We start from the raw sequence: 72089 nt of genomic DNA on the forward strand, positions 1-72089 counted from the left end.
CACTCGGCCCCTGAATCCACCTCACCCATCTCGCTTGTTTGGTTTTCTTTCCCGTCGTGCGGACTTTGATCGGGCCGACCAGCCGCTCCGACCGGGTCAGTGGTCGGAGCTGGCCCATAGAGTGGTTGCCGCGACCGCAGGTTCGTCCGCTGTTATAGAATCGATAGAGGGGGTGGAAATTATGATGCTCGTTGACACCGGTGCGTCAGCGACCATCATTTCTGAGCTGATTTATAATATGTTGCCCCCTCAATGTCGTATATTATGCCCTGTCGAAATTCCGTGCTTCGCCACGAACGGCGGCTCATTGGGCATCATTGGGAGAATAACAGCAGAGGTGTGCATTGCGGATGTCAAATTGATGGGATTGTATCGACATCCCTTGCTATTCCTTGCTTGCTTGGAACAGACTTTTTGGGGGGGGATGTTCCTGAAAATTTTTATCGACAAAGGGTGTCTTGAATTACCATCGGGTCGTTGAATGGCATTTTTGCCTTCTCCCACTCGCTTGCGCACAGCCAACGCCACCGTGGAAGCACGTGCACATAGGACAGTTAAGATTCCCCCTGGCGCGCAAATGTTAGTCCCTTTGAGATTGCGGAAGCCGCAAGATCAGCAGGCGACGGCAGGAGGAATCCTCTTGGGACCCTCTAATAAAGCCGTTCATGAGTTGATGTTAGTACGGGCCCAGACGTTGGTATCCAATGATCAGGAACCCTTCATTCAGGTCCTTAATGAGGGTTAGACAAATCAGTCATTCAAGAAAGTAGCTCATGCATCGCCAGCACTTCAAGAAGGTAGTATCATTGGCAGCCTGGGGGCCGTGTCAAATTCACAGCCGTGCAAGAGGTCTGATGAAGGGTGGATAGATAAGCTTTGTTTAGAAAATGCAGAATTGTCCGAGCTCCAGAGGGGGAAATTGAGTGCGCTTCTGCGTGAATTCTCGGATGTCTTTGGCAAAGGCAAATTTTATATTGGCTACACTACGCTTTTTAGTCATCACACTGATACGGGTGATGCGGCTCCCATCCGGCAGAATCCCTACTGGCTGAGCCCTATGGAAAAAGAACATGTACGGCTGGCGGTTGACAAAATGTTAGCCGCGGATATTATTTCACCATCCACCAGCCCGTGGGGAGCTCCTATTGTCCTTGTTAAAAAGCAGGATGGTAGCTTGCGCTTCTGTGTTGACTTCCGTAAGCTTAATAAGATCTATCTAATTTTCTTGCTGTGGTTTTCACACCTGATGATGATGATTGCTTGTGTTGCAGTCGAAACGTCGTGATAATTTTATTGTTTTATATTTTTATTATTTTATTGTTTCCCTTCTACGTGACTTTACAGAAAGAACCAATAATATGAATCCCTGCAGTCACGAAAGCTTTAAATCAAAAGATCTATGTTGCTGACGCATACCCTCTACCTCGGATGGACGACTCTCTGGATGCTCTAGCAGGAGCACGGTTCTTTTCCACACTTGACCTCCTATCCGGGTTTTGGCAATTGCCACTAGACGAAACCTCTAAGCCCAAAACAGGCTTTCGTTCACCACAAGGCTTGTTCGAAATTAATCGGCTTCCGATGAGTCTTCATTCCATGCCGGCTACGTTCCAGCGGTTGATGGAACTGGTTCTAACTGGTCTCCAGTGGGATGCGTGCCTGATATATCTTGACGATGTCATCGTTGTCAGCCATACGTTTGAAGAACACCTCGAACGGTTACGTGCTGCCTTTCTTAAAATGCATGCGGCCAACCTAAAATTCAAACCATAGAAGTGTCACCTTCTCTAAAAATCGGTTCGATATCTTGGACACATAGTCAGAAAATCGGGTATTGCGACTGACCCGGACAAAACCGCGTGTGTTCGTAATTGGCCGACACCCACGTCAGTAGGGGAGGTGCGCAGTTTCATAGGATTTGCATACTATTACATGCAGTTTTATCACTGGGTTCACTACCATCGCTAAACCTCTCCACGCCTTAACAGTGAAAAGTCAAGAATTCCATTGGGGAGAGGAGGAGGAGGCCGCATTTGTTGCTCTCCGGGATGGCTTGGTGAACGCTCCTCCCCTTCGCTACCCTGACTTTTCCTTACTGTTCGTCCTTGATACAGACGCTAGTAACACCGGAATTGGAGCTGTTCTATCTAAAGTTGTCAATGGCATCGAGAGTGTTGTCGCATATGGAAGCAGGGTACTGTCTCCGGCCGAACAACGGTACTGTGTCACACGCCGGGAAATGTTGGCGATTTTGTTTTTTGTGCAACAGTATCGCCCCTATTTGTATGGTAGACGCTTTGAAGTGCGCTCTGACTGTGCAGCTCTACAGTACGCGTTGCATATTGAACAGACCTCTGGCCAACTTTCACGTTGGTTGGAAGTCCTCCAGGACTATTCCTTTCATGTTACTTATCGCAAAGGCTCCCAACACACGAACGCGGACGCCCTGTCGCGATAACCAACAGGTGATGGGTGCGCGTGTTTTTCAGGCTCTGGGTGCTGTAAGCCACCCGCCAAGCACTCGCTCCCTCCCCTTGTGGCGTCAGCGGAGGTTGGCACCTCTGAGGTGGCCGAGGGTTCGGTGGCGCGTGACGCCGTCATTGGATTAGACTACGCAGAATGGGGGCGCCTCCAGGTTGAAAACGCTTCCCTGATTAAGTTGTGACGCCGTGTCAGGGAGACTGATGGGGGTGTGGATCGACGGTGTGTTTCCTCTGTCATTCTCAGAGGTGGTTTGCTTATGAATTGGGACGGAAGTTTGTGCCGTTATAACATTGTTGTGCCCACTGCCCTGCGGGGTAAGGTCATTTGGGCGGTACACAAGTGACTGATGCACTTGGGGGTGCATAAGACATTGGCCACACTTCTTCTGGCCTGGCATGGCAGAAGATGTCGCTAACTTGTTGAAAGGGTGTGTACAGTGCGCGCAGCGGTTAACCGCCATCTAAATCCTATTGTCCACCGTTGCAATTGATTCAGGTCTCCCGCAAAAATGAACTGGTTGCTCTGGACATCCTTGGTCCATTTCCCACTACCACTCGGGGGAATAATCATTTGTTAGTGGGAGTCGAGTATTTCTCATGATGGCCAGTGGCCTGGCCGCTCCCAAATCAGTCGGCGGTGAAGATCACTGAGGCATTCCTCAATGGCTATGTAATGGACAATGGTGCTCTCGAACGTCTTTTGACCGAATCAGAGAAACATTTTTCTTCGAAGTTGCCGCGTGAGGTGTGCGATTTGTTGGGAACAAAGAAAGAATGTACGTCACCATACCACCCGCAGATGGATGGCGTGATCGAGCGGCTGCACAGGACTCTGACCTCCATGTTGAGCCATCAGGTCAGCGAGTTCCAACTTGACTGGGATCTACATATTCCCGGAGTCCTGGCTGCATACAGAATGGCTCCTCACACATCCACCAGCTACTCACCGTTTTTTTTAACGTATGGGTGAGAACACGACCCCCCCCCCCCCAACCCCCGTGCCAAACAAGGCTAAATCGAATATTTCTGACTCCATGCGCTTTACCCTTCAGAAGCTTACCGAAGCGCGGGAAACTTCCAGGGAAAATTCCAATTCGCGCCAATTGGCAAATGAGCGGCTGAGCGGGTTCCGTACTTCCGCACATGAGTGGGTGCCAGGGGACAGAGCCTGGTTGCACTGTCCACAGGTACCAGTGGGAACGTCAACCAAATTGTTTAAACCCTGGAGGAGGCTGGTTGATGTGATTCGGGTCGTTCGACCACAGTGTGTTCAGATTCGCTTGGGTCGGTGGAGTTGGTTTGTACATCCCTCACGCCTCAAGCCTTTCATCGCTCTGCGTGAGTTCGTTCCATTTCCACACCACAGGGGCCGAGTGTCAAATGTGTCCGGTGAGCTGGGGTGCTTACCCACTGAGGTTGGTCCTCAGCCGAGTCATGTGATCCCGTCCTCAGGTGCCGCGCATCTAACATCCCCGGAGCCGCCTGCGCTGTCTCCACTGGATTCGGGAGAGGAGAGCCCGTCCACCCGGCCTACTGCTCTTAATGAGAAGCGGGGTTCGACAGGACATTTGCATATTCCCCCCAGGACCTCCAGGCAGAGCGAGCCCACCTCCCCTGGGGGCCCGGCCACACGGACTCGATCAAAGACTCTTCGGTTTTCGTGATCCCCATACAGACACGCTCCCACACCGTCAGTTGGTTGTCGCACTCAGCAGGCCGTATTGATTATTGGATGAACCTAGCCTTTATTGTGCTTACAGGTGTTGTTACACGGTGAGGGTGGGAGACGTTGGTGATGGAGGGGGTTCCGAGCGTCGCGTTTTATTGCATTTTGGTTTTCTTCTCTCTCACGGTTGTTGTTCTGTACTTTCACCCTTTTTCCCATCCGTTACTGGACAATTGTAGATAGTGGACATATTGTATAGGTGGGCTGGGGTATTTATTTGTTAATTGTTGAGTGACACATTGGGGTTTTATTCACTTTGTTGATGTTGTTCGTTTTAAAAAGGAGAGTTAACAGCCGGGACGGCTGAGTGCTATGAAGGGGGGGGGGGGGGGAGGGTGATGTAGTGACATCGCGGATGTCACTGTGTAATGCTGGCTCTAGAGCGGCACGGCATGTGATTTATTGACATCGCGGGCACCACGTATATGTGCGTGCAGTACCGGCCCATACGAGTGGATGACATCATTGCCCAGGTCGATGTAGCCCTTAATGGTTTGGGTCACATCGCTGCAGACGTGACAAGATCTGAAATTGCTCTAAGTTACCAGTCAGCAACATCAGCAAGGATGAGCGTTTTAAGTTATCTCAATTAAAAAAAAGGGATGATATCATCATCCTCTCAGCCAACAAGGGGCAATGCCATGGTCATCATGGATAAAACCATGTACAACAACACAATTCAGGACCTACTTAATGATGGGAGCTACACATAAATTTAAAGAGGTCCCACCAAGAGCCTCATTACAAAAATGAACAGTATCATCACTGATTCAGCTTCATTAATTGAACAGAATAAAAGGTGTTCCTTAAAACCTTCTGCTGCTAGACCACCCCGATTACATGGCTTACCAAAAATCCATAAAGAAGGTACACCCCTTCTTCCCATCGTCTCCACCATTAGCTCACCCAAGTACAAACTGGCCCGATATCTGCCTGAGACATTACAGCCATTCACTGGTAAGACCACCTTTTCTGTACTTAACTCAGCTCACCTGGTTTCGTCAATTAAGGATATCTTACTGTCCCCAGGTGATTTGCTTGTTAGTTTCTACGTAGTTTCTTTGTTCACCAAAGTCCCTGTGCCCGATACCATTGCAATCATTGAAGATTTGGTCCAACAAGGATTGAATGATGATGTACCAGCCTTGGTGAGACACTGCCTCACCAATACATACTTCACCTGGAATGGAACATTCTACAAACAAACTGAAGGCACCCCAATAGGTTCTGCCTTATCTCCGGTTGTAGCCAATGTTTTCATGGAAAATTTTGAGACGGACGCCATCCAGGCATCCACTCTACGCCCGTCCTTGTGGAAGAGGTACATGGATGACACGTTTGTCATCTGGCCACATGGCCGACCGGCTCTGAACAAATTCCTCAACCACATGAATTCCATACAACCAGCCATCAAATTCACCATGGAGGTAGAAAAGGATGGCAAGCTACCTTTCTTGGATGTACTAATCAAAAAGAGACCAGATGGCTCAATGAGCCATTCTGTCTACAGGAAAGCAACCCATACTGATTGCTACCTAAAACCTGACTCCCACCACCATCCATCTCACCCAACCGTGAGGAAGGAGCCATCTGAGGATCCAATCAAAACCATCAGCTTGCCATACATAGCAGGGATAACCAAAAAGATTTCCAAAATCATGAACAAACACAAGATCAAGGTCAGATTTAACACAGTACATACAATTCGTGATCTGATCCCATCTTTATATTCTTAGCTCTTTCAGTAAAGTCACGTTGAAGGGAAACAATAAAATAATAAAATTTATAAAACAATAAAAAAAAATCTCACGACGTTTCGACCATAACACAAACGGTCGGCATCAGGTGTGTCGGTTTGCATAAATGTATTTATTTTTAAACAGTGTATTTATCTATTTATTTATTTATAAAAAAATAAAACGTCAGCGCCACGCGCAGCGATTTGGCAGTTTATTTAGAAGGACTAGTCCATATATGTTCTGAAAAGAGGAGGGGGGAGACGAAAAATTAATGTATGCTGTCTGAAAGCCACTGTAAGCGTGAACAATCAATTAAGACCTGAAATGGTTTATCAAATCTTTCCAATGATTGCTAAGCCAGAATCCATCATCTCGGTTGAAATTGTCTCTGTGCTTGTATATGTGGATAGCCTCATGAACGAATCTCTCATGGTAGCCAGATGGCTTACAAAGAACCTCTGTCTTGGAAAAGTCAATGTCATGTGAGCCTACTGAATTATAACAATTATCTGCCACGGCCGAGGTGTTGGTCCTACCGTGTTTAAGGTCTGCTTTGTGTTCACGAATGCGGTCCGAGACATGGCGTTTGGTTTCTCCAATGTAACTACTACCACAGAGGCAACTTAGTTTGTAGACACCAGGGTACTGTATGTCCGGAATCACATCTTTTACAGACAGAACCAGATCACGGATTTTATGTAATGTGTTGAAACGGACCTGGATCTTGTGTTTATTCAAGATTTTGGAAATCTTTTTTGTGATCCCCGCAATGTAGGGTAAAGTAATGGTTTTGAAAGGCTCCTCAAGAGGGTCCTTCTTCATGGTTTGAGTGATAGCTTTGCGGATTGTATAGTCAGAGTAACCATTAGCCTTAAGTGCTTGGTGTACGTGCTTGAGTTCACTGCCTATGTGTTCCTGGTCGGATATGCATTGGGCTCTATGATACAGAGTCTTGATGAGAGAATTCTTCTGTGATGGATGGTGGTGGGAATCCGGTTTCAGATAAGCATCCGTATGGGTAGCTTTCCTGTAGACAGAGTGGCTCATTGAACCATCAGGTCTCTTTTTAATTAGGACATCCAAAAAAGGTAGCTTGCCATCTTTTTCGACTTCCATGGTAAATCTGATGGCTGGGTGTATGGAATTGATGTGGTCGAAGAATTGGTCTAGAGCAGGCTGGCCATGTGGCCAGATGACAAAAGTGTCATCCACGTACCTCTTCCATAAGGTTGGGCGCAGAGTGGCAGTCTGTATGGCGTCTGTGAAGGACAAGATACCTGGCATGCAATATCCCGGCGTCTTCAAACAAATCTGCATCTGCGGCAGCAATTACTTTGGGGAAACTAAGCAACATATCTCGCACCGTGTTCGTGAACATAAGGCAGATTTGAAACACGGTAGGACCAATACTTCTGCCATGGCTGATCATTATTTTAATGCGGCTGGCTCACACGAAATTGATTTCTCTAAGACGATGGTACTTTGCAAGCCCACTGGCTATCAACAAAGATTCGTTTATGATGCCATCCATATATACAGACAGACACAATTTCAACCGAGAAGATGGGTACAAAATCAGCAATCATTGGAAATATGTCATCAACCACTTTGGGGCATGACTTGATTTCCGTTCTCTTGTCAAGGCAGCACAGGTCAAGTCAGGACTTGATTTATGTTTTCTTGTTACCTAACCCCAGGGCGCATATGCCCCGCCCACTTCGTTCTGATACCAGGATGTTTTGTTGGCACTGCATGTTCCATGCTTCCACCGCCAGAGCTCTTGTGCCACGTCCACTGTTTTTTAAACCTTTAAAAACGGTTGCCTTCGGTGACCTCCCCGTCTATCCTACTGATGACGATCGCTTGTGTTGTGATCGAAACGTCGTGGTTTTTATTTATTTATTTTATTATTTTACCGAAAGAACCAAAGAATAAGTCTACATTATAGACTGCCAGTACGCTCACTCAGTTTAATAACAATTGCTACAGTCTACATTATAGAATGACAATACGCTCACCAAGCTTAAAAACCAGGCTACAGTCTACATTATAGACTCATATAGACTGTCAGTACACTCACTCAGATTTAGAACCAGGCTACAGTCTACGTTAGTGGTTTTTGTTTTTTATTATTTTTATTATTTTTTCTATATACGTGACTTTACCAAAATAACCTAAGAATAAGATAACGAGGATGTGAAGCTGGGAATGCGTGTGGAAAGCCTGCATCTTAGCAGAGACGGCCTTCAGCCCCACACAACAGGAGTGAAACAATTCAGGTGTTAGGTGTGTGTGCGGGTTTGCTGCTCGGCTCAGCCGTTCCTGTTTGCAGAAACGACTGAGTTGTCCCATTATGGAAAGCGCAAACTCGATGCAGTGATGGACCGCTGCGAAACAATACCCGGGTCTTTGAATATATTGTCCTGACCTTGCACATTATTGGAGGAACGTGCAGATCCACGAGCCCACGTTTTAAGGTTGTTGTTTTTTTTATCCAGAAGGTATGACAGCCCATTTCGTCATTCGCTGCCTGGTTAAAAATAATCAGAGTCGTGGGCTATATTGCTGGATGCTCTATAAAATGAACTGGATTAGTTGATTTAGTCGACACAGCTAAATAGTTACAGCTTTCTGACAGAACTGCAAAAGGTATTTGAGTCCCTGGCCATGATCCAGTCAATTGTAATGCAGAAGAGGGCCAGGGCAAAGGTACCAACCTTTATGCACACACGACGACGTCATATAAAATATTCAGATAGGTGCATACCCATCAGGGCATGTGATGTCGACCTAGATTTTAGCACATGGAATGAACCAGGAAAGAGGTGCAGTTCCCACGGCTCCCACAGCCGTTCATAACGCACCTCTGTCCACAGAGCCAGAAAGCAGCGGCCTTAATGTGAACGTACGCAATGTCTGCCGACCTCGTCAAAGGTTACCTTTCACAAACGCAGGGTGTGATCTTCCCCGAAGTTCATGGTCCACCCTAAATCGCATCCACTACACAAACCATGGCAGTAGTTGGGGATACCTGATGAACACATGGAAAATTAAAAACTCTCCATTGTGTCGACTGTGGTCATCCAGAACAGACCGTACACCTTATAACGACGCACCGATCCACACACACGAAGGAGACATCACGTCGATACACTCAGCTGCTCCAGACGCCATTGTCTGGCTTGGCCACCTGAATGTGAAATTGTAGTCGTTGCTCTGCATCTACATCAGCCGTACAAAAAAAAAAGAAGCCTTGGGAGCCCCGATTGTGTGCGGAGGGTTCGGACCGCGTCCACGGCCGATCGTGCAATGTTCGTAAACCCAGGGCGCTGTGGTCGACGGCGCCGCACGAGCTGAGGGTGCCGTCGTGCGAAGAAGTTCGCCTGTACAAACAGAAAGCTCTTCCCTGGCACTGAGAGGAGCGAAATGGGCCGGCAGCCAGAGCCGTCCCTAGGGTACACAGCGAATTGGGGCGACCGCATCGGGCCCCTCGCTTTGGGCGGGGGGGGGGGCGAGCTTCAACGTCACGGTGTCAGATGTAATACTGCCGGTGCAGTTTACAGGCGTTGAGGCAGTGGCGTAGTAACGACATTATCAGTTCAAGGGGTGCGGCAATCGGTCAGGTGGGGCCCCAATATTTGATTTGTCTCGCACGGTCGCACTTAGGCTGCTATATATCGCGCCTCCTCTTGCCCTAATCACATCGTTACGCTCACGGTCTCGAACATTTAATGCTGTACGGGCGCTCAGTCATCGCAAAATGCAGCCACTGCAGCTCCGTAGTACAACTTTGCAATATAATTGACGCGTATCGAATGAAAAAATTATCCCTGAAATGTGAAATAATGTTTAAACAGTGTTTTAATTAAGCCTTTCTTCCTTTACACTGTTGTTATTAACATATCTCATGGTGGCTGTCAAGGGGGCCCCAACTCGTAGCTTTGGCCAGCAGGGGAGGACAAGGCATTGTTATTGTTCATAATAAAGGAAACCCATATTCAGCCTACGTATTAAACTGCATTGTTATTGATTGTCCCATTGATATATATATGATCCATAGATTGTAAATATGTTGAAGCAGCGTGAGCAGTGGCTAGGTCCTCACCTGGACCAACATTTTATTTACCTGAATGCACGCACACGAGATTAGGCTGGGGGGCGCTGTGGTTAAGGCGTTTGACTCGCAAATACAAGGCAGCGTGTCTCAAAGTCCTGGAACAGGGTTCCAATCAACCCATCTGGGACCAATCGTGAGCAACCACTTTGTAGACAAAGCAGTGGTAACGATTGTCCCATGGATATACATGATCACGCCATGTGAATGAGGAATTTCCACAACTGGCTCATGTCTGCCAGGATGAGTACCTGCCAGCAGTCGCTTGAGATTGTTCTCGTCCTGTTGCCAAACAAGCCATACTTGGCCTTTATTTACCTACGTGTGCGCATGTACACACCTTTATCAATCCACTGCTGGATGAAGAAGGCCTCCCAACGCCATAGAGGTTATTTGACAACACTTCACCATGCTGGTGAGTGCAGGTCGGTGCAGGTGTGTGGAGCATATTCAAGCGGGCATAGGAGTACAGTACAACAATGCATTTTGAGACACTGCTCTCTGCTACCTGCAACCACGCAGCCTATAGCACCTGTGGATAAACGTGATGCTGGAGAATAAGTACACTGCTGCGTATAGAGACGTCAAATATTACATACTGGATCAAGTGGGTGAAAGAAGCCATTGTCAGCAGATGTCGAGCATCATAACCCGAGATACTTTGGCCGCATGTGAACCGATGATGATAAAAAATCTCTCGAGACGAGTGACCACGTGAGTCAGGGGTCAGAGCGCTGAGCCGGCACTGCTGAGATCCTGGGTTCAAATCTCAGGTTTCAGTCAACCGTGACTAAACTGGTTTAAGTGTAGCGAGTTAATAGTCTCAGCCCGGTCTTCAATAACTAAAAGGAAACCCTTCATATTCAGTTCAGTTCGTCACTTATTAATTTACAGCCTCTTGTAAAGCCACCACTTGATGAAAGAATTGCCATGCTGTGTCAGTGGTGGGTGTATCTATGTATGTTGAACTTCTTTTGCATCGTACGTAGCCAACCGGAGGTGCGAGGGGAAGGACAACAAATGAACACACAAAAAGCAATTTTAAAGATGTTAGTTTTCAATCTAGATGTGTAAGTGCATAGCTTCCATTGGTTTCCTAATATCGGAAGAGCGTTCCCGACGGCCGCATAAAACGCGCATCTGAAAGCGCGTAATGCGGTGGTGACCTCTTTAGTTCGACGCAGCCGCTACGATTACCAACAGCAGCGGCGGCGGCGGTGGCTATAACGGGGGTGGGGCGCTCCCTGTTGGCTGTAGCGCGGCTCGCCCCATTATATCGGCTGTCGCCGGCCCAGCGGGCGATGCCGGGCGATAATGTGATCGGTAATTCGCTGTCAGCGAGTCGTCAGCGCAGCGCCTTGCCATCCTGCAACTGTTACCAGCGAGCGTAGAGGTGTGGGAGGAGGGGGGCAGCGGTGTTGAGTGATGATGAGACGCCGGCTTTTGCCAGCTGTGCGGGTGGTGAGTGGAGAGATGCGGAGTCGCTTCACGCCCATAATCTCACAATAATCGAATACCTTGTTGGACAGAAAGGTAACGATGCAGCCCTGCGATTCGTTTTTCTGGCGGAAGCTTCAAACGCTTCCTGCACGAGAGGAAGAATTGTAGAGCCACTCTAAGACGGGTTTTTGGGCCCCACCCGCTAAACGTCTCTGAAAAGCTTGATGCATCTTTTGGGTTTCATTTGGAATGTTATGCGAACGTGCGTCGCCCTTTTGTTATTTCCACTGCCGGATGAGGGCCTGCCCACACCGTGCAGGTCACAGAGGTTATTTCGCATACTTCACCACGGTGGTTAGTGTGGGTTGGGAACGGCGTGGCGAATGAACAGAGCAAAGTACAGTTCAACAACGGATTCTGGACCACTGTCCTCTGCCAACAATGCACCATTGCTTAAACATGTTGGTCAGCTATTCAGGCGCTATCCAGGATTCATCCTAATCAGCTTCCGTAATCTGTGCAAACCGGCACATTTAACGTGATTTTATCATTGTCATGGGAATTAACACATTGGGTAAAAGCACACTGGGAAGCTAAGCAAGGTAGAGCCCAGTTAGTACTTGTGTAGTGACTGTGATTGTCACTGTGTGGTGCCGGGCTTACGAAGCCACGTCGGATAATTTGCTGACATTATGTGTAGCCCGCTTACGGGGCGTAGTACCAGCCCTAGCGGTGCTTGGGTGAGCGCTGGTCAGCGCAGAGGCAACCACGTACGGTGTGCGGTGCGGGCTCACGGTGAGGGAGCGAGAGGGAGCGTCAGCCAGCACAGGATTACGTTGGGGCATGATACGCTGGTTGACCTGCTGACACGTGACCAGATGATATTGGAAGGGGGCCACCGGTGGACGGGGGCTGCTGGGTGGTCACGTGGTATAAAAGAGCTCTCGGGAGCCTTCAGGGAAAGAGCTCGAGAGACCTGGAAGGTGGGCGGGGCGAAGGGCGGAGCCAGCCCCAGCCCAGGGGGGTATAACGGGGGCCCCGTGAGGAGCTCGATGTTCTTCGTGTGCTGGTGTTACGAAGATCCACGTCGGGGAGAAGAAGCCTCTAGCCACGCGGTCCGGGACCCAGCTTGTGGTCCAGACCGGGATAGTGAACCGTGTCTAGTTCTGCCGGAGCGTGGTTAGATGGGCATTCGATACCCGAGTGTACATTGTGTGATGTTATCTTAAAGTTGCTTAATAAATTGTGTTGCTCCCAAGACAACGTCTGCGACTCTTTTGGACTCACTACACTTGAATAAGTGACTGGCTGGGAATGCCAGGTGTTATAGGCTAGAGCTGCAAGGTGTCCAGGAGATGGCAGTAGAGCAATGGTTTCCTGAATCAATATGTGAGGATCTTTTAATGCTATTCCTCTGTACTATCTGAGGTTTCTCCACAAGCCAAGAGTTAATTAATGGATCTGGCCAAACATCACCATGAAGGATCCTGGATTAAAGTACGGGGTATAAATAATATTTGTTATATTAAGAGTTAGACATATATTTGAACATGTAGACAGGCATTTATAAGTATCGTATGTCAAATTAAACCCATCAAAGTATTGACCCTTGGCAGACTTGAACACCCAGACAAACGTGTTGGTAGGTAGACAGACAGAACAGTCGATATTCAGGGATGTAAATAGTTTGGTTGGTATGCAGGCAGGTGGGTGACTAAGCACGCTAGCAAGAAGATGTGCAAGTTAAGTAGCTAGGCAGATTGGTAGGTAGGTATGCAGGAAGGCATATAACTAGGTACGTAGGCTAATTATCAGGTATATAGTATTGGAAGTTATATATTAGTTTGATAGCGAGGAAGGTTTACAGGCTGAAAGTTAGTTAGGAGAAAATAAAATAGAACAGGCGACGGCAGACCGATAAAAACACACACACGCCACGCGCATGAACTCAAGCACAAGTTTGATGGACGGCTTATTAGAGCGCTCATTATCACTGGCCAGTCTCGAGGCTTTGTCTGCCCCTGAGCAATTTTAGCCACTGAACACTTAGCACATGCACGAGATGAGTTCTCCCTGGCCCTTTAGGAAGCTCATCTCTCACCGCGCCAACACATGGAGCCCCCAGGGCAATGGGAAATAGGAGGCAAAACAGCAGGAGGCCGAATTGAGGTATTCACTTGTTAACAGAAAAAAGAGCATCTTAAACGACAATTTACATAACGACAAACACTTGCCCCTAATGAATTCGCATGACAATTTAAATCCAATTTGGGGAAACTGGGAGGTCCCAAATGAAATTCCCCAACCCCAGGAGATCCATGCCCCACCAACCCGAATTATAACTTTAACTGCCCGTAACAAAGCTAATGTGGAGCAGTTTATTTGATTGATGCTCCTGTGCTCAGCGATTCACTCCGGCTGCTCTCTCGCTGTCGTTTAGTCACTTGTCGCGACTTTATTGCTACTGATATCATTGTTTGCTACTGATATTATCATTGTTTGCATGAACTTCACACCTTGTACAGAAACAAGCGTTGTGAGAAGACATTTTCACTGCAGGCCTATTTTCATTCACAAGGCTTGTGTCTTGATTTGTCTGACCTGTTATTACCATTGGACGATCCTAAACATCTGCGACATGTGTCCGATTGTCTCTTGATAATTTCCAGATTTCGCACACACTTTGGACCTAAAGCATTTAATGTAGCTGCCCCGAATTTTTGAACCACCCAGTTTTGTCTCTTAGCATCGCCATTCTGCCAACTCTGTCCTCTGTCCTGCTGGACATCTGTGAAAAGAGCTTCATAGCTCAATTGATTTCTCCAGGATAAATACAGATTGTGATTCAAATTACTATTACAATCACTCAAAATCAAATGTGAATGTAATTTTACGACATAATTGCTCTTATTAAGTTTGTGGAATGATTGTGGAATGATTTGTTGTCTGCCAGTCGAGTCGCCCTTGAAAAATATATTCTTAGCTCAATGGGCTTTGCTCAGGAAATAAACGTCTGAGTCTGATACCTCAGCCAATGTCATAGACCTATTCTATTTGATTGACTTTTTTCCTGTTGAACTGATGGGTTTTTGAGTTTGATTAACCGACTTCCTAAGACTGGCTTAAACCGGTATGGATGAGTATTTTTGCATAAAAGTAGCAAAACAAAAATCTCCAGTGCAGCAGTGGTATTTTATTCGTGGCAGCAGTGGCTGTGATTGTAAGTGGAGGCAGGTGACTGAGGTGTTAGTTGCTGTGCTGGCTTCCTAGCTTTCACCGCACGGCAGTTTCAGCAATTGCCGAGTGCAGCAGTCCCCGAGATACGAACGACCGACTTACGAACATCCGCACTTACGAACGAACCGTCATAAGATGTTATTCTTTTTAACCATCTGACTTGCAAAGTTTGGTCGTACTTATGAATCGACTATTTTGTTCGGCGGAACAGTCCTCCGGGAGATGTAATGAGTCCCAGCATCCCACGTGATGCACAACAGTGAAAATCATTTTTTTTCTTTTCATGTTACTTTATTTTATGTTTTGTTTTATTTACTCAACAGTATTTATAACAGGATTACATGCTAATGTACAATATTTCGTCAAAATTAATGAGATTAACATTGCGTCCGTTTTTGTTAAACCATAACGCATTTTATATGTACAAATAACCATCGAGTTCCGAGATACGAAAACATTTAATCACGAACGGGTCTTGGGAACGCAACTCATCCGTAAACCGGAGACCGCCTGTATCTTAAACCCCCCACGGGGGCTGTCGGACTATCGTAGGCGCTCCGGCAATGGAGGAGAGAGCCATCGTGCTCTGCAGGAGCAGAATGGGTGCCCAGAGAGGGGTCCCCCCCACTGCACTGGACTGTCAGCACCAGCGCGAGGCCGGTCGCCCATGCACACGTGGCCTGACAGCACTAGGGCCACGGCAGTAGCCGGGTCTGGCCGGAGCAGCCAGCCGCATCTTCAGCTGTTTTGGTGGCGCTGCGTGGGGAAAGCAGCAGAAACGGGGAGAGGGGAATGATATCTCAACGGGTCCAGCTGCCACCCATTTCACCAATGAACTGTGGCCAACCAAGTGAAGTTTAGTCAATCAACCCCCCACCTCCCAGCATTGGACTTGATAAAAATTACTTTGTTTTATCATTGTTATACTTTTAGCTCAATGGGCTTCACAATACACGTGATGTAGAACAAGTTCACAAAACAATAGTATATATAGGACAGAACTGAAAAAACCTGGGGAAACTATTGAAAGTATGTATATTTTACTTCTTTGGCACCGTACGTAGCCAACCGTGCTCATCGGCGGTGCGGGAAGGTGGACTGAAATCAAAGCGATTAACTGAATAAGAGATTGAGACCACGTCGAAGTGCTTTGGGAAAGCTGAACCTCGTAGTGAAAAGTAAATATTTCACTGTGCCGACAGGAGCAAACTTTTGATCAGCTCGTGTTACCACCTGTTATGAAAAACGGTTCAGAAACATGGTCATTCATGAAAATATAGAACAACTTAAAAATGCGCAAAGAAGAACGGGGCTATGCATGTTTGTAATTGCGCTGTGAGAGAAGGAGGGACACATGGATTTGAGAACTATACAGGTTAATGACGTCATTCAAACTGTTAAAAAGTGGCATTGAGCAGGACACGCAATGGCTAATATATTTAAAGGAAACGGGAGGATTTATCTTTTTAAAAAGCACGTGCCAATATTAAACAACTGCAACGATTTAATAATGAACAAATTTTATTCAAACAAGGCTGTGTGTATAGTGGGTAGCTTCGCTGTCTGAAACGGACAATCTGAGTCCAAATTCTGCAGTGAACAAATACAAGCTGGAAAAGGGGAGGATAAGGTGTCTAGTTGATGTTCGAGTGGGCAATTTCAGATACAGAGCCCAAGGTGGAGTGGGAGATCTTGAGAAACCTCAACAATAATGGAGAAACCTGGATTAGAAATGACAAGTACAGAGCTGGCAAATAGAGATTGGGGTGAGAGAAAATGAAAGAGACGTAAAAAAACATGTCTTTCTAAAGCTTTCGTGACTGCAGGGATTCATATTCTTGGTTCTTTCGGTAAAGTCACGTAGAAGGGAAATGGTAAAATAATAAAAATAAAAAATAAAAATTCTCACGTTTCGATCACAGTTACAGCATCGGCGGATGTGAAAATATGATCCAGTATATTTCTCAAGTGGCATCTTGCACCACTAATGTGCTGGGTTAAACTGTGACTGTTGATTCTCTCGGCAAAATCACGAGATTTTACCACAAAGAACTGGTTACTTCGGGACAGTTCAAGTCACCGGAGATGATGTAGCAAGGGCTAAGTGACCCACAGTCTAGCTGACTGGAAAGCTCGGGAAATTATTTAAAAAATATTTTAGGAAAATGGTTTAAGAAATGTATTTCGTACAGCAAATTATTAGGTGACATGGCAACCCAGTGCCCCATACAGACAGCGCTCCCATGGCAATGTGACACAGAGACCTCCCCAAGTGGGCCCCGCCTGCTGACCGATGGGGCTACGGTGACTGGGCCTAAGCAGCGGGGAGATCAACCGACCGCCAATGGTCTAAAAAATGTATTTACCATATAAAGTGGGGATCTTTACACATCGCGCGAGATACTGATTTGAGGCTAGGCTGACCTAGGGGAGGCCCAGGACCGGTACAGATTACAATCGTCACTCGTGTTAGCCGTGAGCGGGAGCCGAACTCGGGTCGCTGGGTTCATAGTACACCACTGCTCCCCACACGTGCGGACTACATGCACAGAGAAACACACGTGACGCCAGCATGCCCATACAATGGGCTATTGATGATCCAAAGTCAGCAAAGGGAATTTCACAAAATTTCTCTGATGAAGCCTGAATTCCCAAATGAGATTTTGCCTCCAGATTTCATCTTTAAGAAAATAAACTTTGGAGTGCACGTGTGCCCAACATACACGGGCACACAAGGACACCCACACAAAATAACACGCACACTGAAACACACACAAAGACCACCCATATTGCATTTAAGCAGACTGTTGCGGAATGCTGTTCGCGAGCACCTATGAAGACCGGCACAGCACACAAGCACAAAAGGGCGTGGGTGGTCAACACCACACCTGGCAGCTGCCTTCATCTCCAGTCCTTCTATTTACACTCTGCACCAGGTATTAATTTAAGGCTGAATCGACCTTGGGGAGGCTCAGGACCGGTGGGAATATTCGCGACTGATGTAACCTTTAACAGACTGTTGGGAGAAGCGCTGTCATCGGAAACACACATTGTACTGTATAGACACAAACGATGATGACAAACCTTACGCAATGACACACATACATGTGTACAGCCAGTCCTCTACTTATGAACATCCGCACTTACGAACACCCGCACTTACGAGCCAGCTTCCTTGATATTGATTTTTTTTTACCATTAACTTAAAATGCGAACTCACACTTGCAAACTGAACCGCGGAACTATTTTGTTCAGCGGACCAATCCTTGGCGAGATGTAATGAAGAAGCCTCGCGCTGGGAGTGTTTGTGTGTGTTCATGCGCATATGTGTGTGTGTGAAAGTGAGTGTGTAGGGGGCACATCACACAACATCATGGATGCATGCCGGGTTCAAGCAAGAACATCTGCTGGACTACATAGTGACGGATCAGCGGATGCGGGCCCATGTCCTTGACACCAGGACCTCCCGTGGAGCTGATCTGCCCTCTGACCATCGACTGCCATTCTTCCACTCCGGTGGTGGGTGTACTGTACACCCAGGACCCCATTCCAACCTAAGGTGGCATGGTCTCAGCTAGCTGATGAAAGTTGCAAGTGATAATTATTTCATCATCGCTTGCGGCTGGGGTTGACATCGTCCCCCACTCCTCCAGATGTCGAGGGTAAATGGGCGAGGTTTAGGACTGTGACTCATGCAGCTTCAATGGTTGCTTTGGGTACGCGGTCCAGACCTCCCCAGAGACCCTGGCTGACAGAGGAGGTGTTCAGGATAGTTGAGAAAAAGCGAAAGGCCCACTCTAATCGTCTACAGCATCCCACGTCAGAATGAGGAGGCTTACTGCAGCCTTCGCTCGGAGGTTCGGAGAGTCGTGAGGCCCTGCAAGGATGGGTGGTGGTCGCGGGTTGCTGTGGAGATGGAGTCTGCCTCAATGACCCGTGATCACTAATCCCTATTTAACGCCATCAAAAAAGTTACCTGCAGCTCCACACCTATTACCATCATTAGGGGAAAAAACGGTGATCTAATATCCGACCTCCAGGAACGGGTTTGCAGATTTTCCTAGCATTTCTGTGAAGTCCTGGGGGAGGGGAAATCCCTCGACATGGGAAGCATCGTGGGACAAAGTGGGGATGACCCTGCGGAGGCTGCGGTTACCCCCTGTGAGTGGCTGGCTGAGGTGCCATCTGTTGAGGAAGTACTAAAGGCGATCCAGAATCTGAGACCAGGAAAGGCACCGGGCAGAGATAATCTCCCAAGCGAAATGCTGAGGGAGGGTGGCGTTTGTGCATAGACTGCCCTACATGATATCATAACAAGTCTGGACCACCGGACGGGTTCCGCAGGACTGGAAGGATGCCCTGGTGGTCCCACTATTTAAGAAGGGGGACCACACAGACTGTAACAACTACAGGGGCATCTCACTCCTCAGTGTGCCGGGAAAGGTCCTGGCAGGGATTATTCAATATCGCCTTTCTAGGCACGTTGAGAGGCATGCGGAGCCTCAATGTGGTTTCAGGAAAGGGCGGTCCTGCACGGATGCCATATTTTCTGTCCGTCTGCTATAGCAGAGGTGTAGGGAATACCAACAAGACCTACATCTCTGCTTTACTGACCTTGCCAAGGCCTATGATACCATCAGTAGGCCTGGGCTCTGGGTTGTTCTTCGTGCTTTTGGAGTACCTGACCCTCTGCTCACGATCATTAAGGACCTTCATAATGATGAGTGGGCCCGGGTAAAATACGTGGCCGGGAGTCAGAGCCATTCCCTGTACACCTTGGGATGCGACAGGGATGTCCTCTGGCTCCCACATTATTTAACATCTATTTTGACCATGTAGTTCACGAGGCCTTCAATAGCTGTACCGGAGAAATTTCGATCTGGTAAAGATATAATGGGAACTTGATCGATGCCCAGGTGCGGTCAAGGGATGGCTCCCTATTGCTCAACCATGTTATGTATGCCGATGATCTGGTAATCACTGCTCACTCAGAGGAGAAGTTGGAGGCACTGCTGCTAGACCTGGAGCTTGCCACTAAGAGGTGGGGCCTTACCGTCAGCCCCACCAAAACTAAGCACCTGCCAGGGTGTTTTGTGCCATCGGACACGCCACCCCCACAACGCCCAATTGGTGATGGGGCGGTTGTGGAGAGAGCGGAGAGTTCTCCATATGACCGGCTCCGGTTCCGGTTTAACAGCAGAGGTCTCACTCTGAATCAGTCGAGCGGCATTATCTTTTTATCGGTTGCGTAACGCTGTGTGGAAGCTACCTGGTACCGCTCCGCACGAAGCTTCAGGTCTTCTCGGCCACAGTCATTCCCTCCCTTCTCTATGCTTGTGAAACATGGACCCCCCTAATGGAACATCTTTGCCGGTTAGAAACATTTAGGCTGGCCGGCCTATGATCCATCCTGGGTTTGACCAGGCTGGATTTTGTGAGGAGCTCACAAATCCTTGAAAGATCTGGACAAAGTCCCATCGGTGAGCTCCTCCGGCAGGCAAGGCTGCGTTGGCTGGGCCATGTAGTCCGCATGCCCAGTCACCACATGCCTAAACAGCTTTTGTTCGGCACGGGCTAGAGAAGAGATGGAGTGATGTGGTGCAGGAGGATGTGGAGCTGAGTGGACTTGCCGATGACTGGTAGCAGCGGTGTCAAGATTGACCTCTGTGGAGGAAGCTCGTGAAGGACGCTACTGGGCAGTTGGAGGCAGCTGTCCTCCAACAACACCAGAGGGCGGAGGAGCGATGCTCATAACAACGAGCGGAGCGCCGGGTGGCTAAAGCACAGCAAGTTGGCACGGTAGGGGGCACAGGTGGTGCATCAGCCACTCATCTCAGTCAGTCGACCCGTGGCACCTGGGTCTGCCCCGTGACCTCCTGCCAGTGGGCATTCGACACTTCACGTGGCCTCAAGGTGCACATAGCCTGGCAAAAGCGTCATGGTGACGTCACCGCCACTTAGTGGCGAATGGCGGTTGCTGTTGATGTGCAGTGGGCAGTATTGCAACAGTTAGCGCGCTGCACTACGAACCCGGGGTCCCGAGTTCGATTCCCGCGCACAGCTAACACGAGTAACGAATATCTAAATTGGTCATTGGCCTCCCCTACGTCGACTCAGCCTCAAATGAGTACCGGGTGCGGTGCGTAAACATCGCCACTGGGAAGACAAATGCGGTTGGGCGAGGTGCTGGCCACCCACCCCTCACGTACCATGCCAGCTTTCAATTGAGCTAATTGCTAACAGCACTTGCGTCTACAGTCTGAAAAGGCAAACAGGGCATAATGTCTTGGGTCGCCCATCTGGTATGTGGAGGGGGAGGTGTTTGTCTTTATATATTCGTGTGTTGATTGCTGTGTTGTTCATGGTAGTTTTGGCCAAAGGCATGACCCGAATGTATAAAGGGAGGGCCAGGGACAAGGCAGAACCTCAGAGAGAATTTGGCAGGATCTCAACGCAGAAGCAAAGGCCAGATGTGCAAAGTAAGTCTGTGTGTGAATGTACCATTCACGTGTGCTGTGATTAAACCAGGCTCAAGTAATTACATTTGGTTCTTCGTTTGACAATCCAGATTTAAGATTTAAAATAGTTTGACTGTCATGTGGCTGACATAAATTGTGTAATTATCCTGCGGAGCATTGGTGCAGTGGTTAAGGCACTGCGCGATGAAGCCGAATGACCCAACTTCGATTAATGGCCATGGCTAAAATCAGTAGTGAACGATATCTGATCCGTACATTAGTCATAATGGGTTGGTGAATGGTGGTGCCCAGGACCAGTTAAGATATCACTCACCGGGGTCTAGAATCGAACTGAGGTTGCATAACGTGGTGTGCTAACCACCGAGCCACTTCTCCCCATTCTAAAATACTATAAAAATACACTGGAAGTTCTCGCTGGTCTTCACGCATCCTAGGGAATTCCCAGGCGTTTCCATGCCAGCCGAGCGACATCGTCCCGCCAGCATGTCCTGGGCCAGTCCCGGGGTCTTCTACCAAATCAAGTAGTGTATATTACAAAATTGCTCTATTAATGGCATATCTGGATTGAACAACATAATTTATATTGCAAATTGAGAGGTTCTTGATCCATTTATAGAGCACTTTTGTAATATATAATTTTATTTCTTGTATCTTGTGACTAAACAATAGGTCCGAGAAAATCAATTATTTTCCTCACAAAAAAATCAACCAAAACCCGAATTTTAACCCACTGATAATAAAAACTTTTTTTTTTTAATGCGAGATATTTCTGCGAAAACGACAATGCTGTGGCTCAATCTACCGACTGGCCGCTCCCCAGATGTCCATCTTATCTCTGCTGCTCGCCTCGGCTCTGCTCTCCGTGACCACGGAGCTGGGAGAAGGAGCTGGTGCCCAAGAGGACAGGGCCGTGTGCGCGGGGATGAGCGGGATCCCGGGGACCCCAGGGCAGCACGGGGTCCCTGGAAGGGACGGCAGGGACGGAAAAGACGGTGAGGCAAATTGATTCACAGCCCACAGCTGTCATTGAGATGCGCTTCTGCAGCCGTCTGGAACACTCTTGCTTCTGATTTTAGGACGCCACTTGAGTTATGCACTTTTGAATCGATATTGAAAACTCATTTCTTTAGAACTGCTTTTTGTGTTTAGTTTTTCGTCCTTCCCCCACACTTCCGATTAGCATGGTTGACTACGTACGGTGCGAAAGAAGTTCAACATACATACGTGACTCGTTAATTCACTCATTCAGGTAGGAGAGTGCCTGGAGGGGAGTAGAGTAAAATGAGAGGTAGGTGGTGGCGAGTCCATGGAGAATCCTGATAACCGTGAGAGCAATCTTGTAGTTGATGTTGGATTGGATTGGGAGCCAGTGAAGAATCTTCATTCATCCTGGAAAAAATCCAATGAGCTAGTAAGCTTTTTTCACAGATGATTAGTAGGGGTTGGTCAGAAAGTTACAACAACAATGTCTCGAGGGGTTGCTGATCCGTTCTTTGTTCTTTTCGCAGGTGTGATGGGAACACCTGGAGCTAAGGGAGACCGCGGGGCTTCAGGAGACAAAGGCGTGAAAGGGGAGCCAGGTGACCAGGGGTTTATCCAGATAGGATGAGTCGTGTCCTGATGGCAGCAGACTTTTTTGCCACGTGGTGATTTGTCCGCAATTATGTCAAATATGAAACGAAGCCTCTTCTTTGTTCATTAGATTCGCCACGTAATGTTAGTTTTTTTTCGTAACGTTGTTTTATCGTCATTAAAGAACCCATAATGCAATGTGGATTTCAAAAATGGAAAAAAACAACAGGTAACGTGTGTGACAAACTCGATGAAATACACGCTTAAAATCAGTGATCACACGAGGGAGTCCGGGCTCACTGCCCATACCTCGGTAGGGGTAATCACATCACGTTTGTTGATGCATAACATCGGCTGGCCTGACATCAAACTGCAGCAGCAGCCAACAACGCTATATGACTGAGGGAGAAAATGAGCTGCTGCGTTCAGTTCCTGAAAAAGCTCCAAACATGCTGGATTTAATGCCAAACACAGGGGTCAATCTGCAAATATATTGGAGGTGAAACGAAAACGTCTATTGAACCCGATGATGTGGCAATCAAGTGCTCAAGTGATTAGGGCATCGACCTGTGATAGCAAACAAAAAAGTTTAAACAAAACACACCTCAATTGTGCATCTTATTAAGAAGCCACTGGAGCTATGCACTTTTAAAATATAGATTGAAAACTAATTTGTTTAGAAATGTGTTTTTTTCATTTGGTGCCCCTCCCCCGGACCTCCGATTAGCATGGTTGGTGTGAAAGAAATTCAGCATACAAACACGTGTCGCACAGTGTCACCAATGGAGATGTGTGTCACCCATCTCTCACTCGAGCACGTTGACACTTGACCTTGTTACCGTGTGTCTGTCTAGGTCTCCCGGGAAAGCTGGGCCCTATTGGCCAGTCAGGGCCCATGGGGCCTCCAGGAATCCCAGGTGAGAAGGGCGGCAGAGGCAATAAAAGCGAGAATGGTGTGGGGCCCAGGTCGGCCTTCTCGGCAAAGGTGGCACTTTACAAACCAGCAACCGGATGCCCCATGAAGTTTGACATCATCATCACCAACCCACAGGGGCACTACAACCCCATCACAGGGAAGTTTACTTGCGCATCCCCCGGCACCTACTACTTCACCTTGTTTATGCACTCAAGTGCCAGTGGCCATCTCGTGGTTATGATAATGAAAAATGGGCAATTGATATCCAATGTATGTGCCCGCCCAGACGAGGAAATTAGCGGTAGCGTCGTGCTGAGCCTCGAGACGGGAGATCAGGTATGGCTCGAGATGAAAGCTCCGTACATCAATTTGATAATTGACCAAAGCAGGGACGCGCTGTTTAGTGGCTTTCTCCTTTTCCACGACTGAATTGACTTTCATTGTCAGGGAATATGAAGTGAACACATGCACATCGTCATGAACATATTCACGCGTGCATAAATGCATACATCTTGACTTAAAGCGTTCATGACTGCACAATTCATATTCTTTGGGTCTTTCAGTAAAGTCACGTAGATAGGTTGAAAGATCGAAACGTCGTAATTTTTTGTTGTTATTTTCTTTCAACCTATCTACGTGACTTTACCGAAAGACCCAAATAATATAAATGCATACATATAAGATGAAGAATAGGACCCCCCCCCCCCTATCGGCTTTAACAAACTTTTGTTAAAAACGCTAGGAGGGTCCAGAAAATGTGCAGACATGTTCTTGGGGTTCAGACTGGATCGCCATAGGGGTGGTGCTCGCAGTTTATTATTATTGAGTGGTGTGTGATCATGGGCCAGCAACTCACAACCACCATGCGTAACTCGTAGAGCTGAGTGGCTCTAAGCGAACGCTTTGCTAAACCTCATTCTCGGGCATAGAATGTTGTAATCAGAGAATAGATCTGCCACTTACTTTGAACTAGCTTGAACACCTCCTCCATGAGGATGTTTGGGAGAGGTCTGGATTGGGTACCGAATGCTGCCAATGCAGCTGCACTAGCCACAGTCCTGGACCTCATCTATTTTTGATTGGCATCAGCAGAAGATGGGAAGTCTTTAATTCCTGGATACAAGTGATGATCAAATTCTCGCTTCGAACTTTCAACATATAATGCAGACCGTGCCTCACATAAATGGGGTCTTTTGTGGATGCTTGCTTCCACAATGGAAGAATGGCAGGCATATCCTACAGATGAAAAGCTGATGGTCAGTGGCCATATCAGCTCCACAGTATGTCCTCATGTCAAGCACATAAGCTCATATTCACTGTTCCACATTGCATCGTGCAACAGATGTTTCTGCTTGGACCTGACACACCCGAAGTGTTATGTGATGACATAAAAGGATGCTGATCGTTATGAGCCCATGAGCTGCACAGCAATCCAGCAGAATACTACCATTATTACTGAGTAGATGTGTGGTATTCTTTTCAATACTCCCACCCAAGTGTTAGGGTCATGACCCACCTTTGGCTTTAATAGAAGGCGCATTGGCCTTGGCTGCGACCCTCAATAGATGGTCATCATTAGTAGGGACTGAATCAACCACCACAATTCCTCACAACACATACACACACATTTGTAGAACACAGGCAGTTAAAAATACATATACACGTGCAGTTCATACACGTGCGAAGACAAAGCTCCCCGTATAGCCTTAACTGACTTTAGGGACAAATGTTTTTAGCGAGCACCTATTAAGGCCGGCACAGTAAACGAGGGGATGGGTGACTAGTACCACGCCCGACCGCCCTTGCCTCACCTAAGGTATTTGTTTACACACCGCACAAGGTATTTGTTTCATGCTGAGTTGACATAAAGGAGGCCCGGGACCGGTTCATATATTCGTCATTGGTGGTGGCAGTAAGTGGGTATCGAAATCGGGTTACGGGTTCATAGAGCCGTGCGCTAACCACTAACCTACGGCTCCCTACACACACGCATACACACAGATACAACACAGACGACACTCAGCAGATCCTTGTGTTTTTTAATTATTTGTGATGTTAAACACGAGACGATGGGTGTTGTAAGTTCACGGGGCCCCTGCTAGCACTAGAGGCCGCTACATTTAACGCAAAAATATATTCGATTGTGTTTTTTTAACTCGCAAATATTCAGTTTTAACCGTGTACTGAGTGTTTTATGTTGCTTAAAGTCACGTGTTCGTTAATTTGCGTTTCTGCTCTGCTTAATATTTAGACCCACGTGATGTTGATTTGCTCTATCATGGCATGGCTCTGTGTTGTTTTGAATAAATAAAGAACCTGTATTCATTTATATTTGTGTAATGGGTTCAACTGAGTCGCAGACGTCGACTTTGAAGGCAACACATTTATTCAGTTCCAACACACGGGGTAACTTCCCCTTTACAGAATAACAACATAAGGTGGTGACCACCCGGCTAACTAGACTGGTTACCACGTAACTGTTACTACAGACCCGGGACTACAACATCTGCCCGGATCCACGTGCTGGAAGACTTGTTAAACAGAGATCGTAGACAAAGGTTTTTTTTTTTCCCGGGATGAACAACCCTGGTCCCTCTCGGGACCCGGCTTATATTTTCTGTGGTGTGGCCGGCTCCATCCTTGGCCACGTCCACCTTCCAGAATCCTCGGGAAGGATCTGGGTCCCAATCACGTGACCCGTCCTTCGCCCCCTCTTGGGGCCCCTCTGTCAACTTAACCGGTCACGTGTCATCCCGGGTCAACCAGAGTGCCATGGCCTCACACAACCTTATCCTTCGGTCCGTACCAACACACCCTGTCCTGCAGAGTCGGCACTGCACTTACAGCCTTGTGCCATCCAGCACTATTATCCAGCGCACACCGTGCCCCTCGAGGGCCGGTCCTACACTTACAACATGGTGTCATCCAGCAATGGCATTACATCGCACACCATGCCCCTCTAGGGCTGGTACCGCACCCACAGCATGGTGACATTCAGCAATGTCACTACATCCCCCCCCCCCCCCCGTCGTAAAACTCAGCCGTCCCGGCTGTCAACTCCCCCTCAACAAACATAGCCCCCTAGCGTGCCTCAACAAATAAATACCCCATCCCATATCTGTATATATATAAAAGGGAAATTTGTGATTATGTGTGGCTGTTCAAAATGTTTCGCGTACTTCCCCACATACAACAAACTTTAAATTTGCCATGTGGGTACTTTACAGACTTGCACCATGCAAAAATTATAAAATTTCACTTTTGTATATATATTTTTGGAGGGGGGGGGGGGCTCAATAATGCAGATATTTTGCATGGCAAATGAGCTGTGACGTCACATCTGTCATGTGACCCGTGTGCGGAAGCGTAACGGAGTGTGCCTGCTGATGGCGGGTAAAGTGAAATAGAAATGTGTTGCAGGTCTAAGGCGTTCTTCGTGCAGCATTGCTTTATGATTTCAGTCGTTTACTGCCGTACGCAGCCTGAAAGTTGTGTGTGTGTCTGCAGCAAGCGCGTGTATGTGTACCTATGGACGCGCGCGCGTGTGTGTGTGGGGGGAGCGGTAGTGTAGTGGTCAGCGCGCTGTGTGTGTGTGTGTGGGGGGAGCGGTAGTGTAGTGGTTAGCGTGCTGTCTGTGTTTGTGTGTGTGTGTCTGTGTGTCTGTGTGTGTGTGGGGGGAGCGGTAGTGTAGTGGTTAGCGTGCTGTGTGTGTGTGTGGGGAGCGGTAGTGTAGTGGTTAGCGTGCTGTGTGTGTGTGTGGGGAGCGGTAGTGTAGTGGTTAGCGTGCTGTCTGTGTTTGTGTGTCTGTGTGTCTGTGCGTGTGTGGGGGGAGCGGTAGTGTAGTGGTTAGCGTGCTGTCTGTGTTTGTGTGTCTGTGCGTGTGTGGGGGGAGCGGTAGTGTAGTGGTTAGCGTGCTGTCTGTGTTTGTGTGTGTGTCTGTGTGTGTGTGGGGAGCGGTAGTGTAGTGGTTAGCGCGCTGTGTGTGTGGGGGGGGAGCGGTAGTGTAGTGGTTAGCGTGCTGTCTGTGTTTGTGTGTGTGTGTCTGTGCGTGTGTGGGGGGAGCGGTAGTGTACCTATGGTTAGCGCGCTGCGCTACAAACCCGGCGACCCGAGTTCGATTCCCACCCACGGCCACCATGGGTGACGATTATTTGAACCGGTCCTGGGCCTCCCCTAGGTCGACTCAGCCTCAAAGGAGTAACTGGTGTGGTGTGTGAACATCGCCACTGGGGAGACAAAGGCAGCCGGGCGTGGTGAATCCAAGTCCCGGGCGAAGCCGGGTAGTAAAGGTAGTCTATATATATAAAAGGGAAATTTGTGAATATGTGTGTCTGTTCGAAATGTTTAGCATACTTCCCAACATGCAAGAAACTTGAAATTTGACATGTGGGTCGCTTCCAGACTGTACACAATGCAAACAGTATAAAAATATACTTTTGAATTTTTGCACGGCAAGTGAGCGGTGACGTCACATCTGTGACGTTACATCTGTGATGTCACCCGCATGCGGCAGCGTTACGCAGTGTGCCTGCTGACGTCACGCATCCCCCCCCCCCCCACCCTCCGCGTAGGCCGTGTATTAATCCAAGGCAAGAATCCAAGTCTCGGGCAAAGCCGGGTAGTAAAGCTAGTGTACAATATTTACAATATATACAGTGACGAACGGGCGAAGGGAACAGGGGTATAGAACTCACCAATAGGCAACAACACAATGGAAAAGAGAAGGGGAGAGAGAGAGAGAAGAGAGCGAGGAAGAAAACACGCCGTAACACACAAAACCTCGGGACCCCCTCCAACACCGGCATCACCCACCCTCAACGCATAACAACACCTGCAAGCAGAAGAAAGGCCAGGTTCAGCCAATCACACAGCCGTCGAGAAATGCCTCAGTGATGGCCACCGCCGACTGGTTGTGAAGCGGCCAGGCCATCAGCCATCGTGAAAAATATTCGAAGCCCACCAGTAGATACTTACTCCCGCGAGGGGTGGCAGGAAATGGACCGAGGACATCAAGAGCAACCAGCTCATTTATTTTTCGATTTAAAGCTTTCGTGACTGCAAGGATTCATCTTCTTTTGTTCTTACGGTAAAGTCACGTAGAATGAGACTAAAATAATGAATTAATAAAATAAAATAACACAATAAAATTCTCACAACGTTTCGGCCACAACACAAGTGGCCTTCTTCAGGTGAAAGAAACAGACCTGTCGGGACGACAGAGCTTCATTGAACATTGTTAAGATTCGTAGCCTCTTTTAAGCTGGTTTAGAGAAGTGAGGCACCTTGACAATGGGGTTTACATATCAAACAGGAGAATTTAGCATTGAAATAGCTGAGTGATTAGCTTGTGACTGGTCATAGAAATATCTATGTTAAAGTCAAAGCTTACACATCCACAGAGGCACCTAGTACAAATCAAACAGAATAATTTAGCATTGAAATAGCTGAGTGATTAGCTTGTGACTGGTCACAGAAATGGCTATGTTAAAGTTAAAGCCTACACATCCACAGAGGCACCTAGTACAAATCAAACAGGAGTATTTAGCATTGAAATAACTGAGTGATTAGCTTGTGACTGGTCATAGAAATAGCGATGTTAAAGTCAAAGCCTACACATCCACAGAGGCACCTAGTACAAATCAAACAGGAGAATTTAGCATTGAAATAGCTGAGTGATTAGCTTGTGACTGGTCACAGAAATGGCTATGTTAAAGCCAAAGCCTACCCATCCACAGAGGCACCTAGACTTGGAACACGGTAGAACGAACTCCTCTGCCGTGGCAGATCACTGTTATAATTCAGTGTGCTCACATGACATTGACTTCTCCAAGACGGAGGTTCTTTGCAAACCAACCGGCTACCATGAGAGATTCGTTCATGAGGCCATTCACATATACAAGCACAGAGACAATTTCAACCGAGAAGATGGATTCTGGCTTAGTAACCATTGGAAAGATGTTTTAAACCATTTAGGTTCTTAATTAATTGTATTCTACGATGACCTTCAGACCGCAGCTCTTTCGCTGGCATTGACTCTTAATACCTCTCACACCACGGTTAATGGTATGGTTTACAGCATGAAGTATAACAGCGCCTCGCAGCTGTCTCTCTCCCCCTCCTCCGTTCCGACCAAGGATCAACTCGTCCGTCTGAACGGGGCTCGTAGCTATCCGTGGTGCTGGAGTTGAGGATAAGAATCCACCCATTTTTTCGCCATATAGCATTGTGATATATAACGACTTATTGTTGGTAGCTTAGCTGATTGGAGAATATATAGAGTTTATTGATAACATTGAGGTAGTTTATATTTTAGTTTTTTATTGGTTTACTATATGGTATTCATTATATAGTGTAGTGTATACCCAGTTACTGTTAATAGCTCAGCTTATTGAAGAATATATTGAGTACATTTATTATATTGATGTAATTTAGACTTAAGTTTTTTCACATCGGTTTACTATATGATAGTCGAGTTGTTGCAGCCCCTTTGGCGTCCATGTACTAGGTGCCTCTGTAGATGTGTAGGCTTTGACTTTAACATAACTATTTCTATGACCAGTCGCAAGCTAATCCCTCAGTTATTTCAATGCTAAATTCTCCTGTTTGATTTGTACTAGGTGCCTCTGTGGATGTGTAGGCTTTGACTTTAACATAGCTATTTCTATGACCAGTCACAAGCTAATCCCTCAGTTATTTCAATGCTAAATTCTCCTGTTTGATTTGTACTAGGTGCCTCTGTGGATGGGTAGGCTTTGACTTTAACATAGCCATTTCTGTGACCAGTCACAAGCTAATCACTCAGCTATTTCAATGCTAAATTCTCCTGTTTGATTTGTACTAGGTGCCTCTGTGGATGTGTAGGCTTTGACTTTAACATAGCTATTTCTACGACTAGTCACAAGCTAATCACTCAGCTATTTCAATGCTAAATTCCTCTGTTTGATATGTAAACCCCTTTGTCAAGGTGCCTCACTTCTCTAAACCAGCTTAAAAGAGGCTACGAATCTTAACAACGTACATTGAAGCTCTGTCGTCCCGACAGGTCTGTTCCTTTCACCTGAAGAGAGCCACTTGTGTTGTGGCCGAAATGTCGTGAGAATTGAATTGTGTTATTTTATTTTATTAACGTATTATTTTATTCTCATTCTACGTGACTTTACCGAAAGAACCAAAGAAGACAGCTCATTTATGCGGGAGACCCGAATAGATTGCAAAGGTGGACAACAGGGTTTAGACGGGGGTTTCCGCCGAGCGCACTGCACAACACCTCTTCAATACATTAACAACATATTCTGCCGTACCGGGCCAAAAGAAGTCGAGCTTAAGCGTGGCCAGCGTCTTATGCACACCCACGTGCAGCAGTTGCTCATGCACCACCCAAATTATTTTGCCCCGCAGGGCAGTAGGCACGACGATGTTGTAACGATGCAACCCTCTGTCCCAATGCATAAGCAACCCGCCTCTGAGGATGACAGAGGCTACTCCCTGTCGATCCCCACCCCCGTCCTCCCCCTTTACACGGCGTCATAATTTTAACAGGGAAGTGTCCTCAACCTGGAGGCGTCCCCACTCCGCATGGTGCAAGCCAATAACGGTGTCACGCGCCTCAGGACCGTCGGCTTCTTGAGGGGTGTCACCCTCGACCGATGTCGCAAGGGAAGGGGGCGAGACCTCGGCAACCATATTACAGCGCCCCGAGCCCGAGAAACACGCGCACCCGTCGCTCGGTGGCAATCGTGACAGGGCATTTGCGTTCGTGTGTCTGGTACCTTTGTGGTAGGAAACAGTAAAAGAATAGTCCTTGAGGACTTCCAGCCAACGTGAAAGTTGGGCAGACGGCTGTTCAATACGCAATGCGTACTGTAGGGCTGCATGGTCAGAGTGCACCTCAAAGTGTCTGCCATAAAGATACTGCTGCACGAAAAAAACTATAGCCAAAAGTTCCCGTCGTGTGACACAATACCGTTGTTCAGCTGGAGACAGCACTGCTGCCATATGCTACAACAAGGACGAACGGCAAGGAAAAGTCGGGGTATCGGAGGGGAGCAGCATTCACCAAGCCATCCCGGAGTGCAACAAATTCGGCCTCCTCCTCCCCCCAATGGAACTTCTGACCCTTTGCCGTCAGGGCGTGGAGAAGTTTGGTGATAGTGGCGAATCCGGCGACAAAACAAACACTTCGCGCGTGTGCTGCGTGGTTAGCACGCGTGCGCATGTTGCGTGGTTAGTGCGCGAGCACGGCCATGATGGCGTGGAGGAGGCCCCGATGGCGTGGAGGAGGCTGTGATGGCGTGGAGGAGGCCGCGATGGCGGGGAGGAGGCTGCGATGGCGGGGAGGAGGCCATGATGGCAGAAAGGAGCAGCGATGCTGGGGAGGAGGCCCCGATGGCGTGGAGGAGGCTGTGATGGCGTGGAGGAGGCCGCGATGGCGGGGAGGAGGCTGCGATGGCGTGGAGGAGGCCGCGATGGCGGGGAGGAGGCTGCGATGGCGGGGAGAAGGCCATGATGGCGTGGAGGAGGCTGTGATGGCGTGGAGGAGGCCGTGATGGCGTGGAGGAGGCAGCGATGGCGGGGAGGAGGCCGTGATGGCAGAAAGGAGCAGCGATGGCGGGGAGGAGGCCGTGATACACTCACTCATCATACGCTGACTCACTCACACATCATATACTCACACAACCACTGACCCATTCACTCATCATACAGTCACTCATAATATGCTGACTCACTCATACATCATACACTGACTCACACATCATACACGGACTCACTCATCATATGCTGACTCACACATCATACACTGAGAGTGTCATGCATCCAGATATGGCTGCAAGTTTGGTCGTACATGTTGTGCATATCGTTTATTGCTAAATTTGAATCAAAGTTCCTATGATTACTGTTGTTACATTGTATTTTATAGCTTTATTTTGGTGATTTCGAAAATATATGGTTAAGCCATGTTTTTTGCGGAAGTGCAGAGTTGGCCTGATAACTTGAATCTAAATTGTCTTATGGTTGTTATTGTTTGTCTTGCATCACACTGGGATTTTTGCACACAGCGTTGTAATACGGTGTTTTTTTTTCTGAAAGATTTGCTGGTTTATCCAGGGTGTTTCTGTTGCGCATCGTCGCTTTAAGATGTTCTCTGTTCATATTTTGTTTGTTGCGGTTGCACCCGACTCAAGAGCCGCATGGCTCACAGGGCTATACCTAATAAATTAAACTTGAAAACGGCGATAATAGGACACAAAATAAATTAAACTCCGCACCTCCCCCACCGACTTGGGGGTTGGACAAGAATGCACGCACGCGGTTTTGTCCGGGTCCGTCGCTATCCCTGAATCACTGACTATATGGCAAAGGTGGTACCGAACTGATTTTTGGAGCAGGTGACATTTCTATGGTTTAAATTTGAGGTTCGCTGCACGCATTTTAAGAAAGACAGCATGTCACCGTTCCAGGTGTTCTTTAAACTTACGGCTAAAAACAATAACATCGTCAAGATATATCAGGCACGAATCCCACTGGAGGCCAGCCAGAACCAGTTCCATCAATCGCTGGAACGTAGCCGGAGTGGAGTGAAGACCCATTGGAAGCCGATTAAATTCAAATAAGCCTTGTAGTGTACGAAAGGCTGTCTTGGGCTTAGATGACTCATCCAGGGGCAACTGCCAAAATGTCGATAGGAGGTCAAGAGTTTAAAAATAATGTGCTCCTGCCAGAGCATCCAGGGAATCGTCCATTCGAGGAAGAGGGTACGCGTCAGCCACAGAGATCTTATTAAGTTTATGGAAGTCAACACAGAAACACAAACTACCATCCGTTTTTTTAACAAGAACAGTTGGGGCTCCGCATGGGCTGTTGGACAGCGAGATAATATCGGTATATATGCCTACGGAGGGGTAAAAATATTTTTTGAGGGGGGAGGTCGACTATTTTCAGAAACCTTTTAGATTAACTATTTACCCCACACTTTCTATTACTTTTTGATTCAGGACTTCTGCAAGTCTCTTATAATTTTGTTGACGGACAAATGGACAAACGAAATGCTGGGTACTTCCCGCTTGTATAAAATAATACATTGAGACGTTTTTCCTGTAAAATTCTGCCCCTCTGGTTAGCTGCTGGGTCGTGGTGACGTCACAATACCGCAACCAATGGGTGAGCGCGACGGGACTCATTATCCTAATTTTATACTTAGCACCCTCGCACAGGCTGGGTGGCTGCTTGTTGACCGTCACCTCACGTATAATTTACCTGTGAACGTGATGATACAAACTTCCGATAATAAAATAAAGGTGAGACACCCAATCCATACAACAATTAATCATCCTGTACTGTATAATGCTATATTATTTGCAATTCACCGGCAGAACAATTTACGGCCCGTTTATTATTCCAATTTATTATAAGTCGATACACTAACTCAAAAAACGCCCCACTTACGACAAACATGGAGATACATTTTAAAACAACTTGCAAATGCCTACTCGTACTGGCGAAACGAACTGCTCCACCAGCTGTAATGAGTTCTACCATCACTGCTGGGTGTGTGTTGAGAGTGTGTGTGCACAACCAACACCGATATTTGAACCAAAATCACACACCAACACCACATGGATGGCAGGGTCTCACACCGCCCTGCTACCGTTCCACCCCTCAGGTGGCAATAGGGCGAAGACCGAATGTCTAACACCCACCGACACATACCACTTAACATGCTGGACATCCTTCTACATCCTGGGTCGAGAAGTCGCACTTCAGAGCCGACCCATGTACTGGCTCAAGGAAGTCACGCTTCAAGGTCGAGCCAGTATGCTGCACCTTAAGGTACAATTTTGGACGTTTTACCACATCCCGGGTCAAGGAAGTCATGCTTCAAGGTTGACCCATGTACTGGGCAAAGCAGTCGCACTTCAGGGTGGCCCCAGTATCTACATTTAAATATACATTTAAAATACACGTGACAAAAAAAATCTACCTGCTCTTGCCCTGAAATGGCGGCCGCACGCGCAAAGCGCTTCACCGTGGCCTCCCGCACTCGCCCAAAATGGCGGCCGCATGCGCGAACCACATCTTCGCGGTTTCCCGCGCTTGCCCATCAGTAGTCCTCCCTTGAGGACCACCACAGACATCTCATGTACACAGTATCTACACACTGCCACTCTCAACACAGCCCCAGGCTGCACACCCCCGCGTGGAGAGAGCAATGCTCTCCAGCGGCAACATGTCACTCGCCTTTTGCCTGCACCACAGTCGTCCAACTTCACGACCTCCACCGACCATTTACTCGGCCAGTGCAAATTTCGGGGAAGAGACAATGGCACATCGCAACGACTCAGCCATGCTCTCTCCCGTACTATCCCTTCACACACCCCAACACATCACACAGTCTGACGCTTTACAGACAAGGAAGGTTTGTCCCTTCCTGAGGCCAGACCCCATCCAGCCCCCACAGGGGCGAATTTCCACGGCCAATATGCCGGCGACATGGCGTCGCACTCCACAACATGTGCTCTGAACAACTTAGGGTTACTGCCACAACTCGGCTTACCATTCTGTCCAGCATGTGTCCTCACTCTCGTCCTAGCATTCAGCACAAACCCGTCGCATTCCGCTAACCTCAGCAATATTCCATTCGCCTGAACCCCCGCAATTTCCATATCCCCGAATAGGATCTGCAGGACTAGTTCCCCTATACATCCAATACCGTTAGCAACCAGAGCGGCCCTTCCCGCTGGCAGACATGCAAGGAGAATCCCTGCCTCCTGCTAGCCAGGTCTCACCGTCCGCTGCAACTGAACGGGACCACTACTCCTGAACTCTGCGAGCCTCTGGCCCACCGTCCCAAACGCGTCTTGGTGTGTCTCGATCTCCAGCCGTTAGGTCAATCCATCCGCCACAGCAGGATGGGACCATCACAAGTACTCGCCAGCACATGATGGTGGTGGTGGTGGTGAGAACAGTAGCTGTGATAGTAATGATCATAGGTTTTGTTTGATGATTATGATAGAAAATGGCTGGAGTTGATTATTTTACAATGGTGGTAGGTTAGATTCGTGTGTTGAGAGAATCTGTGTATTTTGTTTTTGTTCCTCCCGCCGGGTGGAATACCATCATCTCCACTATCCTGGGGCCGGGTGGCTGTTGTGTCCGACGAGTCGAGGCGCGCGTTCATAGTGCTGTGCCTCAGGAGGTTTGGGTTCTTTTTCTCGTCACAGGGTTCCAGCACCTGCCATCCTCGTGTGCTTTATCCAGGCAAGGTTGGGCTTCCATGTGGCCACAGGCCGCATCTCCTGCATGGGCCTCTCTAGCCCTCCCGCAGCACAGCGTCACGCTCTCCGAGCGCAACTTTGTCATCCTGAGGCACCAGCAGCACCGGCTGAGAGGGTGGAGGCGCTTACCTCAAGTTCCACCCTCTCAACATAAAATTTGAGGCGTCCTCGCGGCCACCAGCACCACCATGCCACGCCACGCCAGTCTTTCTCTCCCCTCTCTCTCTTGCTGTCGGCTCCTCCTCCTCCCTCCTCCTGTCACTCTCAATCGGCTCATCTCTTCCTGTCCCTAAGACACCTCACCTCCCGCTGTCCACAGCGCCGAAGGGAGGTCGGGGCATTATGAGGGGGAGGGGGGCAGGGGTTGAAAGCGGCTCACAAGGGCTTCTACAAACCCATTTGTAAGTCTAGGATTGCCTGTATTTTAAATCCCCCACGGGGGCTGATGGAAGGTCGTAGGCTTGCCGGCAGTGGAGGAGAGAGCCATCATGCTCTACAGGAGCAGACTGGCGCTCAGAGATGGGTCCCCACTGCACTGGACTGTAAGTTGACAACGGCACGAGACCGGTCGCCCATGCACATGTGGCTGACACTACCAAGGCTACTGCAGTAGCTGGATCTGGCCGAAGCAGCCAACCACATCTTCAGCTGTTTGGTGGGGCTGTGCCGAAGCTGCAGCAGAAACGGGGAGAAGGGAACGATATCGCAACAAGTCCAGCCGCTACCCCATTCACCAATGCACATCCACAGTGCTGGATTACAGGTGTATGTAGCCACCACCACCTGCTATATGTCAGTATGTGCGTGCCTGTGTATATGTTTATACATATGTCTTTGTACAAATGTATGCCTGCATTTGCATGTACTTGTGTTTGTTTATATGTTTGTATAAATGTGTGTTTATATAATTAAGTGTGTGATATTGATCTTAGTTGAATAATGCTGGCCAGGCCACTCATAGAACATAATGGTTTGGCGTCGCTCGGTATGTGGGGGATCGTTATCTTTGTGTATACGTGGTGATTGCTACGTTATTCATGGGCCTTACGTGTTAATATAGTTTAATAATATTATTTGCTACTACCACTACCAGACATTATCACGAGTCTAACCTACCACCATTGTAAAATAATCAACTCCAGCTATTGTCTATCATAATCATCAAAGAAAACCTATCATCATTACTATCACAGCTACTGTTCTCACCACCAACACCACCACCATGTGCTGGCGAGTACTTGTGAGGGTCCCATCCTGCTGTGGCGGGTGGATTGACCTAACGGCCGGAGATCGAGACACACCAAGACGCGTTTGGGACGGTGGGCCAGAGGCTCGCAGAGTTCAGGAGTAGTGGTCTCGTTCAGTTGCAGCGGACGGTGAGACCTGGCTAGCAGGAGGCAGGGATTCTCCTTGCATATCTGCCAGCGGGAAGGGCCCCGGACTCGTACCGCTCTGGTTGCTAATGGTATTGGATGTATAGGGGAACTAGTCCTGCAGATCCTATTCGGGGATATGGAAATTGCGGGGGTTCAGGTGAATGGAATATTGCTGAGGTTAGCGGAATGCGACGGGTTTGTGCTGAATGCTAGGATGAGAGTGAGGACACATGCTGGACAGCATGGTAAGCCGAGTTGTGGCAGTAACCCTAAGTTGTTCAGAGAGCATGTTGTGGAGTGCGACGCCATGTCGCCAGCATATTGGCCGTGGAAATTCGCCCCTGAGGGGGCTGGATGGGGTCTGGCCTCAGGAAGGGACAAACCTTCCTTGTCTGTAAAGCGTCAGACTGTGTGATGTGTTGGGGTGTGTGAAGGGATAGTATGGGATAGAGCATGGCTGAGTCGTTGCGATGTGCCATTGTCTCTTCCCCGAAATTTGCACTGGCCGAGTAAATGGTCGGTGGAGGTCGTGAAGTTGGACGACTGCGGTGCGGGCAAAGGCGAGTGACATGTTGCCGCTGGAGAGCATTGCTCTCTCCACGCGGGGGTGTGCAGCCTGGGGCTGTGTTGAGAGTGGCAGTGTGTAGATACTGTGTACATGAGATGTCTGTGGTGGTCCTCAAGGGAGGACTACTGATGGGCAAGCGCGGGAAACCGCGAAGATGTGGTTCGCGCATGCGGCCGCCATTTTGGGCGAGTGTGGGAGGCCACGGTGAAGCGCTTTGCGTGTGCGGCCGCCATTTCAGGGCAAGAGCAGGTAGATTTTTTTTGTCACGTGAATTTTAAATGTATATTTAAATGTAGATACTGGGGCCACCCTGAAGTGCGACTGCTTTGCCCAGTACATGGGTCAACCTTGAAGCATGACTTCCTTGACCCGGGATGTGGTAAAACGTCCAAAAGTGTACCTTAAGTTGCAGCATACTGGCTCGACCTTGAAGCGTGACTTCCTTGAGCCAGTACATGGGTCGGCTCTGAAGTGCGACTTCTCGACCCAGGATGTAGAAGGATGTCCAGCATGTTAAGTGGTATGTGTCGGTGGGTGTTAGACATTCGGTCTTCGCCCTATTGCCACCTGAGGGGTGGAACGGTAGCAGGGCGGTGTGAGACCCTGCCATCCATGTGGTGTTGGTGTGTGATTTTGGTTCAATTATCGGTGTTGGTTGTGCATCCAATGCGTCAGAATCTGTGTATTTTGTTTTTGTTCCTCCCGCCGGGTGGAATACCATCATCTCCACTATCCTGGGGCCGGGTGGCTGTTGTGTCCGACGAGTTGAGGCGCGCGTTCGTAGTGCTGTGCCTCAGGAGGTTTGAGTTCTTTTTCTCGTCACAGGGTTCCAGCACCTGCCATCCTCGTGTGCTTTATCCAGGCAAGGTTGGGCTTCCATGTGGCCTCAGGCCGCATCTCCTGCACGGGCCTCTCTCGCCCTCCCGCAGCCCAGCGTCACGTTCTCCGAGCGCAACTTTGTCATCCTGAGGCACCAGCAGCACCGGCTGAGAGGGTGGAGGCGCTTACCTCAAGTTCCACCCTCTCAACATAAAATTTGAGGCGTCCTCGCGGCCACCCGCACCACCATGCCACGCCACTCCAGTCTTTCTCTCCCCTCTCTCTCTTGCTGTTGGCTCCTCTTCCTCCCTCCTCCTGTCACTCTCAATCGGCTCATCTCTTCCTGTCCCTAAGACACCTCACCTCCCGCTGTCCACAGCGCCGAAGGGAGGTCGGGGCATTATGAGGGGGAGGGTGGCAGGGGTTGAAAGCGGCTCACAAGGGCATCTACAAACCCATTTGTAAGTCTAGGATTGCCTGTATTTTAAATCCCCCACGGGGGCTGTTGGAAGGTCGTAGGCTTGCCGGCAGTGGAGGAGAGGGCCATCATGCTCTACAGGAGCAGAATGGCGCTCAGAGATGGGTCCCCACTGCACTGGACTGTAAGTTGGCCCTGGCGCGAGACCGGTCGCCCATGCACATGTGGCTGACACTACCAAGGCTACTGCAGTAGCTGGATCTGGCCGAAGCAGCCAGCCACATCCTCAGCTGTTTGGTGGGGCTGTGCCGAAGCTGCAGCAGAAACGGGGAGAAGGGAACGATATCGCAACAAGTCCAGCCACTACCCCATTCACCAATGCACATCCACAGTGCTGGATTACAGGTGTATGTAGCCACCACCACCCGTTATATGTCAGTATGTGCGTGCATGCGTGTATATGTTTGTACATATGTCTTTTTACATATGTATGCCTGCGTTTGCATGTACCTGTGTTTCATAATAAAGGTTCTTGGGTTAGATCGCGTTTATTTATAAATGTGTCGTAACCCTCCACCACCCGACACGGCCAATCAGCAAAAAAAAAGTGTCACGTTGACAAAGACAAATAATTCACTACTTCAGCCCACCGGTGTGTTGAAGAGTTAATCCACATTTACAGTTTTAGTACGACGTTTCGCTGGTAAATACTTCCAGCATCATCGGGCAATTCGCCAGAATGGTAAAGCCCTCGCTTGCTCCCGGTTTTATATAGGGCAGCAGGGTGACGTCATCACTTAACTCATCAGGTGCAGTGATTAGAGGCGGAGGGGGGGGGTGTAATGTAATTATATAATCGATTAGTAATCAGTCATTGGTTATGATTAGTAATGAGTTGTAGATTAGTAATTCTTTAAATCAAAATGTAATGTGTATTATTTAATAATACGCTTCCAGGCCGCACTAAGCCGGTAGCTGTCAGAGCGATTAAAGTTATTCTTGTTCCTCTCAATTTAAATGGATTCTCCAATTAGTCTTTGCCAGTAATAATTAGTTTTACACACCACTGCAATATTGTCAAAATCAATTGAGTGTCCTTGTTGACAAGCATGTTCTGCCACTGCCGACAGGTTGTGTTTGAGATAATTTAATATTTCTCTGATGTTCTTTTAGTCTTACGCTGATGTTACGTCCCGTCTGCCCAATGTAGCAGCTGCCACATGAACAATTAATCCGATATACACCTTCTGTTGATAGTTTAGGTAATGCGTCTTTAGTGCAAGATACTAGTTTTTGAATTTTGTGTACTGTACCAAATCTTACTGTAATGTTTTGCTTTTGCAAAACACGGGCTAATTTGTCAGTTACTCCTGAGATATATGGAATTTTTATTGTTTTAACAATCTGGTCGCTTTCAGTAGTATTGCTTTGCGATCGTGATTTGGCATTCAGTGCTCTGTTAATTTGAGCATTATTGTAGCCATTCTGTCGTAGTGCGTCTTTAACGTGTTTAATCTCTCTCACTAGACTCTCACCATCTGACACTGTTTTCGCCCGATGTACGAGCGTCTTGATAAGAGAGGATTTTTGAGCTGGATGATGATGTGATTCTGCATTCAGATAGGCATCAGTGTGCGTTTGCTTTCTGTAAACGCTGTGTGTTATTTTACCGTTTAGGCCATGTCCAAGCAAAATATCTAGGAATGGGAGTGTGTTATTCACCTCCATTTCCATGGTGAACTGGATGGCCGGGTTTTGTGCATTGAGATGATTTAGAAAATCATTAAGTGTATCTTTACCATGTGGCCAGACAACCAAAGTGTCATCCACATACCTAAACCAAAAGGATGGTTTTAATGTGCTCGAGGCAAGTGCTCTTATTTCAAAGTTTTCCATGTACAAATTTGCTATAGCAGGGGATAAAGGAGAACCCATTGCTGCTCCTTCCTTTTGTTTAAAGAAATCCCCTCTCCATAAGAAGTAAGTGTTATTTAAACAATGGCCAGCAAGTTTCGGAATATCTTTTTGTAAACCGGTATTCTTTACTAGTGTATCAAGTAATTTAAGCGATTCGTCCACTGGAACCTTAGTGAATAGAGAAATCACATCAAAACTTACCAGAATATCATCAGGAGTAAGTTTAATATCTTTAATCACATTGACAAGATGTTCTGAATTTTTTATGAATGAAGATGTCTTACCGATGTAGGGCTGTATTTGTTTGGTTATATATTTTGCTAATTGATATGTGGCAGAGCCAATTGTACTGACTATGGGTCGTAATGGGATGCCGATTTTATGGATCTTTGGTAGCCCATAGAGTCTAGGTGGTTTTGAGGCCCTTGGCTTAATTAAATAAACGCGATCTAACCCAAGAACCTTTATTATGAATAATATTGGTCGCGAAAGCCTACGTGTTAAACTGACTGTACCTGTGTTTGTTTATATGCTTGTATAAATGTGTGTTTATATAATTAAGTGTGTGATATTGATCTTAGTTGAATTATGCTGGCAGGGCCACTAATAGAACATAATGATTGGCGTCACCCGGTATGTGGGGGATCGTTATCTTTGTATATACGTGGTGATTGCTACGTTATTCATGGGTGTTTTGTTGACCACAGGAACATGTGACCCGAATGTATAAAGGGGGAGCCATGGACAAGGGAGACCCTCAGAGAAAATTTGGAAGGACCTCGAAGCAGAATCGGAGGCCAAATGTGCAAAGTAAGTCTATGTGTGTGGGTCTACCATTCACGTGTGTTGTGATCAAAACAGGTTCAACTCATTATATTCTGCTCTTTATTTCACAATCAAGATTTGATCATTAAAATATCAGTAATTATCCTGCTCGAGTTTTTTAGAATGAGCATTGGCGCAATGTTTAGGGCCTTGTGTGATGAACCCAATGACCCAAGTTCGATTAATGTCTATGGCTAATTTCAGTAGCGAGCGATATCTGATCCGTACATCCCCACATAAGTCATAATGGGCTGGCGAATGATGGTGCCGAGGACCAGTTAAGATATCACCGTGCTCTGAAATCGCACTAAGTTTGCATAGTGTGGTGTGTTAACCACTCTGCCACTTCTCCCCATTCTAAAATACTTGAAAAATACACGGAAGTGTTCCACACAAATCAACAACTTACCCTCTCCTCTTCCGAACAATATACACTTTGTTTTACTCGGACCTATAGTTTAGGCACAGGATAAAACAAGCAGTTTTTATTATAAAGGTGCTCTATTTATGGAATAAGGCCTCTCTATTTATATCTGGCTTGAACAACAATTTATTTTGGAAACTGAGAGGCCTTAAACCACAATGGAGCACTTTTGTAACTTATAATTATTTGTATTTTATCCTGTGGCTAAACTATAGGTCCGAGCAAATAAACTCTCTTCCTAACCAAAAAAAACCAACGCCCTAATTTAAACCATGTAATAATTAAGTCCACCATTTTTTTTGTAATGTGAGATATAGCTGTGAAAACAACAATAACAAATGTTGTGGCTCCCCAGATGTCTGTCTCATCTCTGGTGTTGGCCTTTGCTCTGCTCTCCGTGACCACGGAGCTGGGCGAAGGAGCTGGCACCCAGGAGGATAGAACCATGTGTGTGGGGATGAGCGGGATCCCAGGGCAACATGGGGCCCCTGGGAGGGATGGCAGGGACGGGAGAGACGGTGAGGGGAATTGATTCACAACTCACAGCCCTCATTGTAGGTGGGCTACTGCAGCCGTCTGGAACGCTCTTCCTTCAAATATTAGGAAGCCACTGGAGCTATGCATTTTTAAGTCATCTAGATTGAAAACTAATGTCTTTAGAACTGCTTTTTGTGTTTAGTTTGTCTTCCTTCCCGCAGAGGACAGAATCAGAATAGTCATTTATCTTGGAGAAATCCGATGAGCTATGATGCTCTTTTTCACAGATTTCCAGTAGGAGTGGGTCAGAAAGTTGCAATAACGTCTCGATGGGTTGCTGATAAGTTCGTTGGTCTTTTCGCAGGTGTGATGGGAGCACCCGGAGCTAAGGGAGATCGCGGCACTTCAGGAGACAAAGGCATGAATGGGGAGCCAGGTCAGCAGGGGTTTACCCAGACACGGTGTGTTATGTCCTGATGGCAGCGGACTTTTCTGCCACGTGGCAATTCGTCCATATCATGTCAAATATTAATAAAAACTTCTTATTTGTTCATTAGCTTTGTCAAATCATGTTTTTTTTTGTTAAAAAAAATTGGCATTAAAAAACCCAGAATACAATGTGGATTTCAAAAAGGCAGAAAACAGAAAACGTAACAAGCTCGATGGAATACACCCTTCAAATCAGAGATTGAACGAGGGAGTCCGAGGTCGCTGCCCTATCACGGTAGGGGTAATCACATCACGTTTGTTGATAAATAACATCAGCTGGCCTGACATCAAACTCCGGCATCATACAGCAAATTTATATGACTGAGAAAAGGAGCTGCTCCAATCAGTATCTGAAGAAACGCCTAACATGCTGGACATAATGCCAAACACAGGTGGTCAATCTGAAACTACATTGGAGAGGTGACATGAAAATGTCGATTCAACTCGATGATGTGGCAATCAAGTGCTTAAATGTTTTGGATATCGACCTTTGATAGCAAACCAAACGAAGACGTTTAAACAAAACACACCTCAGTTATGCATGTTATTCGGAAGCCACTTGGGTTATGCACTTTAAATCTAGATTTTAAACTAATTTCTGTAGAACTACTTTTTGTGTTTTAGTTTGTTGTCCATTCCCCTGCACCTCCAATTAGCCCGATTGGCTAGGCACGGTGAAAAAAAAGTAAAACATACATACACGTCTGGCTCAGTGCCACCAACGGAGATTTGTGTCACCCATTTCTCACTTGACCTTGTTACCGTGTGTCTGTCTAGGTCTCCCGGGAAAGCTGGGCCCTATTGGCCAGTCAGGGCCCATGGGGCCTCCAGGATTTACAGGTGAGAAGGGCGAACGAGGCGGCAAAAGCGAGATTGGCGTGGGGCCCAGGTCAGCCTTCTCGGCAAAGATGGCGCTTTCCATACCGGCAACTGGGGTCCCCATAAAATTTGACGTCATCATCACCAATCCACAGGGGCACTACAACCCCATCACAGGGAAGTTTACTTGCGCATCCCCTGGTGCCTACTACTTCACCTTGTTTATGCACTCAAGTGCTAGTGGCCATCTCGTGGTTATGATAATGAAAAATGGGCAATTGATATCCAATGTATGTGCCCGCCCAGACGAGGAAATTAGCGGTAGCGTCGTGCTGAGCCTCGAGACGGGAGATCAGGTATGGCTCGAGATGAAAGCTCCGTACATCAATTTGTTCAATGACGCGAACAGGGACGCGCTGTTCAGCGGCTTTCTCCTGTTCCCCAACTGAATTGACTGCCATTGTCAAAGAAGACAGAGTGAACACGTGCACACACTCATAAACATATTCACGTGTGCATGAACGCATACAAGACAAAGAATAGGCGCCCCCTATTGTCTTTAACATACTTAAGTTGAAAATGATGTTGGGGTTCAGAAAATATGTGGACATGTTCCTGGGGATCAGATATTAGATTATCAAAGTGCTAGAAGTTTATTTTTTTATTAAAGAGTGGTGTCTGATCTTGGGACAGCAACCTGCAACTACCACCCATAACTTACTGTGCTGAATGGCTTTCCAAACCTCTGAGCAAAGCTTTGGTAAGCCTCCTCATTCTCGGGAATAGAATGTTGCAATCAGAGAGAATAGATCTACCACTATCTTTCAGCTAGCTGGAACGCCTCCTCCTTCAGGAATTGTGTGGAAGTCTGGATCGGCTATCCAATGCCACCAATGCAGCTGCACAAACCACAGTCTTGCAAAAAAGGGGAAGCTTCAATTTCCAGCTACAAGTGATGGTCAAATTCTCGCTTCTAACTTTCAACATATAAATGGGGTCATTTGAGGATGCTCGCTTCCACATTGGAAGAATGGCAGGCACATCTTGCAGATGAAAAGCTGATGTTAGTGGCCAGATCAGCTCAACAGTATATCCTCATCAGTTTAACACGTAGGCTTTCGCGACCAATATTATTCATAATAAAGGTTTTTGGGTTAGATCGCGTTTATTTATAAATGTGTCGTAACCCTCCTCCACCCGACACGGCCAATCAGCAAAAAAAGTGTCACGTTGACAAAAGACAAATAATTCACTACTTCAGCCCACCGGTGTGTTGAAGAGTTAATCCACATTTACAGTTTGAGTACGACGTTTCGCTGGTAAATACTTCCAGCATCATCGGGCAATTCGCCAGAATGGTAAAGCCCTCGCTTGCTCCCGGTTTTATATAGAGCAGCAGGGTAACGTCATCACTTAACTCATCAGGTGCAGTGATTAGAGGCGGAGGGGGGGGGGGTAATGTAATTATATAATCGATTAGTAATCAGTCATTGGTTATGATTAGTAATGAGTTGTAGATTAGTAATTCTTTAAATCAAAATGTAATGTGTATTATTTAATAATACGCTTCCAGGCCGCACTAAGCCGGTAGCTGTCAGAGCGATTAAAGTTATTCTTGTTCCTCTCAATTTCAATGGATTCTCTAATTAGTCTTTGCCAGTAATAATTAGTTTTACACACCACTGCAACATTGTCAAAATCAATTGAGTGTCCTTGTTGACAAGCATGTTCTGCCACTGCCGACAGTTGTGTTTGAGATAATTTAATATTTCTCTGATGTTCTTTTAGTCTTACGCTGATGTTACGTCCTGTCTGCCCAATGTAGCAGCTGCCACATGAACAATTAATCCGATATACACCTTCTGTTGATAGTTTAGGTAATGCGTCTTTAGTGCAAGATACTAGTTTTTGAATTTTGTGTACTGTACCAAATCTTACTGTAATGTTTTGCTTTTGCAAAACGCGGGCTAATTTGTCAGTTACTCCTGAGATATATGGAATTTTTATTGTTTTAACAATCTGGTCGCTTTCAGTAGTATTGCTTTGCGATCGTGATTTGGCATTCAGTGCTCTGTTAATTTGAGCATTATTGTAGCCATTCTGTCGTAGTGCGTCTTTAACGTGTTTAATCTCTCTCACTAGACTCTCACCATCTGACACTGTTTTCGCCCGATGTACGAGCGTCTTGATAAGAGAGGATTTTTGAGCTGGATGATGATGATATTCTGCATTCAGATAGGCATCAGTGTGCGTTTGCTTTCTGTAAACGCTGTGTGTTATTTTACCGTTTAGGCCATGTCCAAGCAAAATATCTAGGAATGGGAGTGTGTTATTCACCTCCATTTCCATGGTGAACTGGATGGCCGGGTTTTGTGCATTCAGATGATTTAGAAAATCATTAAGTGTATCTTTACCATGTGGCCAGACAACCAAAGTGTCATCCACATACCTAAACCAAAAGGATGGTTTTAATGTGCTCGAGGCAAGTGCTCTTATTTCAAAGTTTTCCATGTACAAATTTGAAATAAGAGCACTTGCCTCGAGCACATTAAAACCATCCTTTTGGTTTAGGTATGTGGATGACACTTTGGTTGTCTGGCCACATGGTAAAGATACACTTAATGATTTTCTAAATCATCTGAATGCACAAAACCCGGCCATCCAGTTCACCATGGAAATGGAGGTGAATAACACACTCCCATTCCTAGATATTTTGCTTGGACATGGCCTAAACGGTAAAATAACACACAGCGTTTACAGAAAGCAAACGCACACTGATGCCTATCTGAATGCAGAATCACATCATCATCCAGCTCAAAAATCCTCTCTTATCAAGACGCTCGTACATCGGGCGAAAACAGTGTCAGATGGTGAGAGTCTAGTGAGAGAGATTAAACACGTTAAAGACGCACTACGACAGAATGGCTACAATAATGCTCAAATTAACAGAGCACTGAATGCCAAATCACGATCGCAAAGCAATACTACTGAAAGCGACCAGATTGTTAAAACAATAAAAATTCCATATATCTCAGGAGTAACTGACAAATTAGCCCGCGTTTTGCAAAAGCAAAACATTACAGTAAGATTTGGTACAGTACACAAAATTCAAAAACTAGTATCTTGCACTAAAGACGCATTACCTAAACTATCAACAGAAGGTGTATATCGGATTAATTGTTCATGTGGCAGCTGCTACATTGGGCAGACAGGACGTAACATCAGCGTAAGACTAAAAGAACATCAGAGAAATATTAAATTATCTCAAACACAACTGTCGGCAGTGGCAGAACATGCTTGTCAACAAGGACACTCAATTGATTTTGACAATGTTGCAGTGGTGTGTAAAACTAATTATTACTGGCAAAGACTAATTAGAGAATCCATTGAAATTGAGAGGAACAAGAATAACTTTAATCGCTCTGACAGCTACCGGCTTAGTGCGGCCTGGAAGCGTATTATTAAATAATACACATTACATTTTGATTTAAAGAATTACTAATCTACAACTCATTACTAATCATAACCAATGACTGATTACTAATCGATTATATAATTACATTACCCCCCCCCCCCCTCCGCCTCTAATCACTGCACCTGATGAGTTAAGTGATGACGTCACCCTGCTGCTCTATATAAAACCGGGAGCAAGCGAGGGCTTTACCATTCTGGCGAATTGCCCGATGATGCTGGAAGTATTTACCAGCGAAACGTCGTACTCAAACTGTAAATGTGGATTAACTCTTCAACACACCGGTGGGCTGAAGTAGTGAATTATTTGTCTTTTGTCAACGTGACACTTTTTTTTGCTGATTGGCCGTGTCGGGTGGTGGAGGGTTACGACACATTTATAAATAAACGCGATCTAACCCAAAAACCTTTATTATGAGTATATCCTCATGTCAAGCACATAAGCTCACATTCACTGTTCCACATTGCATCGTGCAAAATATGTTTCCGTTTGAACTTGACACACCTGAAGTGTTATGTGATGACAGAAGAGCATGTTGGTTTTTACAAGCCCATGGGCTCCAGAAAAATCCTAGCAGCCTTCTACCATTATTATTGAGATGACTATTCATATGCTTTTCAATACTCCTACCAAAGTGTTTGGGTCATGAGCCACCTTCGGCATTAATAGAAGACATTGGCTGCGTCCCTCAACATATATTTACCTTTAGTGGGAGCATAAGCAACCACCACCATTCCTCACCACACACATACACTTATAAGACGTACACACGTGCAGTTCACAAACGTGCAAAGAAAGACAAAGGTCTCCCATGTAGCTTTATCAGGCTTTTGGGACAAGTTCTGTTAGCGAGCACCTATGAAGGCCAGCACAGTAAAAAAGGTGGGTGGCCAGCACCACGGCCGACCGCCTTTGTCTCCCCATTGGCGATGTTTGCACACTGCACCAAGTACTCATTTGAGGCTCAGTTAATCGTTACTGGTGGTGGCCGTGAGTTTCTATCGAACTCGGGTTACAGGTTTGTAGTGCTGTCCGCTAACCGCTACACTACAGCTCCACACACATGCAAATACAACACAGACGACACTCACAGCGGATGCTTATTTTGGATTCTTTGCGATGTTAACCACGAGACGATAGATGTTATAAGTTCACGTGGCCCCTGCTACCACTAGAGGCCGCTACATTTAACACAAAAATATATTCGAGCATATTTGATTTTTACTTGTAAATGTTCTGTTTTAACCGTGTACCGCCCAATTGTATTTTGTTGCTTAAAGCCACATACACGTTAATTTGCGTTTCTGCTCTGCTTAATAATTAGACCCCGTGTGATATTAATTTGCTCTGTAAAGGCAAGGATCTGTGTTGTTTTGAAAGAGGCTTTAGGTTTCCATGGGCTCTAACCTCAGATAAATAAACCTGTATTCATTTATATTTATATCTCCAAGTGTGTCCGTATGTACGTGGCAACTGGTGGATTGTATTCATTGATGTGGTCGTGCTGTGGCAGTGGCAGAAGAGGTGCTAATAAATAATAAATAGTACAATGCACCAGGAATACTCTAGCCAAAATGATTATCCATCATCATTTAGAGTATTTGGTTGCTATAAATTGTGACGTGATATTCCACTTTATTGGCCTATCATTTGTGTCCAGGTCTCTTCTCAAAAACAGCTAGTTAGCTCAGTGGGCCTTACCTGATAAAATAGTTTCATATTCATTGCGACTATCGCTACCAGACAGTACCACTATCCTCACCACCAGCATTGTAAACTTATCACTCCAGCCAGTGTCTATCATAACCATCAAAGAACTTATATCATCACTACTATCACAGATCCTGTCCTCACCACCAGCATGTGCTAGCGAGTACTTCATCATCAGAGCCGTCCCCCAGGGGTGACCGCCCATGGCCCTGCGCTTTGGGGGGTACGCGCTTCAACGTCACGGTTCTCCGATGTAATACTTCCGGTTTAGTTTGAAGACGTCGAGGGGCCCCGTACCACACTATGGACGGCCCTATTCATTTTTTGTACTTAACATTTAATGGATACCTATTTTACATTTAGTTAACTCAACAATAACAACAACAAAAAACATTAACATAACCCGTCGGCTTTTGTAGCCAATATTAAACTTAGATTTATTTTGGTTAAGCCACGTAATGATCTGGCCGTGTATCCCTTCACCACCCAACATAACCTAACAAATTGAATTGTTACATGTACAAGTGTTTAGCGCGTGACATACTCTACAGTCCAAGCGTATCTCGCTTAACAAGCAAGGTGCACTTCACGAAAATTGCTCGTTAACCATCATCGTTTTCCCATTGACTTCCAAGTAAAACAAAAAAAAACTGAGTTACGTTTCAGCCCCAAAATGTTCCACTCTTGAACAAATTTTTAACATGACATATACCACATGATAACTTAAAAAGAAAGTAATAAAACACCAAATGTAACACTTACTACACATGAAGAACCAGTGCTTGCAAGTGCCTGTCCTCGGCGTCTGCAAACCCACCACCGCTCCCCCACCCAACCATTCGAGCCACAATGAGGCCCCCCTCCCACACACCACGAATCACGTGAGCACGCAGCACAATTGATCACTGTTACATTGCTTTTATGGCTTTACTTTGGTGATTTCGAGTAGTTTTTTGGTTTGGCCATGTTTGTTTGTTAGTTGTAGTACGGAGTTAGACTGATGGCTTCAATCTAAGTTGTTTTGTGGTTGTTTGACTTGCATCCCACTGGGATTTTTTGCACACAGCGTTGGTGTACGGTGCTTTTACAGGAATATTTAGATGTTTTTTCCTGGATTTTTGTTTTTGCGCATAGTCACTTTAAGATGTTTTCTTGTTTTTTTGTTTGTTGCGGTTGCACCCGACTCAATATCCGAATGGCTCACAGGGCTATACCAAATAAATGAAACTAAAACTGAAACAATTAGTATACAAACAGCTGCGTTGCGCCCCCTGACGCCACGGAATTTATTCGAGCGACTGGTTTCCCGCTCGCTACGCAAATATTTGCTCGCTTTGCGAACAAATTGGTCGTGATAGCGAACTTTCGTGGAAAGAACACTCGTTAAGCGAACCACGCCTGTATTATGTGTTTACCTCATAGGTAAGTTGAACAGATCTCAAAACCAAAATTTTCAATTAGATGTGACATTTCGCTTGAAAACTGCGTAAAGCATTCTCAGATCAGAAATCAGGAAGTCTGACGTAATTTAATTAAACATTCCCTTTTTAATTGAGAACTAATTTGATCTAAAGAAAAAAGTTAGTAGTTTCGTGCGTGTGTCACAGGGTACTCGCCTCCAAAATGTAACGCTGTTTCTTTCTGGCCTACAGAGAGATAAACCATTGTGACTTGTTAATCATTATAGAATAATAGTTGTAGTGATTTTATAATATGTTTTTTTTATGTTTTACAATCTAAGTCCATGCAAAACAGTTGGCATCCTTCAACCCAGGTTAATTGAGTGGTACATTCCGAACAGCCCAAAAGCTACGGTGAGCAATGTGAATCAAAGCGTTGGCGGTGATGCCATTGCTAATTTGGAATCATTGGACTGATGTATATCAGAATCAGAATCCGATGAGCTATAAAGCTCTTATTTACAGATGCCCAGTAGAGATAGGTAAGAACGTTAGAACAACAAACAGCACAAAAACATAATAGTGCACGTAAAAATAAAGTAATCACATCACCCAAACCCATATTCCTTTAAAAGTGACTAGTTGCATGCGTGTGTGCATGTGTGGTAGTGATGTTGGAGCACGCACACACCACACCGGGCGACTTAACAATACTCACCGGTGCGGGTGGTTGTGTCATCCCTGACCAGGGCCTCCTGAGGGGAGGGCGCTGGGGGAGTTGTCTGTGTGATCCCACAGAAACCCACCCCTCGGTGAGAAATCCTATAAAATGTGGGACCCGGAGAGCAGAGAGGCAGTTCGACCAAGCCAAGACGAAGAGCCAGTGAAGATAGAAGACCGGCTAGCCAGACCCTGGAACTCCTCTGACTCGCTGCCCTTTGAGGGCCGGGCAGAGCAAGCCAGTGGTTCGACCCCAGAGCCGTGAGGGCCGAAGTCCTTCTAAGGGCCGGACTCGTGTGGCTGGTGGCCGAGACCTGTGCCGAAGCTGGGCCCCAGGTCAGTTAGCCTCCTTGTGAGGAGAGGTCTAGAATAGAGAGATAAGTAGGGAGTTAACGTGGGGTGTTAGCTCGGGGAACACTTCCCTCCATAGAGCACGGGTGAAGAGGCCGTTACCTCTTCGAGTGTCAGGGTCGCTACTCTGCTGTTATTGAAGTAATCTGTAATAAATACGTGTTGCCTCAAGTCAACCCTCTCCGTCGTCATAAAGGCCACTACACATGTGTTTACGGTGGAGGAATCAAAAAAGATGTTCAGCAGTCGCTTTACCCTCAAGAGTTTTTGAACACGTTGACACTCACTGGAATGCCACCTCACAATCGATATTTGAAGTTGGAGCGATATTATACAGGCAGCGATAGAAAACAGACGATAGCGAGATACAGTACTTAGAGAAATCTCATTAATAATCGGGTAGGGGAGGCACAACTATTTACGGCTATGGGATTTTATCTTGATTGTGGGGAAAATTGTTAAATAAACCGGGGACTGCCTGTATAGCTCTTTTTATTTTTATTATTTTACACGCTTTTTATTAACTCACTGTTGTATCCTCAAATCTTGTAACTCAATTTTAACCCACTTCCCAATGTGGTATCGACTGCAAACTTGGTATACTTATGTCATACTGATGACAATACTATATTCTATCATTAAAAAAAATTAAACATTTTTTATGTTATGTTTCGGCTTGGGTCTAATTGTCCACGCTCAACTGACGTTGCCTGTAAATGACCACGGCCCCTTACGTTAGCAAGCTTCCTGGAGTTCTTCCATCACTAGTACGGTACATTTAATTAAAGCGTGTTTAAAAAAAAAGTTTTTTTATATTACTTATTCAGAAGCAACCTGGCTGCAATCGATATCTCAAAGAAGTAACTCATCATGTGCAAATGTATAGCAGCCAAATACTCTAAACGCATTTTTCTAAATGTGGAGGGAAAAACCGTATGAGTAATCCATGAGACTACGGGAAGGACATGCAAAATCTAAATATGCAGGTGTCAGGGTCATGATTGAACCCACAACTTTCTGCATACCAGGCGAGGTAGTTAACATCTCGCGACTCTGGCACCCCGAACTGTAAGTGATAATAATCTACAGACCTGTATCATTTCACTGCTGGATGAAGGCCTGCCCACGTGTTGATAATAGGTTGCTTCACTTTACTTCACCATGCTGGTCAGTCCTGGTGAGTGAGGAGACAGGCCCAGGTCTCCTTCAGATATCCCTCACCAGCAATGTTAGCTGGGGCAGCGGTTCAAAGACCAGTCTGGGATTGACTTCTCCTACAATCCCTCTGGGTTTGCATGGCATAATTACATCTTTGTGAGACGTTAACATTTGATGTCCTCTGGAGACATTGACCCTGCTATAATCATGTGAATTTTCTACGACTGACTGACAACATGCCTTCAAAATACTTTCCTTTCCCCAGGAAAGTAGGGGCACCGGGGTGGCAATATGTTATCTCACTCGTCTGGTGTACAGGAGGTTGACACTAGGGCTGAACGATTAATCGATTTCAAATCGAAATCGCAATTTGAAACAATGCGATTAGTAAATCGCAAAGGCTGAGATTTTTTGCGATTTGAAAAGTCCTATTACTTTCTTATTGGAATTATATTTTTTTATTATTCTAACTGTATTTAACTTAACAATTGTTCTATGTTTGATTGTTCTATTTCAATTAAAACATGGAATTCATTAATATATTTTAAGTTCTCATCCTTGTATTAGAATATATAAAGCAGTTCATATTTTGATGGTATCACGTGGTAATACTCCATCGCATGTTTTAAATCTATTACACAGTGAATATTGAACTGAAGCTTGACTTAATCGCAAATGAAATCGCAATCGCAATGTCAGAAAAATCGCAATTAGATATTTTCCCCAAATCGTCCAGCCCTCGTTGACACTGCCAATTATCAAAGTTTGTTACGTAAACAACTACTAAAAAGTAACTAATTGGCACGTTTTGATTACGTGACAAACCATATCAGTTGGCTGTGTCGGGTGGTGGCGGGTTTAACGACGCATTTATAGTCACGCGATTTTACCCAAGGAAACATCTGTCATGGGTAATATTGGTCGTGTCAAACAGAAGGTCGTGAGTTTCGATCCTGACCCTGACGCCTGTATATTTGAAGTTTGCATGTTCTCCCCGTGGTCACGTGGATTTTTCTCCTGATCCTCAGGTTTTTCCCTTCATATGTAGAAACGTGTTTAGAGTATTTGGGTGCTATCAGTGATGGACCGGGACAAAAAATTGTCCCAGACATTTATAAACACACTGGCCCAAATTTCAGCTACTGCCATTTGTTGTTGTTAGTTTTTTTTAAATAGGGTGTGCGACAAACTGTGTCCACGTAGCTGGATTTGCGATGTGACGTATACGCGTGATTTTGTCATGTGATCTCAATCCCCCATTTGGGCTGGTCCAAAAAACAAATGGGCCGGTGAGGAAGAATCTTTGGGGCTGCCGAATATGGGACTCAATCCCATCTGAGCGCGTAAATAAGAAATGAAGCATATACATTAGAATTTATAAAATATTTTTAGTTTTTTTTTACTCTGATCACATTTTACATTTCCTCACACAGACCGGCCCACTGTGCCTATGGCCAGTCTGGACTGGCCTATGGCCAGTCCCGGTGTGCTTGCTATAAATGATAAGCTACTTCGTTGAGCTATCATTTGTGGCCAGGTCTCTTCTGAAAAAGAGCTCTAAGCTTTACCACTGGGATGTCTCACCAAAATTACATTTATGAGTGGCATGTGAGAGGAAACTAGAGACCCTGAAGAAAACCCACAGGTACAAAGGTATAACACTCAAGGCTACATACAGACCGATTCAAGAATCATTTTACGTATTTTCATCTGGCTACTTAACAGCCTAAGACTACAACTTTCAGATCCTCATCCAATTTACAACCAGGCTCAAAATAGTTATTAGCTTAGCTTTTGAGAGCTGATGAGATCGGGCACATTCAGGTGATTTTGTCATTGCAATCCTGGGTTGAAGAATGTGACCCTGTATTTGAACTCATGGGTTCAAAGGTCATGGCTCATTGCACTGACATGGGCAACAAGTTTCGATTTAAAGCTTTCGTGACTGCAAGGATTCATATTCTTTGGTTCTTTCGGTAAAGTCACGTAGAATGAGAATAAAATAATAAATTGATAAAATAAAATAACACAATAATATTACGTGACTTTACTGATAGAACCAAAGAAGATGGGCAACAAGGTTATAAACCTATTGTGCCGCAGATCATTCTGAACATGTTTATATTATACTACTGCTCAGGCTTTCTCGGTTGTGCTGTGATGTGTTGTCAGGTTGTACTGCGTGGTGCTCAGCATGATGTCCAGCATGTTGGGAGCTTCTTCAAAAACAAAATAAAGCGAAATGTCGAGACACCATTCTGAACAATACACGGGAAGACCCCAAAAACACGTCACTTACATTTGCTCCTGTCAAATTTTGTAACACGAGCCCCAAAGCCTATGAATCAAGGGGGGGTGTCAATGGCTGGAGTGCCAAATGCTACAAATATTCTCCATGAGCAGCATCCACCATGAGCAGAAAGATCAGTGTAAACACTGTCCGTGTCATAGACACACTTGCTAGTTATTGCCATCTTCCACAGTTGTTTAATTTTATTCCCCTCCTAAAACGATAATGTCCATCAAACGTACTTCAGATGTTGATGTTTTTCTTATAAAAAGCTACCACGCTGAAATTGCTACCATACATGACGTATTTGTGATCAATAAAGAATTTTGTTTCAATAAAATGTTTGTGAGCATTTCGCACCCCTATGGAAGATAAATCACAAACAGTATGATGAAAAAATAATATAATTTATCCTTTCCGGCATACATCTTGATTCCGGCAAAAATGGTTCCATAGACATGTGCAGTATTTTGGAGACAGCTTTTGTACACTACACGCAATATACACATTTGTGTTGTTAAATATACATAATTTTTCGCAATATTAGCGATGAGATGGCAGCCTCCATGCAGCCTACTCTGTAATGCGAGAAATCACGACCAATGTCATCAACCCAGCGTATACATATCGATCAACAATCTCCTGGTCACAAGAGTAACAATGCAACCCTCCATTGGTACCAATCCAGGCCCATGGTCCAATGACCTCTATGAACACGTGGGCCATTGTCAATCCTAAACATGTTATTTGTGAACCACCATGAACAAATACCGTATATTTCTAAATTTAAAAAGAAAGGATTTCTAAATGAAAAATACTCAAAAAATTGCACTGTAAAATATTACTTAAAAAGCCATAAAATTATGAACTTGCCTTTATTGACTAATAATATAAAATTTAAACAGTCTCGTGGACCACTTCCCAACGGCGTTGGAGGCCATGGTTTGTATGTGTGTACGTTGAACTTCTATCGCACCATAAATAGCCAACCGTACTAATTGGAGATGGGGGGGACAGACAACAAACTAAACACAAATCGCAGTTGTGAAGAAATGCGTTTCCAATCTAGATTTAAAAGTGCATAGCTCCATTGGCTTCCTATATCGGAAGGAAGAGCGTTCCAGACGGCCGCAGAAACTCATCTAAAAGCGCGCTATGGTGGTGTCACCGTCTGTTCGATGGCTCGCCAAAAACCGCTGGGCGCGCCTGCGTTTGGGAAGGTCTCTAGAGTGGGTAGACTATGCCACCTGCTGGATAAATAAAGTTATACATTGTGACAATCACAACGGCGTCAGGCTGCCAGGCCTTGCAGTAACGTATTGTCCGGAAATATGGTACAGTACATGATGCCTTTTATCATGACTTAGGCTGGATCTGCATGGCTCAGAAGACTGACACTGTGTCGCAACCAGCACCTTTGAGATAGTTTTAATCCAGTTAAGCACGTGTGGTTACACCGTTTTCTCAAGTTTGGTGAGTTGATGGTTTCAATCGAATCACCCCGGACTGCACAAACAAGATATACAATTTTGGTTTTTACTTAAGCTCAAAACATTTTAATAGAGAATGAACATTTCAGTTCCTTGCCATGTGATGAACACTCTTTGTGGAGCTTATACAAGTTGTGCCTCATGTGTGGGTTTAAAAAGCAATTCTGACATCACTTTTCAGGATGGTTCTGCGACACAAGGTTGTGCACTGCTCACTGCACGAGTATTGAATGGATATTTCTTCTTAAATAACCCCGATAGTTGTGTTTTTTTCAACGGTTTTACTTAAATTTTGATTTAAAGCGTTCGTGACTGCAGTAATTCATATTCTTAGCTCTTTCGGTAAGTCACGTATAAACAATAAAATAAGAAAATATATATTTTATTTTTTTATGGTTTTACTTAACTTGACTCCTATGTTTGTCGTGGTCAAATCTTCTAATGGAAATTTAGCCTGCTTCCTGTTGTCCAGTCAATTCCAAATTTTGCACACGTACTCAGATCCGGTGACAATGCATGCCTGTATCAAAATTGGCATCAATGAATTTGCTACTTCAAAGCAATTTACAATTTGTATGGACGCCTTATTATTTATATATATTTGTGTAGGTAAAAAATGCCACGGTCCCTAAACTCTCGAATGGCCTGCTCCGTGTGAACGAGTTAGGGGCCGTCCATAAATGACGTCACGCGATTTTGGACGATTTTTGACACCCCCCCCCCCCCTTTCGTCACACGGCGTCACAAAGAGTCAGACCCCCCCTCAAATATGACGTCACAAAGCTCTGCCCCCCCCAAAAAATATATAATACATGCTTCAAATCGCTTTAAACTATTGTCATTGTAGTGCGTATTTAATGTGGCGCTGCACTCTGATGTTGTAGGAGAAAACATTGGGAAGTATATTTAATTAAGTAGAACGTGCTGTCTATATTTATTTAAAGTTGTGCATTTTGATGTGACGTCACATTTCTCACCCCCCCCCCCCCCCCACATCGTCACAAATGCCTGACCCCCCCCCCCCCCCCAGGTACGTGACGTCATTTATGGACGGCCCCTAAAGAGCGTGTGGGTTCGATCCCGACGCATGTATATTTGGAGTTTGCGTATCTCTCTTCCCTGGGGTCGCGTGGATTTTTCTCCGGATTTTTCCCTCCACATTTATAAACACGCCTTTAGAGTAGTATTTCCACGTGACAAGCCAATTCGTTGAGCTATCATTTGTGATCATGTCGCTTGTGAAAACGAGCTATATAGTACAGTGGGCCTGAGCTGGTAAAAAAAAAATAGTTTTATAGTTTAGTGTAAGGGTAGTTTAAATAATAGAAGATGATAAGCAAAGGGTGGGGGGGGGGGGTGTCGGGAAATCCACAGTGGAGGAATGAGTCAAGTCAAGAGCGAATCTACGCCATTACATCCCTACGACAGGGCCCCCCAGGTGTTCCAAATGTGGAAATTTCCCAGACGAGGTTGTAATGCCGATAGCTGAAGTGCAATATAATACCGTACTGTAACCATGGAAACAATTATTGAGGCTAGGCGATAACTTTAACAATCCTGACAATAATAACAGCACCAGGATTGTCGGTTACGTTTATATATTGTGAAGCCAGGGCTAAAAATAAAATAATATAAATACTACAGTGTTCTTAAACACTATGGCTACATCGCTCGACTTACAATAAGGTTGCGAGTTCATGTCACATTCAACTCTTCCCATTATCCCTCTAGGATCACTAAAATGGACATCACGTTGTAGTGGATGTCAACAATTGATATTTTTTTGTAACAGTTGACCCATGCCATAAGAATGTGAAATTTCGAATGAGCTCCACATTTGAACCAGAAGACACGTCGACTTTGACCTAAGAGTTGCCTGGCATTCCAGAATCACACAACACGTTGTAGTTGCCTCTACTTTACTGCAAAGTGTGGGGTTGCATACACTGGATCGGGCCGCATGTGTACCGTTGTGGGCAATGCAGCAAACATCCACTGTACTGTAATAAGAGCTGTACCTAGGGTGCACGGCGAATAGGGGCGACCGACCCAGGCCCCGCGCTTTGGGGGGGGGCGCTTCGACGTCACGGTGTCAGATGTAATACTTTCGGTTTAGTTTGAAGGCGTCGGGAGGGGGCCCAGAGTGTGTGAGTTGCCCCGGGTACCGCACTCCCCACGATGGACAGCTCTGATCACTGTGTAAAAAAAAAATGTGTTCCTGGGTAGTGTTATTTTCCAATTGCTTATGCCTCAAAAATACAGAAAATGGCTGTTATTCCCCACAAACTTTGCTTTTGTGACCAGGATAGTGATATTTTGAAATGTACCTATTTTCAATGAGAAAACGTGGTGTGCATTTGTGTCATTCCTTCACGCAAAGTCCTGGTCACAAAGGCAACGTTTGTGGGGAATAATATACACTTTCTATACTTTTGAGGCGTAAGCAATTAGAAAATAACACTTACTACCCAGGAACAAAAATCGTGTTCATTCTATGCTCCCTCGTCAAAGCACCCCACCATCGCCAACGCGGACTGAGCAGCACAATTTTCACAGGGTATGGAGGCTCTCGTCCAGCAGTGGATTAACCAAGTGCTCTACATGTACTTTAACCAAAGTGAATAGCTTATTTGTTTAATGTCGCGTTGACATTAATCGTGATACCAATCTGAAATTATGTATTGCATGTACAGTACTGTATTGCAGTTTGAATGGGCACACAGGTGACAGTTGTAATACACTAGTTCCTGAGCAGTACAATACGCAATGTTGAAGCACTGTTGTGTTATGTTTTGCATACTCGTTTTTATTCCCCAATCTTCCCACCACACCTGTTACGGCGTAAGGAGGCCTTTCATCCAGCGTGCAGATTGGTACAATTCTGTAAACGATCTTAGAATGACTCATTTGGAAATGTCTTCTTCCGTGTGATTAACGCTTTCGGACTAAAGTTGGAAGAGTTAATGCATGATTGTCCGTCTGTACATCGGTTTGTAAAGTTCCCGTACGAAAAAAATATACTTCCAAGGACAAACACATGTTGGAAAGCGCCAAAGAGACCATGTGTATGAAATATGTTTCATCCTTTTGTATCTGATTGGTCAGAGTCAATATTTTCATAGGAAGTCTCAGACCACAAATATCCGCACGTGTGTGTGTAGGCGTATGTGTTGACCTTACGTGTACGGCCGTGTGTCTGCCATTTCCTGTTTGTCAGGTACTCTATTAACCATTCCCGCGTTAACCGCTACCCTATTAAACCTTGGTACGACAGCTGTTACGCCATACACAACAAACCAGCTTCCATTTCACACAATTGTTTGAACGAGTGTCGTTTATTTTGAGCAAACGGGGGTTGCTAAAACAAATCGTGGATACCGAGGTCTGATGCGGACTCTCTCGGGGTTCTGTCCTCGGGGCCTCCCCCGTGCGATTTTGCGGCCTCCCATTGGCCGCTTCATTGAAAGGTCAAACACCATCCCCTACGCAGGGGACGCGCGACTCCGCACCTCCGTTGATTCCAACCGACGCCTCTGGACTTGGAGAGGCTCTCTGGGACCCCCCCGGCATTAGCGGTGGCCCTAGAGCCCAACGATCGTTGTTCCTGATCGGCACCAGGCAGCGACTCACCCGCGTCCTGCGAGCCGATTCATCGCCGGCTCCGCTGTCCGATTCTCCGACCATATCAAGTTGGTCAGCGTCACTCTCGACTCCACCTCATCCTTCAACGGCCACACAAACCGCGTCATCGGATCTTGCGATGACAATACCACCTCAGTGCCCCGCACCATTTACGTCCATCCACTCATCGCCACCCAAATCACAAATGCCCTCGCCTGCAGCATGTTCGGGTCTCGCCTAACTACTCGGTCAATGCTCGTTCCAAACAAAGTAGCCTCAAGAAACGTAAACGGTTGCAAAGCCATTTCGCCTGCGTCGTCCTCACCACCTGTCATCCTTGGCTAGATTCCCTCGCTTCCCTCCCTCTGCTGGATATCCCATCGCCTGCAGTGTCAGCAACAATATCACCTTGCCGTTGGTTTTTTCACACCTGATGACGACCGTTTGTGTTATGGTCGAAACGTCGTGATAATTTGTATTGTTTTATATATTTTATTATTTTATTGTTTCCCTTCAACGTGACTTTACCGAAAGAGCTAAGAATATGAATTACTGCAGTCACGAAAGCTTTAAATAAAAATTTAAATCAAAATGTCACCTGCCTTAAGCCACGAAGCATCGACTGCCATGTGTCCGCCGTATCTTCCCTCGATCATGTCTCCCTGCACTACAGCTTACGGGAGAACTCAGCGATGCGACTCACAACCTCCATCTCCACCTCTCAGTCCCAAGGAGGACCCAGGACGGTCACTCCCGGGCGTTGTTTATCCGTGGCAGCCCACTGCGTCTAGAATGCCATCGTCCCACTCGCCACACATTCGCAGCTGCATTCAATCCACGCAGACTTTTAAGGGACACTTGAAGGCTCACCAATCTCTTAAAGGCCCTGTGGTTTGCGGCTTAGGGCGACACTGAGCCTCATGTCCGTGAAACATTGTGTACGCAATAAATATTGACTTTATTACGAATAAGATTGAGTTTAATAAACGTATACCTCCTTTAAAAATACCGGAATATATACTGTGTCATTTTGTTTTAAATGTAATTCGAGCTGCAACGATTATTCAATGAAATAAATCGACCTACATTGGTAATCGACACTTTTTTTCTGGTCAGTTGCGACCCGACTACTTAACCCGAGCGTGACGCAGCACTTGTGGCCCTGTTCTCTGTGAGACTGCACGCGTTCTTTAAACACGTTTTACAATATCGCTTATTGTAAAATTTCAATCACAGTTCCTATGATCATTGTTCCATTGCTTTTATAGCTTTATTTTGGTGAATTCGAAAACGTTTTGGTTTAGCCATATTTGTTTGTTGTAGCACAGAGTTAGACTGATAACTTAAATCTAAATTGTCTTATGGTTGTTATTGTTTGACTTGCATCCCACTGGGATTTTTGCACACAGCGTTGATATACGGTGCTTTTTCTGGAAGACTTTGCTGTTTTTCCTGGATTTTTCTGTTTGTGCATAGTCACTTTAAGATGTTTTCTTGTTCCTGTTTTAGTTTGTTGCGGTTGCACCCGATTCAAGAGCCGAATGGCTCACAGGGCTATACCAAAATAAATGAAACTGAAAACTGAAACTGAAAATCACACAACCGAGTCAGCCAGGTTGTTTTTCACCTGCAGAAGCCGAGCCGCTGAAGTCAAGGACGTGAGAGGTCGAGCCACAAGTGGATGACACGGTGACGCGCACGTACAGACTCTCACACAGATATGCAAAGGCAAAGATCTCCCGTATAGCCTTAAAATACTTTTGGGGCAAGTGCTGGACCTAGGAGAGACCCAGGACTGGTTCAGGTAATCGTTACTGGTATTGGCGGGAATCGAACTCTAGTCACCGGATTTGTAGCACAGTGCGCTAACTGCTAATCAATGAAGTAACCGAAGCACACAGAAAACTCACGCGTGAGAGCTGGCAACACTTAATCCCCGTACAGATGGAAACAGATGGCGATTAGTCAACTTGCTGTCCTGTCTTCTGGCGAGCTATAGTCTGGCACCACGTTAAAACCCACGGGAAGGGAGTTTCACTCGATTTGTGTGATCCACCAACCCTCGCTGCCTCTACAGTGCTGGACTATAGCCGTGCATAGCCACCACCACCGCCAGGCTGCGCTGCGATTCGGCTCTAACCCGATTTTAAACCGGCCAAATTGATCCAAAGGTTGCGCAATATTTTGGAGGCAGAAAGCTGAGAAATATAAACGTTTTACCCTGACAGCTATCCGTCGGCTTTCGTACTGCTGATTAAATACTTCCTGAGACAATCGCATAGTGAAACTCATACAACCAATACATGTGCATGATTTTCTAATTGCTTTTTGTTTTTTTACCTCATCCTGTATTTTAATTTTAGCATTAATATTGCGTTGCTGTTGTTTGAACCGTGAATCACGTCCTTTAAACAGTGCCTTCTAATTTAGTTATACAGCTTTCCCTGTTTTTATTTAATTCAGTTCAATTTACTGTACTGAAATCCATTCTCTGTTGTTATGTGTCCGTTGTAACAAGGTCTTCCTTGAAAAATAAATTTTGGTCTCAATGTGGTCTTACCTGGCTTTTATTAAGGATTCGTATTTTTAATTGAGACGTGTTTGCGTTATGACGTCGCCCATTCGACTCGTTCAACCGAGTTTGCGCTGAAAACGACACAAGGTGAACAATTCCAAACATAATTTAAATCAGTCTAACCTCACCACTGACTTCGTCAAACAATTCATCGTCATCAGCTACGATCTATCAACTGTTGGATTGAATGCCTCTCCTATCCATCATCGTCCCTAACAAGCCTGCGATGCAACAATCCATCGAACACCTGCACACGAGCTGATTTCATCCACGTTTGCAGGGGATGGGTCCCCTAACATTCAATACGATGTATGACACATGCGTGTATGTGTTCTCTAATTCACTCATTGCAATATCAAGCGGGCACCGCTCCATGATTTTAAAACTGTAAACACATCGCTGGTCGTGGTGGTGGTGTACAAACATCAGCGATTGGGAAATAAAGGCAGCTGAGCTTTGGGATGGTCACACCAATCCCTTCATGCGCGGTACCGGTCTAAATAGGTAGTTTCCAACAGTATCTGCCCCAACAGTCTGTACTGGAGAATAGGCGGACTCTGTCTTTTGTATGTATGTATGTTGAACTTTTTTCGCACCGAACGTAGCCAACCGTGCTAATCGGAGGGGCAGGGGAAGGACAACAAACCGAACACAAAAAGCTGTTCTAAAGAACTGAGTGTATCTGTGGATCACATGGGGACGTGTCATGTATCAATGCAGTAAGGCGTTTTCTTTTTAAAGCGTGGCACTTTGAAAGGGCTTTATGGAAAGAAAAAAATATGCAGAAAACATTAGCTTACAAAAAGTCCCCTTGGCTGAGAAAACTAAAATAAAAATATATGACGACAAAACCACATCCTGGCTAAGTGCAGAGTGGGTCACAAACTACCGGTGACTCACTCATTCACATCCGTATACACTTCCTAATCTCATTGACAATAACTGCCAACAGTTCACACACAAACCCACATACACTGAGCGCACAAAGACAAAGATCCCCAATATAGTCCACGCAGGCTGCTGGGGCAAGTGCTGTTCGCACCCTATGAACTCCGGAACTGCACCAAAGGGGTGGTGCAGTCAGCCTCACGCCTGCTCACCTTATCTGCCCATCTGGTACTCATTTAAGGCAGAGTTTAGGTATTAATCACTGATGTTGGTGTATAGCATAGCGCCAATTACGATAAAGACAAATATCCCCCGTATAGCATTGAACAGCCTGTTGGGCTATAAGGGAGCATCTATGCAGGCCGGAACGGTACCCGAGGGGGGGTTGGTGGCTAGCACCAACCGCCTTTGTCTCCCCATTGCTGATGTTTACACACTGCACCAGGCACTGATTTAAGGCTGAGTCGACATAGGGGTGGCCTAGGAAGCGGTTCAGATATTCGTCACTGGCCATGGTCCCGAGCGGGACTCGAACTGGGGTGGCTGGGTTCATAGGGCAGCGCGCTAACCACAGCACTATCGCTCCCCACGCACGTACAGTGCCAGCCAGCATGCCAATATCGTATGCCATGCAGACATGGCACACATACAAAACCCTACAATATAAGAGGTTTTTTTTTTTTACAGCCGTTTGACAATCTACTGCAGGATGAAGGCTCTCTTACGCAAGTGTCAGCCATGCGAGTTGTTTAACCATCCTTGATCGCGCTGATCAGCGCAGGTTGGTTAAGGGCCGTACGTGGCATGCCCAGAACCGACTTAGGGTTTTTTACTTGCTGCTCGCAGTCAGCTGTGGTCGATAATTAATAAAACTCATGCAAACCTGTAGCATTACCGAGTTTTTCAAGGAGAAGGGGGGAGATGCATACAAAACATCAGCAGGGTGCGCACAACACAATCAATGTTAAATAATCTTTAAAACAAATATTAAACTCTTAACAGAACGAGTCATGTTCTGAAGCAAACACTCCGATCTAGCTCTCACGCCCTAGGTATTATCACTTAAAGCTGCGACGCAGCATAGCTTAATATTACTGGTGTTAAATTATCTCCCAATATCTGTGTTGTATTAAAAAAAGACTAATTTTACAGTCACAAATGTAATGATATTAGATGTGCCTGATGAAGACTCAAGCGAGGAGCAATTCATTGTGCATTGGAGAGGGAATGGCTTCTGCCAATACTGTACGTGCATTCGTAAGTGATGCTGCTTTGGTCATAAAAAAACACTCAAAGCGGTATTATTGACGAATGTGTGGAGTTTGTCAAGTCCTTTTGTCGATCCACTGCTGGATGAGGATGCGAGCCTTCGCACACATTTAAGTTCTGGGCTTACCACGTTTACTACCAATCTCAAATATTATACTGTATGAAATAACGAAATATATTGTTTAGCTCATTCATCTTTCCAGATAAATGTAAGTATTGAAAGTCCATCATTCCATGAGCTTTGCAGACCAACATTAATCCGGCAGCATGTTTTTTAAGCAAGCAAACCTAGCACCGGTTTGGACATTCATGGTCTCATCAGCAGTCAGGCTTCTTAAAAAAAAATTGCTGGGTTACCGGATGTTATTGTAAAGAACATTCCCTCTAAACCAACGGGCCCCGGTCAACGTAAAAGGTAATTACGTATTTAAAAAGTCACAATGCTCAGTTGTTGTATATGGACTGTGTATGTATTGTATGTATTGTATACATACACACCATATTTTTCCAATTATATGCATGCAGACTACTAGGGAAAGTGCTGGTTAGGGAGCACCTATTAAGGGTTGCAGGGCGCAGAGAGCGTGCCGTCGTTAACAGCATCACAACCAGTCACCTTAATTCCCCCCCATGCTAATATTTCTTTAATGTTTGAGTAGATCTAAGGTGGACGCAGGGCCATGTTCTGATATCGATACTCACTTTTGCTATGTGAGCCTGGGAATCAAACTCGGGTGGTGGGGATCTTCGGGTGTCGTGTGAATATCATTGCACCACCATTTCCCCCGCCCCCCATCGCACACAAAAACAAAGACAAAGATCCGCCTGTAAAGCTTTAACAGACTGTTGGGGCAAGTGTTGTAAACGAGTACCTATGAAAGCCGGAATGGCACATGAGGGGTTGGGTGGCCAGCACCATGCCCGGCCGCATTTGTCTCCATAGTGGCAATGTTTTTACACATCGCACTAGGTAATCAATTGAGATTGAGTCGACCTCGGAGAGGCCCAGGACCGGTTTAGATAATCGTCAATGGTGTTGGTTGTGATCGGGACTCGAACTCGGGTCGCTGGGTTCATAGCGCAACGCGCTAAACCGCTACACTACCACTTCCCCCCCCCACCACACTCCCACACACATCCACTTGCGGATATATGAATGAACTCTTATGAATGAAACGTTGCTAAACTGTGTTAGGATATCCTCAATGGGCAGCGGCAACAATGAGAGCTTGTGACACTCTCCACCCACCTCTCCCATCCTCCCAGTCCAGCAAGCCATGGCTCTCTCCAAAAAACATACGTCAATAAAGCGCGCTATCAGGCGGATGGGCAACGGGCGTTCGGCTGTGGGCTGTGGTTCCACCGTTTCCGAAACGCCATCACAGCACACACCCTGCGCAGTGTCCAGTTTCCACAGTTAAATTTGGAGATGCTAAGTACATTTGTCAGCGAGTTGGAGCATTTTGACAGATGAGACCATGACTGCAGCATTCTAGAGTGAATTTAGATGAAGTTGTTAGGGCTGCTGCCCCTCGACTCCTCGTTCTCCTGTGCCCCCCCCCCCGCTCTCCCCTGCTCCCCCCCCCCCTCGCCGCTGCTCCTCACAGAAGCATCATTCAAATATCTGTACCACCCGACGCACAGGCTCACCGCACCACGCACTCCTCTCCCTCCCCGTGCTCACAGAGACGACACGACACGGATTAGTGTCTACTGGTGGTTTATTCTCTATTTAATTAGAGTTAATCTACCCGTGTCGGTGTGGACCAGCAGGACAGATCTAACCTATCCCTCTACGGTCTGATATTTAAGTGGCCTATCCTCCCGCTATTCTTTCTCTCTCTCTCTCAGGATTTCTCCCCTTGCCTTACCTCTCCTCTTCGTACTTTACTGTCCGACCTCGTGGTGTTGGGGGGTCGCGGAAAAGATGATGCTACCCGTGGCTTTTGCTGGGGAATCTGAATCCGTCTGCTTTCTGACCCGTCTCACGGACGTTCCAGAAGCAGGGAGATGACGACTCCTCGATTCCTCCCTCCTGTTGATCCCCAGCGAAAAGAGCGCTTGCTTCCCAATTTCACTCCTTTTTATCCCTAGCTTCAGAGCCTATGTGCCACCGACCTGATGGCCCCTTGTCCAATCGGTAGTTTCGCCTCCGCCGCCCCGCCCCCCTGTCGTGTATTCCTCCCAAAGGGCAGCTGGTACTGCACCGCTCCCCACCTGCCTGCTGGTCCGCGGGTGCCTTGGGCATTTCCTCAATGCGGTCCTCAGTGAGTTCACCGTGGCCATACAATTTTAAGTCACTCCACGGCGCCGCAGTGTCATTCGGCCTGGGAGGGGTTCTGCCATTTTCCTGGCCATGAGAAACCTACAAGTACCCCTACGAGGGGTCTCCCGGGTAAAAACTCAGGGGCAGGCGACCCCCCCCCCCACGAGGCCCTACGTGAGGGCATGTGTGTGTGTTTATGTGGGGGGTGGTGGGGGGAGCGCTGTGACGAGAGCCGGGTGGCTCCTCGGCCGCGGCAGCACAGCGACGGTCCCAGTCTCGACGGAGCGGCTTCGTTGCCGTGGCATCACATAGCCCCCCGAGGTGCCAGTCCCCGTCCCGGGTTGACTGGAGCACCTCGCCTGGGTTGCCCCCACGAGGTAGCGTCGCGGGGTCCGCGGGACTCGTCCAGTCTTTGTGGCCGGCCTCGGGGGTGGTGGCTCCGTCTCCCGGGATTCCGGCGGTGGTCTCCTTCTCTACTCCAACGGTTCTCCTCGCCCCTTGGAACCTGCGGGCTGGGAAACAAACTCAGAGGCGGTTAGGTTTAAGGGCCTTCGTCCCCGTCCCCCCCGGCTCGGGCCGAGGCCCCTCGGGGCCCAGGGTGCCGTGGGGCCCATATACCGTGTGAAGCCCCCGGGCATGGGGGGTGTGGGGACCCCGGGGTTTCGGGGTACTTGAACGGCGGGGTTCCCCCCCGCTGGAGCTGCTCGCCATGGTTTTAGTCGGTGGATGTTGACCACCATCTCCCGGCCCTTCTCTCCTCCCTGAATCAGCACCGTCCAAGGGGAGATCTGCCGTCCCACGGTCCAGGTTCCCCGGCAGTAGGTGGTCAGCTTCCCCACCTGTCCGGCTCCGACGCGAGAAGTGTGCAGCCACACTTTAGAGCCTGCCGAGGGGAGGCTCCTTACGGGGTCGGGGGCTCTGCTCTTGTCGCTGGTGCGCGGTCTCTCCTTGCGGGTAGGCTCGGCCCCGGGCCCCTCGTAGAGTCTCCATCAGGTGCTCCACGGGGGGCTCCCCTCCTCCCATTGCGGTGGGGGAACGCCGAACAACAGATCTGCGGGGAGGCGAGACTCACGACCAAACATCATTAGGAACGGGGTCTGTCCCCTAGATGTGTGCACCGTGGTGACATAGGCGAATAGGGCATTGGGGAGGTGTTTGTCCCGATCTTGTTGATTGGCGGCCGCCATACGTTTGAGCTTTCCAGCTAGGGTCTGGTTCATACGCTCCACCATCCCATTTGCCTGGGGGTGATACGCCGTAGTTCGGTCCTTCTGGATTCCAAACTCCCGGCACAGCGCCTGGAATAGCTCTGCCTCGAACTCACTGCCCTGGTCAGTAATGACTCGTTCGGGGATCCCATGTTTAAGCACGTAGTGTTCCACGAATGCCCGGGCGACCACAAGGGCGCGTGAAATACTCCACCGCCACGAGCATGTACCGGTTGCCTCGGTGGGATCGTGGGAATTGTCCCTGTAGGTCGATCCCAACCAGCTGGTTCGTCCGACTGACGCGGAACGGTCTCAGGGGTACCTGGTACCGCGCCGGTTTCTGCCCACACTGCTGACAGGCCCGGCAGCCCTGCACCCAGGCGGCCACATCTTGCGCCAATTTAGGCCAGAGATACTGGCGACGTAGAGTCTACCGAGTGCGTCGTTCTCCATCATGGCCCCCGAGCGGGTGGTCGTGCACCAACCGTAGCAGCTGGGGCCGCACCTGGGCAGAGACACAGATGCACCCCGGCTGTCCAGCTTCGGTTTGTTCCCTCACCACTCCGTTCTCTACACACAACCAGGCATACAAACCGCTCCAGGGTCATGGTAGGGCGACCTTTTTCTCCCGTAGGGCCGCCTTCACCGCCGCCAGGTCCGAATCCCGCTGCTGGGTCTGTCTCAGCTGCTCGTCGTCGAGGCCGGGGAATGCACAGCCGATGTCCTCTTGGATCTGATCGGGCGGGGTTGAGCGGCCCGTCGGGCCCTGGGGTGTGGGCTCCATGATCGCCGGGTGGTCCACCAGGCCCCTGGCTCCTCCTGCCGGGGTCTCTGTGGCACATACTGAACTTTTTCTCATCGGAGGAGAGTTAGTCTCAGCGCGCTCCTGGGGGGCCGTTGTCTGTCGGCAGCGTCCCCCCGTGAAGCACGGGCAGGCCTCCTCTACCTGCGTCTTGGCGCACACCGCGGGCTGCCTTGACAAGGCGTCCGCGTTTGCATGCGTCTGCCCGGCCTGGTACTCAATCTGCAAGTTGTACTCCTGCAACTGCGAGAACCATTGGGCCATCTGCCCCCGCGGTTCCTTGAATGTAAGGAGAAACTGCAGGGCATAATGGTCGGTGCGTACCCGACATTTCCTGCCGTACAAATACGGTCAGAACTGTTTACACGCGAAGATCACGGCATACAGTTCTTGACGGGTCACGCAATAGTTCAGCTCAGCCCCGCTCAGGGTCCGACTGGCGTATGTGATGACCCGCTCCGTCCCACCCTGCACCTGTGACAGCACCGCACCCAGCCCACTGCTGCAGGCATCGGTGTCCAAAATAAAATCGGTGGTGAAATCGGGGAAAGCCAGGGTGGGGGTGTGGGTGAGGTGGTCTTTGAGGGTGGTGAAGGCCGTCTGGCAGGCCCCCATCCACTGATAGGGGTTCTTAGGGGATGTGAGTTGGGTGAGAGGGCGTGCAATCTCGCTGAATCCCTTTACAAATCGACGATAATAGGTGGCGAGCTCCAAGAACGACCTGATCTCCATCAGGTTCCTTGGCCGTGGCCAATCCACTACGGTGCGTACCGTCTCCAGATCGGTGCGCACCCCTGCCTCGCTGACTCGGTTTCCGAGGTACCCCACCTCTTTCTGTGCAATGTAACACTTACGCGGTTTGAGCTGGAGATGGGCTGCTTGCAGTCGCTGGAATACCTCCCGTAGCCTGGACCAGTGCTCAGCCAGAGACCTACTGAACACTATCACGTCGTCCAGGTAAATTAGGCACTGCTCCCACTGCAAGCCCCGCATCACCAACTCCATCAACCGCTGGAACGTCGCTGGCGCGTTAGTGAGTCCGAACGGGAGCACTCGAAACTCGAACAGTCCCATCGGGGTGGTAAATGCTGTTTTTGGCCGATCCTCCTCCACCATCTCCACCTGCCAGTACCCGGATGCCAGATCGAGGGTGGAAAAATACCGCACTCCTGCGAGACTGTCAAATGTGTCATCGATGCGTGGAATGGGAAAAGCGTCGCCGAGGGTGACTGCGTTCAACTTTCGGTAATCAACGTAGAATCGGGTCGACCCATCCTTTTTCGTCACTCGTACCACCGGGGCAGACCAGGGGCTCGCTGAGGGCTGGATTATGTTATCGCGGAGCATATCCACGACTGCTTCTTTAATCTGGCCCTGTTCAGGTGCGCCCACTTGGTATGCGTTGATTTTAATGGGTCGGGCAGCACCGGTGTCAATTTGGTGCTTCACAAGGTCTGTCCGACCCACGTCCGAGTCGTGTTCATTGAACACGTCAGCGTACTCCTGCAGTAACCCGCGCAGCTGATCGGCCTCCCTCTTAGACAACTCTGTCCAGGGTATGTGTAACGCGTCAAGCAGGGGAATTGCCTCGGCTCGGGGAGTCGGGCCGACTTGCCAGGCCAGGTCCTGGTTGTCCTCGGGGCGCCCGGGGTCCTCAGCCCAGAGTGCAAATACGGAGTCGTTAGAATGGGGGTGTATGGTGGCTACCGGGGTGCGTCATCGTAGCATTTCTGGGGTACTGTGTGGGCTAAATACCCGCATAAACAGTCGGCCCCCATCTGCGTTGACCAGCGTGGCTGATCCCCCAACCCTGTACCGCGCCGCCAACTCCGGGTGAGGAGTTAGCATTACCTCGCCCGATGGTCGGTGTGTGGGGTCGGTGGAGGGTGTTGCCACGGGCACCAGCATCTCGGCGAGCGGGCTGATGGTGACGGCCGACACCAGAGTAGCAGCCATGGGCGTGAAGTGAGGGCGATTCGGCTCTTGTCCCAGGAATGGAATCCGCTCTCCACTGCCTTCCACCATGGTGCATTGCTGGCGGGGCTGCACGTTGAGCCCCAGTTTCTCCAGGAGGTCTGTACCTTCAATACACTCATGGCACAACACACTCGAGACATAGCATTCCTGGGTGCACGCCTGGTGTCTGAGACGGACCTCGAGGGAGATTCTCCCCAACAACCCCATCACGGGCTCCACTCGCCATGTGCAGTGCGCGATCCGGGGCCTGCAGGCGGCTCACGTCAACCCTGAGCACGCTGCAGTGTGTGGCGCTCATGAGTGAGGCCACCGCTCCCGTGTCCAGTAAAATCCGGGTGCGCTGTCCGTTCACCTGCCCTTCTACCAGTGACGTGGCCCCCGTGATTCCCGCCACCAGCTCCCGCAGCGAGTCGCCCGTCCTCACCGCGTCCTTGGGTGTTGTGGTCAGAATCTGTGTGGAGGTCACTCGCTCACCATTATTATTATTATCGTCATTTTGTGTTGGGACCCCGTCGATTGCACCCCTAGGTGGTCCATTCTCTAAGGGGCGTTGGCGTTTAACCCTGGCGCATTTCTAGCGTGGGCGATCTGAGGGCAGTCTCTCACGAGATGCCCTCGACGGTCACACAGATAACATGCTCGAGGAAGGGCGGCGGCCCTGTAGGAGTCTCCCCGCCCGCTCCCTCTTTCTCCTCCCGTACGCTGCTGCCCAGACTCTGCCTCTAGTCGGGCCACCCTCCCAGTTAGCCCTCCTACTGTGGAGCGTAGTTCGCCCATCTCGG

General features: G+C 47.2%; 2 protein-coding genes across 2 annotated transcripts; both read left to right on the top strand.

Moving 5' to 3' along the window:
* Window positions 1-21058: 21058 nt before the first annotated feature.
* LOC116948951 (complement C1q tumor necrosis factor-related protein 5-like) lies at window positions 21059-26031 on the top strand. The gene is made up of 4 exons (XM_032966264.2): window positions 21059-21218; window positions 22039-22210; window positions 22727-22798; window positions 23645-26031. The coding sequence occupies exons 1-4, from the start codon at window positions 21210-21212 to the stop codon at window positions 24133-24135; spliced, it is 744 nt and encodes a 247-aa protein (XP_032822155.2). The 5' UTR covers window positions 21059-21209; the 3' UTR covers window positions 24136-26031.
* A 16990-nt stretch (window positions 26032-43021) lies between these two features.
* Window positions 43022-45713, top strand: LOC116948989 (otolin-1-like). Its single transcript, XM_076071923.1, has 2 exons — window positions 43022-43238; window positions 44069-45713. Exons 1-2 carry the CDS (start codon window positions 43064-43066, stop codon window positions 44557-44559), a joined length of 666 nt encoding a protein of 221 aa, XP_075928038.1. The 5' UTR covers window positions 43022-43063; the 3' UTR covers window positions 44560-45713.
* Window positions 45714-72089: the final 26376 nt, after the last annotated feature.

The sequence above is a fragment of the Petromyzon marinus genome, chromosome 35, assembly GCF_048934315.1.
Source record: "Petromyzon marinus isolate PM22_M1 ecotype Great Lakes invasive population chromosome 35, UKy_Petmar_22M1.pri1.0, whole genome shotgun sequence".
Lineage (NCBI taxonomy): Eukaryota > Metazoa > Chordata > Hyperoartia > Petromyzontiformes > Petromyzontidae > Petromyzon > Petromyzon marinus.

Excerpts from the sequence above, each read along its gene's own strand:
- LOC116948989 (XM_076071923.1), top strand. The coding sequence starts at position 43,064 with ATGAGCTATGATGCTCTTTTTCACAGATTTCCAGTAGGAGTGGGTCAG. Across the intron at positions 43,239-44,068 it reads AGGCATGAATGGGGAGCCAG|GTCTCCCGGGAAAGCTGGGC; the intron begins GTCAGCAGGGGT and ends GTGTCTGTCTAG.
- LOC116948951 (XM_032966264.2), top strand. Across the intron at positions 22,211-22,726 it reads CGGCAGGGACGGAAAAGACG|GTGTGATGGGAACACCTGGA; the intron begins GTGAGGCAAATT and ends TTCTTTTCGCAG. Across the intron at positions 22,799-23,644 it reads AGGCGTGAAAGGGGAGCCAG|GTCTCCCGGGAAAGCTGGGC; the intron begins GTGACCAGGGGT and ends GTGTCTGTCTAG.